This window comes from Erythrolamprus reginae, chromosome 3 (genome assembly GCF_031021105.1).
Source record: "Erythrolamprus reginae isolate rEryReg1 chromosome 3, rEryReg1.hap1, whole genome shotgun sequence".
In the NCBI taxonomy this organism is placed as follows: domain Eukaryota; kingdom Metazoa; phylum Chordata; class Lepidosauria; order Squamata; family Dipsadidae; genus Erythrolamprus; species Erythrolamprus reginae.
The window spans coordinates 130,162,117-130,234,205 of record NC_091952.1 but is presented as its reverse complement, the minus strand read 5'-3'; the positions used below and the strand labels follow the sequence as shown (position 1 = coordinate 130,234,205).

The 72,089-nt window shown below is 40.2% G+C and overlaps 1 pseudogene; it reads right to left on the bottom strand.

Annotated features, from left to right (window-relative positions):
* Positions 1 to 35,069: 35,069 nt before the first annotated feature.
* Positions 35,070 to 57,405, bottom strand: LOC139165392 (mucolipin-3-like; annotated as a pseudogene).
* Positions 57,406 to 72,089: the final 14,684 nt, after the last annotated feature.

Below are 72,089 nucleotides of genomic sequence, written 5' to 3'. Positions count from 1 at the left end.
TTGTTGAAATTTTGATTTAGTTGGTCAGACTTTTCAAGTCAATACAATTAGTATATTTTTCATGTATTTATTAGATTTGTGTTTAGGAAGTTCAGAGTAGGTTTATAAATTAAATTAGAGTGGTAGATTTAGCTGGCCATCTATGGTTTGTCAACACTACTATACAAGTGTCTCATAGAAGCAGAATCTAAATTTCTGACACTAAGTCTCAGTTCTAGCCACTGATGATTATTATGTCACACCCTATAACTAAAATCCATTTCAAAAAACTGAACTGTTCCAAGCTAAAATTAAAAAGCCAGATGAATTTGAAAAAGGGGCTATGATTAACTTGCACCACTCAGTTGAAGTTAAAAACAAAGTTCTAGAAAGCTTTTGTTCATTCACTTAGATATGCAAGTACAGTATTTTAACTTTTTCCACAATTTTGAAAATTTTTCAACTATCCTTCAAATAAAAAATAAGCCTCCAGAAAGAAGTGGATTTTTTTTCTTTGTATTCAGCATCATCACGTTTGTGGGAATGATAAATAGCGATGATTCATCTGCATAACCAATAACAGTGTCATTCATTAAAATTATTTCAAAGAAAGGACATATAAAACTAACATTACCTCTATAATGTAAAATAAGGCAACAATAATTCCATAACAATTTTAATCTGAATGGAAGGAACATATTTTAGCATCATCCAGAGTTTTTTTTAATTTAAGAACTCTCTAAGTTGTCCAGTTGAAGAAACTTAACACCATTTACCTAAAAAGAAATCTACTGTACAAAGAAAGGGCATATAGATTTAATATTACCTCCACAATAAAACATACGACAGCAACACATTCATATAACTTTCATATAATTTATTTGAATGGGAAGGAAGGGATTTGATTATTATTATTAATATTTATTATTATTATTTATTAAATTTGTATGCCGCCCCTCTCTGCAGACTCCAGAAGACTTCCCCAAATCCAGAAGACTTCCAATTGAAGAAACTTTTTTAAATGTTCATTTATCTAAGGAGGAATCGAAAGCAATGCCCATCTATCTAAGAACTTAACCTTAATTAGAATAATGAATATTTCCATTAAGTCAACATAGGCTTCCACTGATGAATTAAATTAGTTTTTAACAGTCGATCGCTTCTATACACATTGCTATTGGAGTGAAAGTATAATTTCTGAAGGAAAAAAGGATGCCACCTTCATGTTTAGATGGCATATGCATTTACGCCCAGAGTCCTTCAGGAGTTGGGCATCATATTATTTATTTCTTATTTATTAATTGGACTTTTATGCCACCCCTCCCCGAAGACTCAGGGTGGCTTACAACACATAATGAAACAATATATAACGTCCCAAATCCAGTTAATTTAAATTATAATCTTAAAAAAAACCCCAAACCATTAAAAGTCAGTCAGTCAGTCAGTCAGTCAATCAATCAATCAATCAGCATGCAATTTTAGAAAAATCATTCCCTTCACATAGCAGAAAAAGTGGGAGGATGCAAACTTAAGAGTTTGTCCCAAATATAGCATCCCTTTTGAGAAAAATGAACAAACGTGATATTAAATAAATATTAAATTATTATTCTTATTATTTTAAAAATACTCAAAAAATCACCCAATTAAGAGGGAGAAGAGCTTTTTTAGTTCGGCAGAAAAGCTTAGGAAAATTCAATTCAGTTCAATACGTTGCTCTCTTCCTCCTTCCAGCCACAGCTCTCAGTCCTGGAATTTTACCGCTTCGTCCTTTATTGGTCCTTCATCGAAAGATTATCGGGGCCACCACAAAAAAGCAAGCTTCGTCGCCAGGAAGGGTCTGCCTTAAAAACACGGTCAGACCCTCTCGATGGCCTAGTTCCATAATTCAGAGGTGGATCCCATCCGAAGCAGCCCCATTTTTTTCGCCTTTCTCTCTGCTCAGGAACCCCCTTCCTCCCGCCATCCCAAGGAAGGACAGAAGCGCCCGCCGACCCCAGACTCACCTTCCCAAAAGAAAGGCCGCCCCTTGAACTCCTAGAGCCGGGCAGGGGAGGGCCTTTTTAAAAAAAATTCCTACTTCAGCCCTAGCAGGTGAAGCTGGTTCCTCGAAGCGAGCGAGGGAGCGAGCGCCGGGCTTGCCTTACATCGCCGCCGGGCAGAAGAGTCACCTGAGCCGCGCGGCAAAGGCGAAGCGACGCAAGACGCCGGCGACTTCGGCCTGACTCTGCTACCACAAAGCCGTGTCTGGGGAGCATCCCCAGAAAAAGCCGGGCGATGAGCAGCTGGCGGAAAATTGCAGGCGGCAGAAGCTGCTCCTCTGTACCGGCACCATGTGACCGAGACCGGCTTCTGCCGCCCGTCGGCCACCTCCTCCTCGCCCAAAGGCAAGGAGAAATCCGAGGCCAGTCAGCCGCCCCGCCCGGGCGCAAACCACAGAAGGCCTGACGGGTTGTTTGGAGAGAAGGCAGCATCTGAGTTCCCTCGTCCGGATTCTCAGCTGCCTTTGTCTCTCTCCAGACCAAATCTCAACCAACATATGCTCTGTCCTACACATTGGCAAAAAGAATGAGATCACCAAATACAAGCTGAATAAACAAGACCTTGTAAACAACCGTCACTCGTTAAGAACCTTGGAATACTCATATTCCAAGGCTAGTATGAAAGGCTAGTATGAAAATAAGGAACATAATATCAGTCTTTCAAATATAAATTGAGTGAGGATAGGAGCCACTCTGGAAATGGACAAAATAAATAAATAAAATAAATAAATATTAAATGGCCTAAGTGTCAAAGCCCACTGCAAGGACATCGCCAAAAAGGCTTCAAGAGTTGTTAACCTAATCCTACATAGCTTCTGCTCCGGTAATCTCACACTACTAGCCAGAGCATACAAAATTTTTGTCAGACCAATCCTTAAATACAGCTCATCTATCTGGAACCCACATCACATTTTCGACATAAACACTCTAGAAAATGTCCAGAAATACTTTACTAGAACAGTGTTTCCCAACCTTTTTTGAGCCGCGGCACATTATTCATATTTTCAAAATCCTGGGGAACACTGAAAGGGGGAGGGGCGGGGGGCGGGCTAAAGAAAAGTTTGGACAAAAAACCCCCTCTCTCTTCCTCCCTTTCTCTCTATTTCTCCCTCTTTCTCTCTTTTCCTTCCTTCCCTTCTTTCTCTCTCTCCATCCCTCTTTCTTTCTTTCTTCCTCTCTTTTTTGCTCTCTTTCTCTCTCCCCCCTTCCCTTCCTCTATGTCTTTCTCTCTCCCTTGCTCTCTCTCTCTCTCTCTGTCTCTCTTGCTATCTCTTTCTTGCTTTTTTCTCTCTCTCTTGCTCTCTCTCTCTCTTTCACTGTCTTGCTATATGTCTCTTTCTTTCTCTTTGCCTCTCTTGCTATCTCTCTTTCTTTCTCTCTCTTTCTCTCTCTCTGTATCTCTTGCTATGTCTCTCTTTCTTTCTCTTTCTCTCTCTGTGCCTCTCTTGCTAAGTCTCTCTTTTTCTCTTGCTATGTCTCTCTTTCTTTTTCTCTCTCTCTGCCTCTCTTGCTATGTCTCTCTTTCTTTCTCTTTCTCTCTCTCTCTGTGCCTCTCTTGCTAAGTCTCTCTTTTTCTCTTGCTATGTCTCTCTCTCTTTATCTCTCTTTCTCTGCCTCTCTTGCTATGTCTCTCTTTCTTTCTTTCTTTCTTTCTTTCTTTCTTTCTTTCTCTCTCTCTCTCTCAGCTGACTGCAAGTGGGAGCCCTGACGGCGGCAGCTGGACACGCTGCTGGACACCGTATATGCCAGGCCCGCAGCGCCAGCATGTACGACGTCCAGCAGCACGTCCAACCGCCACCGTCAGGGCTCCCGCTTGCAGTCAGCTGAGAGAGAGAGAGAGAGCGCTCCCTCTCGCTGCCGCCTGGAGCTCCCTCTCGCCGCCGCCATCTCCCCGCGACTGCCTGTGGCAGGAAGGAAGGCGGGAAAAAGGCGCGAAGAATGGAGCTCTCCTTCTTCCTGCCTTCCTTCTTTGGGGCCCAGCAGGAGAGCACTGAAAACCGCGGCATGGAGCAGGAGCCGGGGGACAGCTGCGAGCCGGAGCCCCAGGACGGAAGTACCGGCAGCGCCCCGCCCAGCTGGAGCTTGGCGGCACACCTGGCCGTATCTCGCAGCACACTAGTGTGCCACGGCACACCGGTTGGGAAACGCTGTACTAGAAGAGCCCTCCATTCTTCTACTCACAACAGAATACCGTACGCAACTAGATTTACAATCCTAGGTTTAGAAAGCTTAGATCGATGTCAGCTAAAACATGACCTAAGTATAGCCCATAAAATCATCTACTACAATGTCCTTCCTGTCAACGACTACTTCAGCTTCAAACACAACACACGAGCACATAACAGATACAAACTTAAAGTAAACTGCACCAAACTTGACTGCAGGAAATACGACTTTCATAACCAAGTAGTTAATGTATAGAACTCACTACCTGACTCTGTAGTATCATCACCTAACCCCCAAAACTTTACCCTTACACTATCCACTGTTGACTTCTCCTGATTTCTAAGATATCAGTAAGGGGCGTGCATAAGTGCACCAGCATGTTTTCTGTCCCCTGTACTAATGTTTCTCTCTTATTAGTATCATGTATATAAACATTGTTATATCTTTGTATGCTACCAATGTGTACTTGACAAAAACAAACAAATAATAGAATAGAATAGAAAAGAAAAGAATAAAATAGAATAATAGAGCTCCACAAGAAATGATAGTTAAAAAAATTAAGCTATAGCAATATTTTAAGAATAAAAATTGAATTAATTGGTGGTTGGCCCAGGAGACAAAATTAGGGGATTAGGTGACATTAGAGTCATGTAACATATGCCAAGGTTGTAGAAATTATAAACATAGCAATGAAACAAAAATAATAATTTGAGAAGTGGCACCGCTAGTATGAAAATAAGGAACATAATATCAGTTTGTCAAATATAAATTGAGTGAGGATAGGAGACACTCAGGGAACAGTATTAGAGGGAGGAAGAGGAAGTAGAAGGGGAAGTTAGAGGAGTGAAAAGAAGTAGAAAATATAGAGTGTTAATAGAGGATGAAGGGAGGGAAGGAGAAAGGGGAGAGAAGGAGTAAGAAAGTAGGAAGGGGATGAAGGTTGAGAGAGAGGAGTGTTGGGTCAGACTGAAGAATAAGAGTTGAAAAAGGTGCAAAATAAGATATTGGTTTATGAAATATTGAAAATGTATATATCTCTTATTGATATATTTTAAGGCGTATATGTTTTGTTATAAAATGGAATTTGTGAAGAGAAAAAATAGAATAATAGAGCTGGAAGGGATCTTGGAGGTCTTCTAGTCCAACCTCCTGCTTAGGCAGGAAAGCCTACACCACTTCAGACAAATAGTTATCAAATCTCTTATTTGAAACTTTCAGTGTTGGAGCATTTACAACCTCTGGAGGCAGGTTGTTCCATTGATTGTTTTAGGTATCAGGAAATTTCTCCTTAGTTCTAAGTTGCTTCTCTCCTTGATTAGTTTCCACCCATTGCTTCTTGTCCTACCGTCAGGGTTTTGGAGAATAGCTTGACTCTCTCCTTTGTGACAGCCTCTGAGATATTGGAACACTGCTATCATGTCACCCCTAGTCCTTTTCATCAGACTATACATACACAGTTCCAGCAACCATTCTTTGTATGTTTTAGCCTCCAGTCCCATAATCATTTTGTTGCTCTTCTTTGCACTCGTTCTAGAGTCTCAACATTTTTTTAAAATTGTGGCGACCAAAATTGAATGCAATATTCCAAGTGTGGCCTTACCAAGGCATTATAAAGTGGTATTAACACTTTGTATGATCTTGATTCTATCCCTCTCTTTATGCAGCCTAGAACTATGTTGGGTTTTTTGCTCACTATAGCGCTCTGCTGATTCATATTTAAGTGATTGTCCATTAGGACTCCAAGATCCCTCTCACAGTTACTACTGTTGAACAAGGTACATGTACTATACCTGTGCATTTTATTTTACTTGTCTAAATGTAGAACCTTACTTTTTTCATCATTGAATTTCATTTAGTTAGATAATGTCCAAATTCAAGTCTATCAAGATCCTTCTATATCTTAAGCTTATATTCTGGAGTGTTGGCTATTTCTGCTAGCTTAGTGTTGTCCGAAAATTTGATGAGTTCTTCATCTATACCTTTATCCACATCATTGATGAATATGTTGAAGAGTATTGGCCTTAAAACAGAGCCATGGGGTACCCCACTGTATATTTCCCTCCATGTAGATGCAGTTCCATTGAGGACTACACGTTGAGTGTGGGGTACTGGATTAAAGTGACTTGTCATTAAACATGAGGCTAACCCTGTTTGGCTAGCCATATTAGTGCCCATCTGAAATTTGCCCCTGGTGTTTATGGGTTTTCTGCTCTATTGCTCAATATTGGTAGACTTACACAATCTAGAACAAATGAGTACACTTTCAAGCAACTAATGAAGCCTAGGGGGGGGGGGGGGTTTAGAGAAGCTGTACCCAATCTGGTGGCCTCCATGTGCACTGAACTTGTAACTCCAAGACACATCATATATGAGGGGAATTCTCCATTGTAGAAGCCTGTTCAAAAATATTGAGGACTTTCATCTTCCTGAAATGCCCAATGAGCCATTGAGGCTCTGAGCTCTTTTATGGATGAAACATCCCAAAAAGGCAGATCAGAGAAATGCAAGGCAAATAAGGCCAAACAACAGAGTTGACTTTTTCCTGTCCTGTCCTGGATTATAATTCCCATACTCAAATGAAAATACAAATTATAAAAGTGGAATTCTTCAGGCAAAATAGATGGTTTTGGGGACTGTTTAACCTGCTCATATTGCATTTTAGGAATTGAATGTTTGACTCATCGTGCACACAAAGTTCCATATAATTCCAAGAAATTTTACTTTATTTCAGATCTTTGGAGCTAGACTTCACAATGGTTATTGAATGATAATGAAAGACACATTATATTATAATTACTATTATTTTCTTTGGATTATCACATTAAACCAAACCAATATCTGTGCCAAAGAGCTTATAAACGTTCAATCTTGAATCTTGGCAGAGTTAAAAATTGTACAAAGATTCACTTCAAATAAATCCAATAACTCATCAACAACTTGACCCAGAACTGGGCATATCATCTGCTCGGATTACGATTGATTGATAGATGTGTTCAGTGAAGGGCTACCAAAAATTTTACTACCACAATATGGGCATGGCTTATGCAGGACACCCTGCATTTTCTTTCAACATCTTTCAGTGCAAATTGGGTGCTCTGGGTGGAGCTCCATTTTCACTACCCCACTGTGTCCCTCCTCTCCCCATCTGGGCAATAGCCCACCCCTGGATGTGTTGCCCATCTCCTTCCACTCTGTTGTGCAATCAATTGTGCAGACTGGGGGCGCTGTTAGATTTGCTATAGCTTCTGGGAGTTCAAATGATAGCATTGTCTATTTTATATAGCAGATTACTCAACATAATCTTACACTTGAAAACTATAGTTATTGCAAGACCTGTGAATTAAAGCCATATATTGTGAACTGTAGTTTTTCCATTTTTTTCTAAATCCAGTTGAGAATTCTAGTTCTTACCAATACAATTATAAATATTTTAAGACTAGAATTTCTGAAAAACTGTTTCCACACATTTGAATCTGAATGTAATTTGGAGCCCAGTTGCATATATCAATTACCAAACTGGCTAAATTGGGATTAGTGGAAAACACCTTGTTGAAATTTCCTTCTCAGGGATGATAGATAATTAACGATAGGCAGCCCAGTTACTTCTTGGCTACATAAATTTGGTCAATCAATCAATAAAATAAATCAGCATTCTCCAAAAGGACTCTTGTATCTTGGCACTTTAATTTCTCAATTCCCAGCATCAATTTCTAACAATGTGCAATTTAGCCTTTTAAATATAGATTATTTCAAGTGCAAATTGAACAGAAAAGCAATTTTTATAACAGCTCAAACATTACAAAAGGGTTTAGAAAACAGCTTCGTTAGCATCACAAATCATCTTGTTAATAGGGGCTATGAATTTTAAGTATGGCTACTAAATGCCGTAAGAAAAGTATCCTAAAATTTACTGATGTTATACAGAGGCTACATATTGCAGTGTTAAAAATTTTTAAAGAGAATTTGCCAATCTTGATTGATCATTTATCAGTGATCTCTTGTGGCTGTACTATGTTGCATAGCAATTTGTGAGTCTAATGAAATCTTGTTTTAGCACTGAGAAAGATCTACTGTACTGTACTGTCTTTGACTGTATCACTACAAGTGAAGCCAAAGTAGAGCCAAAGTGTACTTAAGTTATTAAAGTGATTACATCGGTTTAAAGGAAAAAGACAGCCATGTATCTGAAGAGATTTCCCCCCCAAAAGAATTATTAAAAAACTTATTATAACGTTTTTAATAATTCTTTTTATTATAAATTATATTAAAAAAAATTTTTAAACTAAAAAACTTAAAATGTTTTTTATCCTATATCCTATATCGAGGGCTGGCAACAGAACAGAGGAAAATGATTACTGGAAAGCAACATCGGTGCATTCATTTCGCACTTAACAGTGATCCGAATCTTACATGGATTCAGGATCCAACAAAAGCGAATAAGCACAGCACAATTCGCTCTTACACACCGACCGTTCATCTGCATGCTAAAGGCAAAAGCATGCTGGAACCTGTAGTTCGCTCTATGCTTTTGGCTCCTTTCTGCAAGAGGGGCAGGGCTAAGCGTAAGGAATGTTTATTCGTTCTTGAAGACGCCAATCTTGGGTGGCTGTTGACCCTAGCAACTGAACGACGCCTGAGCTTGAAGAGCCGAAAGAGGAAAAAGAAAAAAGAAAGAAAAGGCCAGTGTTAAAAGACGGACAACAACTTCGTAAGCGGTAAGTAGTGATCTCTGAGAGAAGGAAAAGTGGCGTACTCAGGGCCGCCGATAGGGCGGTACTACTGGGAGTGGCGTACCGGGCCCGGGCAAATTGGAAAATGGGGGGGGGCGGTGCCCGCCAAAAACTCCCCAATCCAGATTGCGATGGGGAAAAGCGCGCCAAGGAAAGCAAAAGGACCAAGACACCTCACCATAGGCTATTTCAGGAACTGGGTTAAGCCGATTGTGTGGACTCGTCCAGGAGAAAGAAAGAAGCGGGAGTGACAATGGAAAGAAAGATCCTCCTGGCATCGGTCAGGCAGAGCGAGGCTTATTTACGGCTCCTTGGCACTTCTCCCTTCTTGTTGACAAAAAACCATGTGCTTTCTAGCGAGGGGAGGGGGATCCCACACCCGGCAGCCACCGGCGAGGAGCTGGAAAGGACGAGAGAAGAGAAAAAGCAGGGTACCAGCAGTCAGGCGGGTGTCTTGAGGGGGCACTCCCATCTGGAATGAAGGGAAGAAAGGCGAGGGCGAGCTAGGAAGGAAGGAAGGAAGGAAGGAAAGAGGGAAGGGACAGGAACAGAGGAAGGGTGCAAAGGAAGCAAGGAAAGGTGAAAGGGGAGAGTAAGAGAGGAAGGAGTGAAAGAAGGGAGTGAGGGAGGAAAGAAGGGAGGAAGGAGAAGGAAAGCAAGAAATGGAGGGAAGGAAGGAAGGAAAGAAAGGGGGAAGGGACAGGAACAGAGGAAGGAAGCAAGGAAACTTATGAAAGGGGAGAGTAAGAGAGGAAGGACTGAAGGAAGGGAGGGAGGGAAGAAGGTAGGAAAGAAAGAAAAAGAAAGAAAGAAAAGGAGAAAGAAAAGAAGAAATAGAGGAAGGGAAGGTAAAAGAGGGAAAGAAAAAGAGCAATAAAGAAAGAAAGAGAATGAAAGAGAAATAAAAATAGGTAGGGGGAATGAAAGAAATGGAAGGAGGGAAGGAAGGAGAGAAAGAAAGAAAGAAAGAGAAAGAAAGAAAAAAGAATGAAAGAGCAAGAGAGCAAGAAAGAAAAAGAAACAAAAGAAAGAAGGAAAGAAAGAAAGAAAGAAGGAAGGAAAGAAAGATAAGAAAGAAAGAGAATGAAAGAGAAATAAAAAGAGAGAGGGGGAATGAAAGAAATGGAAGGAGGGAAGGAAGGAGAGAAAGAAAGAGAAAGAAAGAAAGCAAGAGAAAGAAAAAAGAATGAAAGAGCAAGAGAGAAAGAGAGAAAGAAAGAAAAAGAAAGAAAAGAAAGAAGGAAAGAAAGAAAGAGAAAAGAAAGAAAGAGAATGAATGAGAAATAAAAATAGAGAGGGGGAATGAAAGAAATGGAAGGAGGGAAGGAAGGAGAGGCTCACTGAGCGGATGTGTGAAAAGAGGGACCTTGCCTCCCCCTCACGCCTCGTTCTTCCCACCCGGCCGGCCACGCGCACTTACCTGCTCCCAGCGCCAGCAGCAGGAAGGCGATTGGCTCTGGGCGGCGGGCGGTGTTCACGCCCCCCCCCGAATCCCCGGCCCAGCACCTCCGGAGGCCGAAAGGCGCTGCTCTCTTGCCCTCGCAATCCTTGGGGGACACACAAGGTTGGCGGAGAAGCCGGCCAGGCTCAGCCCTCTCCCGGCTTCCCCAGCAGCGCGGCTTGGCTTCCAGAGGGCCAAGTCACCCCCGCGCTTTCTTCCGCGGCTGCGATCGGGGCTCCCTGCCTGTATGCCGGCCTCCCTGCCTTCTTTCCTTGCAGGCGTGGGAAGAAGGTGCGGGCCTCAGTCAGAGAAGCTCCGCAGAGGCATGGGGAATTCTGGCTGGGGAATTCTGGGAGTTAAAGTCCAGATATCTTCAAGTTGCCAAGGTTGGGAAACACTGGCCTATGGGACCGTCTCGCTTGGCGTGAAGCGGGAAATGATCCCCAGGGGATGGAGTGGCTTGGCGACTTAAAATAGTTTTAAAATGGCGGGGGGGGGGGGGGCGCCAGACATTTAGGCTGTATGGGGCCCCAAAATTCCTGATGGTGGCCCTGGGCGTACTGTGAAAGAAGCCCCCTCGGGAGTTATGAAACCACAAACAAACTTGTGCAGAACTGAAGCATCCTTTCCCCTCTCGAAAACGACACGTTCACAAGCTGCCTTAACTGGGAATTGTGAGCGTTGTAGCCCTGTTCCAAAGGAAGGGACTCAAGACTGGCAAGCATGCTTTCAACATTTTATTTCCATTGTGCCAGCACTGAACCTAGATATTTATTCATGTACCCATTGCATAGATAGGGAAATTGTGACTTCCTTCCACCTTAAAACAGTGTCAAACAGCTGAATGAACCCTGAGACTCGCTGGTAGTATTTTTGCAGCATTGCTAGCTTTTTGTCAATGGGACCCTAGGGCAGTGTTTCCCAACCTTGGCAACTTGAAGATATTTAGACTTCAACTCCCAGAATTCCCCAGGCAGCGAAGACGTGTTCACGATTTCCGGGGTTTTTTGCTTCCACACATGCTCCCCTCGCTGCACCGCTTGTCCTCACTCCCTCCGCCGTGCCGCTTGCCCTCACTCCCCTCCCCTGCACAGGGAGCAGGGTGGGTGGCCCCAATTCTGGCCGCATGGCCTGTTCTGCGCTCTCCCACACTGCAGGCATCTCTCCTGTAAGCCAGGAGATCAAAGAGCAGGCCACGTGGCCAGAGGGACGCTTTTGCTGCTGGCCCCAGCTGTTGCTCTAGGTGTGGCAGCGAGAAATCTTTCTGCATGCAAAAAAACCCGTTAATTTTTACCGGAATCGCGCCATTGCGCATGCACACGCATGCGCATCCGACGGCAATGGAGCGAGCCTACACACTCCATTACAGTCAACGGAACGGCATGCCCCCCATTCCGCCTGGGTGGGTTTTTCCCGGTTCGGACCAGATCACCCAAACCGTTAGCAACCTGCTGGTAATGTAATTTAGGCGTCATAGATCAGATTCTGCCTCTGCCGGTCTCTGCTTTCCACCATCTCTCTTTTTGTGGAATTTTTGGTGATTTTTTGGTTTTTGTTTGCATGGCTTCTTCTCCTCTACTGTGGAAAAAATCCCCCCTCCTGCCCGCACATTAATACCCACCTATATTTCTTCATCCGAAGCACAGCTGAGTGGGTCCACAGTTGTGTTTCGGCCTGAAACCACCTTCTGAGCATGTCCGGAAGAGAAATTGCAGGAAGGGACACACGTGTACGAGTGTGGCACCTGCATTCATGCAACATCACGATGCGCACCGGTAGCGAAGGTAAGTAGAACCCGCCCCTGATCCATAGATATTCTTAGTTTTCCCTTAAAAAAATAATACAATGGTACCTCTATTTAAGAACTTAATTCGTTCCGTGACCAGGTTCTTAAATATAAAAGTTTGTAAGTAGAACATTTTTCCCCCATAGGAATAAATGTAAAAGCAAATAATACGTGCAAACCCATTAGGAAAGAAAGAAAAGTTCAGAATTTGGATGGGAGGAGGAGGAAGAAGAGGAGGAGGACAGCCACTGCCCAGAGTGAAGGGAGCATTTCTTTTCTCTGGGCGCTGGCAGAGGTTTATTCCCTGTCCAAGCGCCCAGAGAAAGGAAAATGCTTCTTTCACTCTGGACTGCCAAAGCCTCCTTAACCGCCACCGAAAGGCTCCTCTGGCAATCCAGAAAAGCCCGAGATGGCCAGGATTAAAGGGGGAAAGGCAGGAAAGTGGCCAGGCCTTCATGCCGCTCTCAAATTTCCTGGGCAACTTTTCCAGGGTCGCGTTCTTAAGTAGAAAATGGTTCTTAAGAAGAGGCAAAAAAATCTTGAACATCCGGTTCTTATGTAGAAAAGTTCTTAAGTAGAGGCGTTCTTAAATAGAGGTACCACTGTACTTAAATGTTGGCATTTACTGAACGCCCTGGTAACCTCTACAGAACAGTTAAAGTGAACCCACTTACAAAATTGCCACCATTTAGAAGCAAAGTAAAAAAGTTTTTAAAAAATGTAAATGTAACAAAAAGCAATAATTAAAAGAACTTAATACTAGACCCTTTTTAGATTTGGCCCAAGAGCAGGTGGCATCTATCCAGTGGAACAAACAGGGAACCCTAAAGGCTGAAACATCTTTTTTTCCCTGAAGTTCTGTTGTTGTTGTAACTGGCTTTTAGGGTTAAGACAGGATTTATTTTACACCTGTGTCTTTTGATGATTCAGGGTTTTTTTTTTTGCCCCAAAACAAATTGCAATCCTTAATCTTTAATGAGTAAAGTGCCTACATGGGACATTAAAACAGTTTAATCTCAGTGCTAATTTATCATTCTTCCTTCCTGGAACAAACAACATTCATGTCTTTGTTGTTAACTAATTAACTATCCCCATCCTTGCATACTTAGCAACATGCTGGTTCAGTTTTGTAAGGTTAAATATTTTACCCCATTAGCTCATTACAAGAATGTGCTCTTACTCTATTTCTCCCCCCTCTTTCTGGCCTCAGATAACTGTCAATTTTCTAGCACAACAACCATCTGTCAGTCATTTTTCAATACTGGAATGAGGGAAGTTGAGTGCACAAATCAGTCCATACAACTTTACAAAGAAAACAAAAAAGATTGGGTCAAATAAATGGTGATTGGAAAAGTGGAATTATATATTTGTTGTTCCAAAACATGAAATGTTGGCTTATAGCTGATGTGGAAATTGCCAGGAATTGCCATGAGCTTAACGATCATATATTTATTCAGTTTGTATAGTAGTGTAGCTCAACAAATCACTCTTGATGGTGAACAAAATTAAAATAAAAACGTTGCAAAAATTAAAATACAAAGCAGTTGAAAAACATCCAACCCAAATTATTAGTACAACAAAGAAGCTGGTTCCCTGAGCCCAGAACCAGGCTTTCATTGCTTTATAAAAGGCCAACAGGGTGTGGGGCCATCCTGATTTCTGGAAGAAGAATGTCCACAAGGTGGATGCTATGGCAGAAAAGGAATGTCCTCTAGGTCCAGCGATGGGCTACGAGCCGGAACGCTAAATTGCGCTCACCGCTGCAGCTTGTAAGTTCTTGCGGGGCCAGTGTAATCTTGCTGCTGCACCTGTGGAGGTAGCAAAATTGTGCACGGAGCTGCAGATGTACCTGTGTTTCGGCCAGGTTTTCTTGCTTCCACGCATGCCGAAACACAGACGCATGCACGATTTCCCCTCTCACAATTACTGTTTTTGAGCCAGGTTTCACCTAGTCTGTACTTGTACCTTTGGTTTTTTTTGTTGACATTAGCAGTGGTGGGTTCTAAATGGTTTTGTTACCAGTTCACATGCTCACTCACGTGCACAATCCTGGGTGGGTGGGCAGAGTCTCCCACTGCCACTGCTACCGGTTCAGACAACCAGGCCATTCTTTCCCTACCGTATCAATCCCGGATGCCGATGTGGGTGCACACACTCCCGTGCAAGAATTTGCTTCTGTGCATGCGCAGAAGCAAAGAAATCTGGGAAAATTGCCGAAATCTCAGGTGAGGACATTCACATGTGTGAGATTTCAGCTTTTTCTTTGCTTCCGCACATGCGCAGAAGCAAAGAAAGGTTGAAAATCGCCAAAACTCGCCGATTTTTGCCAATTTATTTTGTGCTTCAATGTGACGGTCTTTGGAAAAAGCAACTTTGAAAGGCAACTTTATCCTGAATAAATAAGAGTAGAAGGCAATCAAAAGAGAGATAAATATAGTCATAGAGGGGGAAAATCAACTAATGACTTATTTTTGTAATGACTACATAAAACCTCCAGGATTAGAAGAAATGGGATTTCAAATATGGGTATGGATTGCAAATATGGATTGATGGAGAATATCAGCAGATGGAACCTGTTGCTTCTGTGTGCTGCTTGCACAATACATTGAGAGGCTTCTGACTGGCCATAATGGAAACATGATCCTGGGATAAAAGTGCTTTTAGTCAGATCAAACAGGGCTCTTACGATTCTTTTTCATTTTCTATCTGTCTGCCTCACAGTACTGTAATATAGAGCAGGTCTTCAACCAGAGGTAGTATTCAGATGTGAGCGTTCTTCCAACATTTATTTACTATTTCCCCTTTTTCTGTTGTTTGCATGACTGTGACTTAAGTCTCGACTCAGACTGAATTTATTAATTGCACAAAAATCTGCCCTATTCTGTGTACCTAACCTGGGTACATCACTGGAAGACATTCTTGACCTTTTACATTCTTCTCTTCTCTCCTCTTCCTCTATCTCAGGCTCCCTTATCTTCCCTGCATCCTCTTCCCTTTTTCCTGCACACAGAACAGCAAAACAAAACAACAACAACAACAAAACAACTCCACCCCTTTCCTATGCAAAGACACTGTTGCACATAATTCTTGTTTCAAAACCATTGTTGCACATGACGGTGACCCCAGGGTTGCTGGGTTTACTTTGAGACCACAAGTTGCACACAAATGCAGAGCATTGTATGTGTGGAGAAAGTAGCAGATGTTTGAAAATCACATGTACATGATCATATATCTTAGAGACTCCAGGTGCAGTCTATGGTGTGCTTTGTGATAGGAGTACACCTATTTTTGTTAAATACGTAAGCAAAAAGTTCCAATGCAGAAAAGTAGATATATGTTGTGGCACGCACACACCCAGCAGCTTGTGCAGCTGGTAGCAGATCCCATCCGAGATGACGCCAATGAGGTGATGCGCAAGGGGCCTGTACAGCTGGCACCCGAGTTGGATAGTGAGGAGGCTGTTGACTAAATGGTGGCAAAATGAGATATTAGTAGAGGTACAAGAAATGGAAAATATAGTAGAAGATATAAGGAAAACTAAAAATACAAGAATTAGGGAAATGAGAAGGAAAATATTACATAAGTGGTATTTCACTCCCGTTCAATTCGCACATTTTCAGCAGAATGTCAAGGGGAATTGTTGGCATGGTTGTCAAGACAAAGGAGTGTTTATGCATATGTTTTGGGAATGCCCGATAGTGCAGGAATTTTGGCAAAAAGTGAAAGAGGATATCAATAGAATGTTAAATATACAATGGACAATCACTAAGGAAATGGCAGTACTAGTAAAAAGTAATGCGATGGGAGAATTTAGAGAAATAAAAAAAGCAGCAATAGAAAGCGCTCAGGCAGTAATAGTTCTGGGTTGGAAGGATGCGACAAAATGGACAATGGAAAATTGGTATAGGTACATGGTGGACCTTATTCAATTTGAAATTATGGAAAAAAGGATAAATTTGGATAATGAAACTGAGTTGGGACAGCTGATGGGACGGTGGGACAAGGTAAGATGATATATGACGAGCAGAATCCAAGACCAAGCTACAAGAAATAAACTGGAATCACTCTATAATATGTAAACAGATATATTGCTCTTGGGTTAAGTGGACTTTACAAGAAATACCCCCAATTTGGTGGTGGGGAATGTGTGTATGTCAGGGTGGTGGGCACAATTCACTACGCACTGTTTTATGTTGTGTGATGTTAAATCGTTAAAAATCAATAAAAAAATATTAAAAAAAAAAAAGATAGTGAGGAGGCTGGTAAGGATTCGGTGCCAGTGGCAGAGGTTCAGCCAGGCCTTCAGAACCTCCAGCACCTCACAGCAGAGATGAGGAAGAAGAGGAGGAATCCCTTCTTAATGCACGTGTGCTAAGTTTTCTCTGGTCTGTAGTTGAGGCGGAGCAGGATATTGGGAGCATTGAGAATCACCAGATTGAGAGCGTTGAAAATCACCAGATTGAAAGCGTTGAAAATCTGTTCTTCTAGGCTGATTGTGCCGTGGATATCTTGGAGTGTAGCCCCTTTGTTGGTAGCTGTGACTCATTGTAGGTTTGTAACCAGGTCCTGTAGTTTTGAGTCTACTTTGCATAATCACTTCTTCTTCTGTTAACAGCTTACATACTCTGGACGTAGTTCTTTGAGCTAAAGGTATGTTATTATACTTTGTTTTGCATCTTTCCATTCATAATTTAAAGACGTTATTATTGCGGTTGTCATCTGTATGTCGTGTATTTGATAGCCTCTCTCTATCAGATCCTTTTGCATTGCTAGAAGTTTAGATAAGTGTGGAGCAATTTTCTCTTCAGGCTTTAATTTTGAAGTAAAAAATTCAGTAAACAATAAGCATGTTCCTTCAGCTGAAACTGGTCTATAAAGTTCATCTAGAGCTGTGATCAGGTCATTTGCAGTGATATCATGTGGAAATCAAACTGATAGATCTGTGTCGAGAGACCTAAGTATCAAGATGGTCGCTCTAGTATTAAAAGCTTTCTTCTTCAGTCCACTGTCTATAGGGTGGATTAAAAGCCATATGATCTACCCCTTCAGCAAGTAAAATCAGTCTTATTTCATGCAACCAAGTTTTATAATTTTGTCCATTATTTTTTAATCTTGACTCACCTTTCAATGGTGATAGAGTAACGGCTTGCCTTTGAGCTGCAGCTAGTACTGCTGCTGGTTGTGGCATCTGGGGTGCTTGGACCGGTGGCGGTTGAATCTGAAGAACTGGAACTTGTTGTTGGTCCTTTTGCATCTGCGCACCTTGGTTTGCTTGCGGTACTTGTGGCTTAATTGAAGGATAATGATGAACAACGTGTTGTCCATATTTCAAAGATTGATCTGGAATAAAACATGGTATTTGTTTGAGATGAGAAACAGTTTTATATTTAATATCTTGTATTCCACTAGGTGGTGCTGCAGGATAACTTTTAGATTTCTCTGAACTTATTTTCTGAACAGGCTGCATTTTTTTTATTTGGCCACCAGATGGTGCTGCAGGATAACTTTTGAGATTTTCTTCTTTGTTTATAAACGTGGCACTTAGACTTTCGATTTCTGGTTTGTTTACATTTACTGGTGGCTTGACAGAGATAATTTCCAGCTCTCTCTCTAATAGGGTTATTTGAATATCTCTTAGTTTATTTAATTGTTTTCTATATTTACAAATGTCATGCAGACAACTGTGCATTGTTTGCTTTTCTTTTTCATCTAGATTAATTCCTCTCTGCTGATAAAAATCTGAGACACAGGCTTGGGTATCTTGGAGAGATTGTTCTAAGCGTGCTATTATGCTATTACTTTGTCAATATCATTGATTGAATCCAGACTGCTAGCTAAACTTCTTACAGACTCTCGGTCATCGGAATGTCTCAGTTTCATCTTTGCTTTTAGCGAGGCGCCATGGGACGCACTGCTTTCGGAAATTGCCTGGCTACATGACTCAGAAGGGATCATTACAGCCTGTAAGTTGCTTGGGTCATAAATCGGCTGACCTGAACTATCTCCTAGTTTTTCAGCATTCACAATAGCAGTTGAAATTGGGTTATAAATCTTACGCTTTGGAGTGTTTCACTTTCTTCGTCTCCTGCAGAGAAAAGTTCTTGTTCGGCTTCAGTTTCCTTTTCATCAGAGTTAAAGTCTGTTTGAACCTTAAATCATTCTGGAGGTGATGGATTGAGAGAGCAGACATTTGTTGTCAGAGCAAGATTTCTTTTTATCATAAAAGTAGAAAATTAAATATGTCATGAGAGACAAATAAAAAATACATCTTCACATTATGGCTGCTAACACAGGACTGACTTAATTAAAATGGAGAGGAGGATAAAGACGGGTGTGAGCTATAATGATGTGGCAGGATTTTACATCATAGTAGTAGGAGCTAATAAAACACACACGCAGTTAACTATTTAATTACTGAATGTCTCTGAATGTCTTTGGGGCTGTCAATATTCAGCGTGACAAAAAGGGAGAGGCTATGACTCCACGGGTAATAAATTCTTTCCTGGGGTATACAATCAATGGCAATGGGGGGGGCAGACCAGATGGATCATCCTCACCCACTTCCAGAAAATAAAAATCAGGCTCTGGTTCAAGAGGTAAAAAATAAGTAAGGCCAGGGGTCATCATAGACACAGTTTCAGAAGCATAGAGACCAAAAGAAAGAAGCATACGCCCAAAATCAAAAATTTCAGCCTTTGGTGCGGGGCTAGCTGAATGCCCCCACTCTAGTTTCCCTGGTCCTGGGGCTGAGGTTGAGGCTGTATTTTACATTGATTTGCCCAATGATACCGTTTCTTGAATTTGGGACAAAGAGTGCGTGGTTTGGCTGTGCTAGGGTTAAAGCGTTGCTTTTGGGCGGCCCCCCCTCCTATGGTCTGGATTGGTTTTTGAAATGACCATATTTACTGCAATTATAACAGTTGCCAGATCGTGGATTGGGGTTAAACCTTTGTAATGACATATACAGTAATTGGTTCCTGACGGAGGTTCGTAAGGCGAAACGTTCGTAACACAAAACAATGTTTCCCATTGGAAACAATGTAAAAGCGATTAATGTGTGCAAGGGAAAAAAAATATCCCCAAATGGTGCTCCGCTTGGCGCCGCTGCCCAGCTGTCACCTTTTAAAACAGTCATTATTTCTACAATATTTTCTTCTTTATTTTCCTGTATGTTCTGGAACCTCAGAAAGAAAGCAGCGTTTTCAAGTTCCATGCTAAGTAAAGCTTCTTCCATATTTTTAATACTTGTCAACCTGTTAGTTTCTGTTTCTTGGATTTTTGCCTCCATCTTTTCATTCTTCTCTTCTATTTCTTTTATTTTTTGCTCACTTTGATAATGTTTATTGAATAGACTCTATTTTCCCATCCATTTTGACTACTCTATCCTCTACTCTTTTAATATTACCCCTCATATCTTTCTGTCATCTTTTCGTAATTTTGATTGATTGATTGCTGCATCCTTACCATGGATTGGAATGTAGTCGCTGAAGACATCGACATTTTACTATATTCTAATCCAAAACTGGCAAAAAGCCAGTTTTAAATTAAATATTTTAATTTAAATATAACCAGAATATAACTCCAATTAACCATATACGTCTACTATATTTATTTAAACTATTTCAAAAAAGAGTTGCTATGTGTCAGGTTTGTCTATTAATATCTCTGCCTCTCTAATATTGAATAGTTAATGTAATTAAAAATTAAAGATCTAATAATTAATAATAATAACAAGCAAGCAATCTATCACTATACTAAGTAATAAAGCAAATCAATCAATGACAGTTCATTTACAAAGCAATGTTAAATAAAGTAGCCAATAAATAGTTAAGTAATTTTGATTAATCAGGTTTGATCAGTACTGTATTTATATTAACTCTATATTTAATAGGGAGTCAATTTTAAATGAATATCAGAAGAGGAAAGAGAGAAATAGGAATTAGGATATACCTAGACAGTTTTATATTGATTATTAAATAAGATCAGTTTTGAACTCTTAATGTTATTAAGTTAGTTAAGAACCCAATTGTCTTCTAATTAATGTATCAGTCTGACCCAATCCTAAATTAATTCAACAATGTTCCTTATTGGTCATCAAGTTGATTATAGTTCTAATCCGTTTATATCCAAATTAATAAATCCGCTGAACTGGTGATACTCCCCTTATTTTCAGCGTGGGGCTTTGCCTAGTCACTTCCAAGTCTTCTGTTCTTTCAACTTGCACAAAACTTCATATACATTCAAAAAAACCACCTTGCCCTTTGCTATTCAAACAGCTCATCCGGAATGATTCCCAAGTAGGTCTAAATCTGGTATTAGGAGGAGGGAGTCTGTGACTGGTCTCCTATCTCCGATCTCCGATCTCCAATCACCCGTCCGCCACTTCAACTCTTTCTCCTCACCCATCTTTCAAGTCCTCACTGTTCCTGATGAAATGCAATGACTGCTGCGTTGCCCCTTGGAACTCCCGATCAAATCAAATACAATCAAATCAATCCAACCAGACAGCATCAAGGGCTCCTCTCTCCAAGTCATTCTACTATTACCACCTCTCACTCGGAACCTTTCCACAAATCCACAATCCCCATCCGTTTTAGTCCCTTATTTAGCTTATTTTGGCTGTTATTTCTTGTTTCCCTTTTAAGTGTCAGGCAGCTGCATCAGCTGTGGTCCTGAGGGTATTTCTCGCTTTCTGGGGTATCACCTTAATGCCACAGATACACAGGAAGTTCCTCTTTAACTTGTGGAGGCTCTCCAAGCTGCAACCAAAAAAGCTCAAAAGCCGAGAGCAGCCCTGGAGTTCACTGGAGGCTGCCCTGCCATGATGCGATTTCAAGTTGGAAGTAAAAAAAAAAAATCAGGACTTTTAAAAAATGCTGCGGGATGTGGGACAAATTGTTAAAAATTGGGACTGTCCTGCCCAAAAGTGGGACATCTGGTCACCTTACCTAAAGGTGACAGTAAATGTGTGAAGGAACATATAGAAATTTTAGGTAGGTAGGTAGGTAGCTAGGTAGGGATAGATAGATAGGATAGATAGATGGATAGATAGATAGATAGATACAGACAGTCAATCAGACAGACATATAGATAGAAAGAACAGTAGGTAGTTGGAGAAACACAGATAGACAGATAGATAAAATATGAATTGTGATTTCTGTTTATCCCCAGTTGAGTTTAGGTTTTTGTTTTCACCTTTGAAATGTATGTATGTATGTATGTATGTATGTATGTATGTATGTATGGATTGATTGATTGATTGATTGATTGATTGGATTTGTATGCCGCCCCTCTCCAGAGACTCGAGGCAGCTAACAGCAACAATAAAACAGTGTACAATAGTAATTCAATATTAAAAACGATTAAAAACCCATTAATATAAAAACCAAACATACATACATACATACATACATACATACATACATACATACATACCATGCATAGAATTGTAAAGGCCTAGGGGGAAAGAGGATCTCAATTCCCCCATGCCTGACGGCAGAGGTGGGTTTTAAGTAGCTTACGAAAGGCAAGGAGGGTGGGGCCAATTCCAATCTCTGGGGGGAGTTGGTTCCAGAGGATCAGGGTAGCCACAGAGAAGGTTCTTCCCCTGGCTCCCGCCAAACGACATTGTTTAGTTGACGGGACCCGGAGATGATCCACTCTGTGGGACCTAACTGGTTGCTGGGATTCGTGCAGCAGAAGGCAGTCCCTAAGATAATCTGGTCCGGTGCCATGAAGGGCTTTATAGGTCATAACCAACACTCCAACACTTTGAATTGTGACCGGAAACTGATCGGCAACCAATGCAGACTGCGGAGTGTTGGTGTAACATGGGCATATTTGGGAAAGCCCATGATTGCTCTCGCAGCTGCATTCTGCACGATCTGAAGTTTCCGAACATTTTTCAAAGGTAGCCCCATGTAGAGAGCATTACAGCAGTCGAGCCTCGAGGTGATGAGGGCATGAGTGACTGTGAGCAGTGACTCCCGGTCCAAGTAGGGTCGCAACTGGTGCACAAGGCGAACCTGGGCGAACGCCCCCCTCGCCACAGCTGAAAGATGTTTTTTTATTGTGAGCTGTGGATCGAGGAGGACGCCCAAGTTGCGAACCTTCTCTGAGGAGGTCAATGATTCTCCCCCCAGGGTAATGGACGGACAGATGGAATTGTCCTTGGGAGGCAAGACCCACAGCCACTCCGTCTTGTCTGGGTTTTTTTTTTTTAATATAATTTTTATTGATTTTTATAAAAAGATTACATAAAACAAACATATAACAGTGCACAGTGCCTGTGCCCATCACCTAACAAACAAAACACCCCCCTTCACCCCCACCACCCATTACAAGGGGTTCAAAATGTTTCTGGTTTATTTGTCTGTATTTCCTTGGCTCTACCTTGCATTAGATATTACTGAAAGAGTGATTGCAGTTTATTTTTCACATTTACATCACAGATTCTACTCAACATATAACCTTTCACCTTATTCCATCGTACCATCAGCTTCTCCAATTTGTTTTCATCAAAATTGTTTAATCTTATTTCCAATTCTGTAATGTCCATTTTGTAGAGTCTTTCCAGCCCAATACCACTACTGCTTGAGCACTTTGCAATGCTGCAGTTTTTATTTCCTTGGATTCTCCTAATTTTCTTTGTTTAATTAAAATCACTATTTCTTTTGTAATTATCCAGTTAATATTTAACATTTTATTAATTTCATTCTGTACTTCTTTCCAAAATGTCTGAATTTCTACACACTCCCAGAACATATGCATAAAAATTCCCTTCTTTTGGCAACCATGCCAACAATTACCCTTCTCTTTCCCCTGGAAGTGTGCAAGTTGTGCCGGTGTGTAATACCATTTGTGTAAGATTTTCCTTCTCATCTCTTTAACTCTTGTATTTTTAATCTTATATATATTTTCTACCATTTCTTTCATTTCACTTTCATCTATTTGTAAATCATTTTGCCAGCATCTTATCAAACTTTTAGTTACTTCCTCTTCCACCTGCAATAACATTCTATATATATTACTGGCTTGGGCTTTTATCTCATTAATCTTTTCTTTTATTATTTTTTCTAAACAATTTTCTTCTCGTAAAAAAGCTTCTTTATTCTCACTTTTATTTAAGTATTTACTTATTGCATTAATCTGCAGCCATTTCTGTTGACCAAGCCACCATTCCAACCGAGTTCTGCTAACTCTTCCGTCCTTCTCATATAATTGTTCAATTCTCATTATCCCTTTGCTATTTAATACTTTTATAATTCTGCTTAAATTAACATCATAACCTGTATTCAATACATGTAATGTTGATAATTTGGAATTTCTAGTTCCACATTTTCCCTGCCATTTGGACCATATTTCTAAGCATGCTTTCAGAGGGTCGGTTAAATTACTGATTTCTATTCTACTCCAATTTTTAAATAATAGCTCTTTATTATTTATATTATTAATTTCCGTTTCCAATTTCACCCACTTCTTTTCCCCCCGTAACTGTAATTCCATTAATCTTTCTATTTGAAATGCTTCTCTATATAGTACTAAGCACGGGCTCCCCCACCCTCCCTCTTTCTCGTGGGCAAACTGCCATTTTTTTCTTATTCTAGGCCTTTTGTTTCCTTCAATCCAAAAATTCAATTTACTATCCCATTCTCTCAGTTTTGCCCCAGGAAAGGTGCCTGGTAGAACCTGAAATAAATACATCATTTTTGATATTATCATCATTTTAAGGGCTCTGATCTTAGCAATTCTTCCCAACCTTTTTCCCCTCCAATTTTTTATCTGCTTCTGAATTCTCTTCCATATTAAATTATAGTTGACTGTCGCAATTTTAATCGGATTTTTAAACAACCAAATTCCTAAATATTTCATTTTTTTACATCCTAGTTTCAATCCTGATACTTTTTGTATCTCAATTTGCTCTTTAGGGCCTATATTTAAACAAATTATCTCCGATTTCTCTATATTAACCATAAGTCCCGATTGGTCTTTAAATTCCTGGAGCAAGATCATTATTCTTTTCATCATTTCAATAGGGGTTTCAGACATCACTATAGCATCATCTGCAAACAGATTTAATTTCAATTCGAGTTTTCCTAGTTGATAACCTCTCCATTCCTTATCATTTCTAATCTTATTTGCTAAGACTTCAATTGCCAATGCGAATAACATTGGGGATAATGGGCAGCCCTGCTTAGTTCCATTCTGAATTTTAATCGTCTCTGTTCTGTTGCCATTTACTCTAATATGAGCTATATTGTCTTTATAAATTGTTTCTATAATTCTACAAAATGAATCTCCCATATTTAAATCTTTACATAATTGAAACAGGTAATTATGGTTAACTTTATCAAAGGCTTTGTACACATCTAACTTTAAAATACCTAGTTTTCTTTTGGTATTGGTAGCATGGTGTATAACATTAACCACGTTTCTAATTGGTTCATAAATCTTTCTTCCTTTAACAAATCCATATTGGTCTTCTCCAATTACCTTTGGTAAGATATTCTCTACCCTGTTTGCCAATATTTTCATAAATAGTTTGTAATCCTGATTAAGTAAGCTGATAAGGTGATAGGAACTTGGGTCCATTAAATCACAATCTGGCTTTGGGATAGTTATAATTTCTGAGATTTTCCACGACTGTGGAGTTTCAAAAGTCTCAATTACATTATTAAACAATTTTTCCAAATGCGGTAATAATTCATTCTTATAAGTCTTATAATATTCACCAGTAAAACCATCTGGGCCTGGGGCTTTAGCAGGTTTCAACCCTTTAATAACTCTGGATATCTCATCATTTGTTATTTTTGCATTTAAAATTTGTCTATCTTCCGTTAATTTCTCATAGTTTGCAATGTAATATGTTCTTTTTTGTATAAATTCCGATAAAAATCACTCATTATTTTTTCCATTTCTACATTACTACGTTTTATTGCACCTTCCTTATCCTTAAAAGCAGAGATATGGGATTTCTCTTTTCTTTTTTTCAAGTAATATACCATTTGTTTCATTGATTTGTTCCCCCATCCCATGATTCTCTGTTTTACAATAATCTTCATTTTATTCCATCTCTCTTCATCAAGAGATTGTAATTTCTTTTTCTTGAATGATAATAATGTATTCCAAGCTCTATTTCTTGTAATTTTCAAAGTTTCTTGAATTAAATCTATTTCTTTTAAAAGGCTTTCTCTTTTAGCTTCCCAGGATTTCCTAATAAAAGCTTCAGTGCTAATACAATTACCTCTCATAACAGCCTTGTGTGCATCCCAAACTATTGTTTGCTTAGTTTCACCTGTTGCGTTAATACTAAAAAATTCACTCAATTCCTTTTGTAATTTGAGTCTATTTTTCTCACTAGCCGAAACCACAGGGTTATATCTCCAAATCCTTTGTTGCCTAGCAACATCCATTTCAATCACTGCTAACAATGGGTCATGGTCTGATAACCAAATACTTTTAACTTCTGCTTTCTTAAGCTGTACCTCCCGTTTTGTTAATTAATATATAATCTATGCAGCTAAATTTATTGTGTCTTGCCGAATAAAATGTATCGCTGTTTACTATATTTTAATGGAGGTCCATCATATTAATTTTATTTAAGTGTAACTTTTTCTTTTCTCCCCTCCCTGCTGTTAATTCCAAGTTGAAATCGCCTGCTAAAATCACTGTGCCTTCCGCAAAGTTATCTAATTTACACTTTACATTCATTATAAATTGTTTTGCATTTACATTGGGGACATAAATTACTGCTAAAGTTACTGGCTTATTATTTATTTTCCCCTTAATAAATAGCATTCTACCGTCTTTGTCTCTTTTAATATTAATTAATTGAAATAAAATTCTTTAGTTAATCAAGATGGCAACTCCTCTGCTTTTTACCGTCCCTCTCGACTCATAGGCCCGTTGCCACTCGCTATTGGTAACTAATTTATCTGATTTTTTCCTCCCTTTATGAGTTTCTGATAAAAATAAGACATGAGCTCTACTATCCCTAGCCAGCTTCATAATTCTATAGCGTTTTTTCTGTGATGAGAGACCATTTACGTTTAACGACAATATCACTGTTTCACCCATTTTACATAATTTTAAATGTATTTCCCCCTCCTGCAAAACAGAGCCTGTTGGAAAAGTATTTATTAATTGACATGAACCCCCACCCTAGTGCCCCTTCCCTTGCACCCCCCCCAAGGGGAGGCAATGAAAAGAATTTTTGTTATCCAAGAGGCACTCCTGAATTTGCGTTCCACTAGAGAACCCCCCATCTCTCCCCTTTTAATACAATAAAGAAAGATCCCCCCTCCTTCCCTCTTTTCCCCTTGTTGGTTAGCGTAAAATACACAAAGAAGAAGTTAGTTAAGAACAATAATACCATGTTGGCAAATCAGCTCAGTTCAGTTCAGTTCTTTATTTCTTCTTCTGGCGGGTGATTCTTGGTTCCTCTCTTTTTTCCTTTTGCTGGAGTAATTCAAGTTCCTTTTGAAGAGCTGCAATTTTTTCCTCTTTCCTTTGTTCTGCTGCACGAATTGGTTGGAGCGTAAACAAATCATCTTCTCCTCTTCCGTTTCTTCCCTCTCCCTCTCCATCTCCTGCTTCTGGCTTGCCCTTCAATGTTGATGCCTGGGAAATTACCTTCGAATCGATACCCAGCTGTTGAAGCAGTTTCTTCCCCTCATCCAGAGATCTCGCCTGGAAAACTTTGGAATCTTTGAAAACAACTACTGTAGCAGGATAACGCCATGTGAAACGGATTCCATTTTCATATAGCTGGGACGTGACGTCTCTCATTTGATTTCTCATCTTAAGTGTCTCTGCAGACAAGTCTTTTAAAATGCGTATAGGAATGGCTTTATAATGTAAGTTTGAAATCTGCTTTAGTTCTCTGAAAATTTCTGCTGCTCTCCGTTCCGAGTTGAATCTTACAATAACATCTTTTTGATCTCCTTGACTCCGAGAGCCGAATGCCCAATGTACTCTTTCAAATTCGCCTGGGTCACACTTAATGTTTTCACCCGTCTTGTCTGGGTTGAGTTTGAGTTTGTTGACACTCATCCAGGCCCCAACATCCTCCAGGCATCGGCCCATCACTTCCACTGCTTCGTTGGCTGGACATGGGGTGGAGATGTATAACTGGGTATCATCGGCGTATTGATGATACCTCACCGCATACCCTTGGATGATCTCACCCAGCGGTTTCATGTAGATATTAAATAGTAGGGGGAGAGGACCGACCCCTGAGGCACCCCACAAGGGAGAGACCTAGAGGTCGACCTCTGACCCCCCACTAACACCGACTGCGACCGACCGGAGAGGTAGGAGGAGACCCACTGAAGAACAGTGCCTCCCACTCCCAAATACATTGTTAGCTTGCATTAGCAACCCAAGAAAGCCAGTTTGGTATCGTGGTTAAGGCATCACCCTGCGCACCCAGAGACCGACATTCCTTGCCCCACTTTAGGTACAAAGCCAAGTGGGTGACCCTGACCCAGTCACCTTTTCTTCCCCTAGAAAGGAGGCAACACCAAACCACTTCTGAAAAATCTTGTTAGGAAAACAGCAGGAACTCATCCAACCAAGAAGAAACTACTTTCCTTTTTGTTTGTTTGGGGTTTTTTTGAAAATTTTTAGACCGTAATCCAAGAGGTTTCTTCAGTTTTGGAAGAATAGTAAAATGTTATTTTTTCAGTAGAGTGAATTTCCAGGCATGTGTCAAAGATTAGATGGCAGAGATATAGTTGGTACCCCAGATTTGAAGAGGAAACAATGTTTGACATCAACCCAAGTCATTTAGAATTGTTGTTAGAAAAATTAGTGTCTTTAATCACTGTCAATTTGCTTTTTAAAAATAGGGTATTTTGTCTCCGGAAGGAGAAAGTTCGAGACTTCCTCTTCTGGCACAAAGACATGCTGAGGTATATAATGTATACTTGTAGCTCACCTTAGAATATAATTATGAGAAAAATGAAAATAAATGATTTTATTCACAATTGGTAATGGTTAATAATGCATGTGCAGCATATTTTATGTAGTATATATGTTCGCTTTATATTTCTATTGCATATATGAAATCCATACACACATCTATACAGACTAGTTTATTTGTAATTTCTGTGAAAGAATGGCAATTATTAGAGCTGATGCTAATTCTTGGTCAGTTCCTTCTTTGCTACATTAGCTAGTTTCTTTGGCCACATACAAAACCAATAGCAGTGAAATAAAATTTAGATGATTCATAATTGTTTTGAACCACTGTGTTTTACATTTCCTAAAGAAATTAACTAAGACTACTTTTTTTTGTAGCCCAGCATAAAGTTGCGTTCCCATCAGGTAAGGAATCTAGTACATAAGGAACCTGTTGAGTGTGCATGACCAAGACATAGTTCATATCATAAAAAGAGGGAGGAAAGCCCAGTGTGACTGATTGGGTAGTGAGTGGTAGCAAGTGGGCTGCTACGGAAATATATTCCTGACTTATGATCTATTTTGGCTTCTCTAGATTGTTCAGACAAAAGCGGAAAGAGCAGATGCTGATTTGAAGAGAGTGAGGGAGCAGAGTTATATGTAAGTCTTCACATAGTTTATCAAATCTTTGCACAATCCTATTAAGTTCACCCTGTCTGTATGACATTCATAATTTCATAACGTATTTTTAATGTGTATTTAATAAAAATTGAATTAAAAGATTGATAATTCAAGTTAACAAAAACCCTGGGGGCTAATTTCTCTCTGATCTTCATTATTTGCAGGAAGACAATGGAAATTTCTAAACTCCTGAATGAAAAACAAGAATTAGAAATAAAAATTAACGAACTTGTAAAGGAAAATAAGCAACTTTGCAAAGAAAAAAAATGAAATTTCTGAGGAGTTTGAAGAAAAGTTGAGGAGGTGAGAAAATTTTAGATAGCAACCATGACTTTCTCGTCGTTTCTTCAATATTTCAATTAGTTTTAATTTTAAACAAGTTTTACAATTTGAGTAAAAAAACCTAAGGGGGCTAACTTCACTCTGCTCTTGATATTTTACAGGAAAATTAGTTCAGAGAAACAAGAGGAGATTGAAAAAATTATAAAAGAAAATGAAAGTCTCAGCTCAAAAATTAAAAAATATGCCATCGAGAAAGCAGATCTCCTCCACGAAAATAATGAATTAAAAGAAGAACTGTATAGGTGAGAAATGTTTATTTTTATTTTATTTATTTTATTTATTGGATTTATATGCCGCCCCTCTCTAAGGACTCATTATTTTTAACTAAGAATACTTTGCTGTTGGTCCAGTTCATAGCTAACCTTCTGATTTTTTTCAGAGAGAAACTACAGAGGAAAGGCTCGTAAGTCTTCACATAGTTCATCAAATCTTTGCACAATCCTATTAAGTTCACCCTCTCTGTATGACATTCATAATTTCATAAGGTATTTTTAATGTGTATTTAAAAAAAATTGAATTAAAAGGTTGATAATTCAAGTTAAAGAAAACCCTGGGGGCTAATTTCTCTCTGGTCTTCATTATTTGCAGGAAGACAATGGAAATTTCTAAACTCCTGAATGAAAAACAAGAATTAGAAATAAAAATTAACGAACTTGTAAAGGAAAATAAGCAACTTTGCAAAGAAAAAAAATGAAATTTCTGAGGAGTTTGAAGAAAAGTTGAGGAGGTGAGAAAATTTTAGATAGCAACCCTGACTTTCTCGTTGTTTCTTCAATATTTCAATTAGTTTTAATTTTAAACAAGTTTTACAATTTGAGTAAAAAAACCTAAGGGGGCTAACTTCACTCTGCTCTTGATATTTTACAGGAAAATTAGTTCAGAGAAACAAGAGGAGATTGAAAAAATTATAAAACAAAATGAAAGTCTCAGCTCAAAAATTAAAAAATATGCCATCGAGAAAGTAGAGCTCCTCCACGAAAATAATGAATTAAAAGAAGAACTGTATAGGTGAGAAATGTTTATTTTTATTTTATTTATTGGATTTATATGCCGCCCCTCTCTAAGGACTCGGGGTGGCTTACAACATATAAAAAGAAATACAATACAAATACAATAGCAAATCCAATTAAATTAAAAGTATAGAGACAATCTAAAAACCCCAATTATATTAAAAATCAGTCATATCCATTCAAACAACAGACATACAAACATTTGGTCAGCCAGGGGGACTGAGATCTAACTGCCCCAAGCCTGGTGGCATAAATGAAGTGGGGGGGGGCAGAGCGAATCTCCAGGGGGAGCTGATTCAGAAGCCCCCACAGAAAAGGCTCTTCACCTACGCACCACCAAACGACATTGTCTAGTTGATGGGACCTGGAGAAGGCCAACTCTGTGGGATCTCACCAATTGCTGGGATTGATGCGGCAGAAGGCGGTCCCACAAGTATCGCCAAGTACCGATGCCATGTATGGCTTTATAGGTCATTACCAACACTTTTAATTGTGTCCAGAAACCAATGAGCAACCAATGCAATCCACGTAGGGTTGAAGAGAGAGGGGCATGTCTAGGAATGCCCATGACCATTTGCACGGCCACATTTTGCACAATTTTAATTTTCCAAACACTCTTCAAAGGTAGCCCCATGTAGAGAGCATTGCAGTAGTTGAATCTCAAGGTGATAAAGGCATGAGCGACTGTGAGTAGAGACTCCCGGTCCAAATAAGGCCGCAACTGGTGCACCAGGCAAACGTGCCCCTTGCCACAGCTGAAAGATGATGTTCTTTCCCCCCCAGAGTAATGGACCAGCAGATGGAAGTATCCTCTGAAAGCTTTCTCGGTCCATCAGGTGCCTGGGAAGGAATCCCCTAATCAGTTCCATCTCCCTGCAGAGGATTGAAGCCTTGAAATCAAGCCGTAGCAAAAAATGATCTGACCATGACAAAGGCAACATATTTAAGACCCTTAATTTCAGATCATTGCTCAACTGCTCTGTGGGGAATACCATGTCAGGAGCATGCCCCCCTCATGAGTTGCACCCTAAATTACTTCGGTCAGGTCCATAGTTGCCATGGTGGCCATAAACTCCTGCACCAATCCAGAGGATTCTCCAAGCAACAGGTTAATGTCCACCAAGACAATAAGCTTGGGGAACTCCACTGCCAGCCCAGCTACCTCCTCGAGTAGCGCAGGCAGGGCTGTTGACACGCAGCTGGGAGGCAGGTACATGAGCAACAAGCCCACCTGAACCCCTAGGTCCAACTTCACAAAGAGGGACTGACAACCCGTAATCTCAGGAGCAGCAAGCCTGCGTAGGCTGAAGGTCTTTTTCGCTATAATAGCCACTCACCCCACCTTCCCTGGGGTCGTGGCTGGTGCCACACCTGCAACCCAGCTGGGCACATTTCAGAGAGAGGGACTCCTCCTTCTGGGCCCAGCCAGATCTCAGTAACACATGTCAGGTCAGCCTCCTCATCTAGGAGTAAATCCTGGATGAGGGGAGCTTTATTTACAACTGACCTGGCATTGAATATCAACAGCCTGAGCCTAGGATCCGAGATTCGCTTGTCGCCAGTACCCCGAGCTAAGCTCATGGGGCCGGAACAAGGGATTGCTTTCAAGCAGCGAGCTCTTGTTCCCTGAGAGCAGCCTACCCCATGTCTCCCAACATATCTGCCTCTTCCCAGCAAAACCGGGATATTCCGGCCCTGTGCCACCCTAGATATGGGCTCCTCCACTCCTCCCGGCTCTATATTGCAAGAGGGCTAATATCTCTCTGGTCCTTGTAGTTTACAGGAAAACGTCAGTAATTGAAAATTTAACAATAGAAAAAGAAGAAATGAAAATAAAAATCGAGAAAATCACATTCCAAAAAATGGATAAAATGGATAAAAATGAGGAGCTCTCCCGAGACTATTATAAATTGCAGTGGAGGTGAGAAAATTTTAGATAGCCACCATAAACTTCCTGGTCCAGAATTTTATATTAGGTTCTCCTTAACTTAGAAAATTCAGAAAAGTCTCACATTCTCCTTATTTTAGAAAAAAAGAAAGAATTATAGCTCATTATAACTTTACATATATAAATATAGTAGATAGCCTCATTCAACTCCCACTGCCCAACTATAGATATATACTTTAGGAATGAGAGTTTCCTGACATCAAAGCAGTTCCCATTATTTTTAACTAAGAATACTTTGCTGTTGGTCCAGTTCATAGCTAACCTTTTGATTTTTTTCAGAGAGAAACTACAGAGGAAAGGCTCGTAAGTCTTCACATAGTTCATCAAATCTTTGCACAATCCTATTAAGTTCACCCTGTCTGTATGACATTCATAATTTCATAATGTATTTTTAATGTGTATTTAATAAAAATTGAATAAAAAGGTTGATAATTCAAGTTAAAAAAAACCTGGGGGCTAATTTCTCTCTGGTCTTCATTATTTGCAGGAAGACAATGGAAATTTCTAAACTGTTAACTGAAAAACAAGAATTAGAAATAAAAATTAACGAACTTGTAAAGGAAAATAAGCAACTTTGCAAAGAAAAAAATGAAATTTCTGAGGAGTTTGAAGAAAAGTTGAGGAGGTGAGAAAATTTTAGATAGCAACCCTGACTTTCTCGTCATTTCTTCAATATTTCAATTAGTTTTAATTTTAAACAAGTTTTACAATTTGAGTAAAAAAAACCAAGGGGGCTAACTTCACTCTGCTCTTGATATTTTACAGGAAAATTAGTTCAGAGAAACAAGAGGAGATTGAAAAAATTATAAAAGAAAATGAAAGTCTCAGCTCAAACATTCAAAAATATGCCATCGAGAAAGCAGATCTCCTCCATGAAAATAATGAATTAAAAGAAGAACTGTATAGGTGAGAAATGTTTATTTTTATTTTATTTATTTTATTTATTGGATTTATATGCCGCCCCTCTCTAAGGACTCATTATTTTTAACTAAGAATACTTTGCTGTTGGTCCAGTTCATAGCTAACCTTCTGATTTTTTTCAGAGAGAAACTACAGAGGAAAGGCTCGTAAGTCTTCACATAGTTCATCAAATCTTTGCACAATCCTATTAAGTTCACCCTCTCTGTATGACATTCATAATTTCAGAAGGTATTTTTAATGTGTATTTTAAAAAAATTGAATTAAAAGGTTGATAATTCAAGTTAAAGAAAACCCTGGGGGCTAATTTCTCTCTGGTCTTCATTATTTGCAGGAAGACAATGGAAATTTCTAAACTCCTGAATGAAAAACAAGAATTAGAAATAAAAATTAACGAACTTGTAAAGGAAAATAAGCAACTTTGCAAAGAAAAAAAATGAAATTTCTGAGGAGTTTGAAGAAAAGTTGAGGAGGTGAGAAAATTTTAGATAGCAACCCTGACTTTCTCGTTGTTTCTTCAATATTTCAATTAGTTTTAATTTTAAACAAGTTTTACAATTTGAGTAAAAAAACCTAAGGGGGCTAACTTCACTCTGCTCTTGATATTTTACAGGAAAATTAGTTCAGAGAAACAAGAGGAGATTGAAAAAATTATAAAAGAAAATGAAAGTCTCAGCTCAAAAATTAAAAAATATGCCATCGAGAAAGCAGATCTCCTCCACGAAAATAATGAATTAAAAGAAGAACTGTATAGGTGAGAAATGTTTATTTTTATTTTATTTATTTTATTTATTGGATTTATATGCCGCCCCTCTCTAAGGACTCATTATTTTTAACTAAGAATACTTTGCTGTTGGTCCAGTTCATAGCTAACCTTCTGATTTTTTTCAGAGAGAAACTACAGAGGAAAGGCTCGTTCCCATTCAGGAATGAAAAAGCTGAAGAGAAAAGAAAGCCACATCAGCTTAATAAAAAATGGTTGAAAATGTCAGTAGAAGAACTGAAAGCAAAAAATCTTAAAGAATCCGTTTCAAGTGTGCGAAACTGGCTTCTAAAAAAACATAGCGAGGATTCGTGTAAGCTGTCGGCGTACACCCTGCCCCAATGGCTTAATGAATGCCTAACCAACCTGCCGAAGGAATGCGCCAAGGATGTGAAAGGTTGGTTAGGCATATTACTAAGTAATGTCCAAGAAGAAGGGCCAGAAACATGTGATTTAGATGTGCAGGGATGGATTGAAGCATCCATTATAGGCATTCAACATTTACAAAAGTCCAAGTCAGAGTTTCAAAGAAGCCGAAAAAAGAGATGGCTTGAAATATCAGTAAAAAGCCCCAAGAAGCAATGTCCTGAAGAATCTGTGGTCAATATATCAGAATGACTTCAAGAGTCCTTAGAAAGCCTCCCACTATCTGGAGAACCTACCATGTTTCCCTGAAAACAAGACCTCGCCCTAAAATAAGACCTAGTGAAGGGGGGGGTTGCGTATGCGTCGAGGAGAGTAGACGCTCCGCTGAATGCTCCTGAAATGAAAAAAATAACCATTGGATTTTAAACCCCATTGAACCTCTTGGAGTCTCAAATAAACTGGACTAAGTAAAAAAGCTAAAACTTTGGAACCTGGAAATACCTTGGGCTTATCGGAGGAGAGCAGAAACAACGGGAAAACAGCCTGCTTTCCATTCGGAACTGTGAGTAAACAATAAGTTAAGAGAAGGGAAATGGCGGAGGCAGTTGGGGAAGAACTCACAGAGAGAATGGACGCTTTGATGAAAACTTTTGTTATGGTCGGTCAGCAGCTAAAAGAAATGCAAGATGTGGTGGCTAAGACTGAGACCAAGCTGCAAAAAGTGAAAATAGAACAGCAAGAAGTGAAAATAGAACAGCAAGCCCAGGGTATTAGGGTTTTAAAGATAGAAGAAGGAAGGGAACAGGACCGCCAACGTATAAATATGCTGGAAGAGATTAAGAAGAGCAAAGTTACGTCTGAGAGGATTTAAAGCAGATTTTGCCGATGGCAGAAATATGATCCAAAATATTCAGCAATGGTTTAAGGAGTATAAGATTGAAATTCAGGATCATCAAATAGAACGTGCACATTGGGTTTTTGGAGTGCGAAGAGACGGCAATCAACGAGACATCGTAATTAAATTCCTCTCAGAAAAAGCAGCTGAAACAGTCTACAAAGATTTAAGGAAAATTACTAACCTTACTTTTAAAGGAGCCTCGATCCGGGTTTTGGAGGATTTGTCGGTGCAAACTTTGCAAGCTAGGAGCCAGATTTTCTAATGACATTAATTAAAATGATGCATTTTAGAGATAAATTTAATAATTTTATAGAAACTATATATTCAGGCCAACAGCTAATATAATAATAAATGGAGATAAGACAGATATAATTAATATTGAAAAGGGAGTTAGACAAGGTTGTCCAATCTCTCCGCTACTATATATTTTGTACATTGAAATCTTATTGAACTTTGTGACAACAAATCCAGATATTAGAGGTTTGAAAATTAAGAAGCAACATTATAAGACACAAGCCTTTGCCGATGACCTAGTCTATATCATACCATTAAATTCGGGATTGGAATTGTTAAGGGAAATGGAAAAATTTTGAAAAGTAGCGAGGCTCAAAATCAACAAGGATAAAACAAAGATGTTAACTAAAAACTTGTCCAAGAAACATATAGAGGAATTAGAGGAAAGAATAGAAATTAAATCAGTTTAAAAAGTTAAGAATCTGGGGATTTGGCTTACAGCCAAATGTACTTTGATAAAAAAAAGACAACTACCCAAAATTTTTAAATGATATGCAGAAAGATTCAACGAAATGGTCTAAATTACAAATATCTCTGTTAGGGATCTCAGTAATTAAGATGAATGTACTTCCAAAGGAATTTTACCTATCTTCCTTGGTGACTTCAACCCACCTCACATTTCCCAGGGGAAAAAAAAAACAAGGAATATAAAATCTTACTGGAGAAGATTTGTCCAATGTCAGCTAAGTTATGGCATGCGCTGCACTCTTTTGGACTATTTTCAACGGATCTTCACTGTTGATCGTTTTGTTTGCTTGGAATCAAATCAGCTGAATGTATAAATTGATATAGAGAAACATGTGTATCTGGCATTGAAAAGCCAAATTGAAAGCTGGACATTTTGAAGGTGAAAAGGAATCAACCAAAATCAGGATTGCTTCCCTGACTGCAACATTGCTAGCATAACAGTACAGCCTTTGTGGAAGGGAAGGGCTGCCTTATGAGGAGAGTTCTCAGACTTCCATGGCCATCTCACAGTTATAAGCCGTGGTCTGGTCTTGCCATGACCCTGGAATTTGGGTGCCAAACTTTAATTAAAAAGTTGAAATTGGATTTCAACTGGATTTTAATTGAAGGGCCATAAAATTGCCCTTTCAGCTCTGAGCTTTGCAGTTGAAATCCAATTTCAACTTTTTAATTAAAGTTTGGCAGCCAAATTCCAGGGTCATGGCAAGACCAGACCACGGCTTATCCAGGGCCTCAGAATATCTCCGTTGCTTGAACTGGAGTTCCCAGCAGCTAAAAAATGATCTTTGGATTTGATATTTCCTCCATTTAATTTGCCTCCTACAGGTACTTAATAAAGCTTGAAATCTCCTTATGAACTGGTGTGTTTGTTTGGTTTTGATTCTCAAAAAGCCATTTATTTGGCAGCTGGCCATTGCCTGACACTTGCACACACACACACACACACATACACACACACACCACAGAAACATATCAGATTTATTTACTTTGAATAACAAGGTAAATTTACAAGTCTTCAGAGAGGGGTGGCATACAAATCTACTAAATAATAATAATAAAAATAAAAATAATAATAATTATTGTTATTATTACAAACAAACCAAGGACCCACCCACACATTTAATGTTCAGAAGCAATTGTGCCAAGAGAACAAGATCACTGGTAAACCAGGCTGTCACCAGAAATTCATTGTATCCATAAGGTACCTGGGATGGATCACCAAAATGGATCTGGCCTTGCATAGGCAGTCCAAAGCAGGCTGCAGCAATACCAAACCATCGAGCCACACCGTGCCAAGGATAGGAAGCTTTGCTTGCTTTCCTACGCAGTAACTTCCCCGGCTGAGCAAAGATGCTGGAGAGGAGCACAAGCCCCTTGCCACTTTGTCTGAAAGGGAAGAAGCCAGGCTTTGCTCACCCCTCCTGAAATGGAGCACATTATCTCCATGCCAGGAGAAGCCTTCCTCCCAAGTCATTTTTCTAGAAAGCAGAATTCTGGGCTGGCTCCTGGTTCTACAGCCATGACAGCTAGTATTTGGGCACCAGCAAAGAAAGCCTTCCATTCCTTTCATTCTAGGTTAAGCTGAAAGAAAAGAGCCCACAAGGGACCACATAATACTATACTACACCTGCCAAATGACCTCACCTAATGGTCTCATCTACTTTTAGTATTAAAAGGAGCAGGAACAAACCCTGATTGCTCAGACCATGCTATTCATGTGTTCACACAGTGCTTGGAAGCTTTGAATTTTGGATGAGGAGAATTTTGTGGGCATGGCTTAATTTGTAGAAGTTGCTTGTCGGTCATATAACTGGGTGGGAGTGGCTTTGTGGTCATGTGACTGCGTCAGGGTGGCCAACTTGACATCACTAACATCAAGGGTTAGTTAGGGTTAGGGTGTCTGACCTCTCCTCGCCTCAATGAGATACAATTTCCATATCTATTTACTATTACTGAGCATGCAAACTATGTTATTTAATCCTATGTACATATGCCATATGTAGACTTACATATTACATACAGGCACACAAAAATATACATTATCTACTATGTGTACTGTATGTGCATGTACACGCACACGCACACACACACACACACAAACACACCTCTTCTGAAACTATACATATTCAATCTCACTTATTGCATTTGGAAAAAAACATACCCAGAGTTCACGCTCTGCCACACATTTAACTCTGACTTCTGTACATTAAAACATTCCACATGCCTTCAGATTTACTTCCCTAGTTTGCACATACCACTATTAGAGCCAGGAGATGTCATGGGTTGAATAAAATGTGGCGAAACTCAATTGGGCTCAATTGTGGTCATCAGTTAAGGACTATCTCTGCCTTCCTCTGCATGGCAGCCTTGTCCTAGTAAACTCCTTCTTCTTTCTGGCAATTGTTCTCTCTGTTAGAGGCACCAAAATAATCCAGACAGTGTAAGCTTTCCTGCTGCAGCAGGGGGTTGGACTAGATGACCTCCTAGATGTCTTCCAGCCCTAAATTGCTGTGTTGTTTCAAAGTGTCTTCTGAAACGATGTCTAGAACCACAGTTTGTGGTGCTTCCTTCCTCTTCTCTCTCTCTCTGTTTTCTCCCTTTTCCCCCTCCCCTCCCTCCCTTCCTTCCTTCCTTCCTTCCTCTATTTCTTTTTTCTCTTTTTTTGTCTCTCTTTCCCTTAATTTGTTTCTTTCCACTTTGATGATTTCTTACTGAATCTGTGATGATTGTCCAGCTCCAGAATCTCCAACTACTTTCAGCAATTTTTGACAATGTTTTTATTAAGACCTAAAGAAGGGGAAAAGGTACAGAGATGTTATCCAGCTGCACAAAAATATAATAAAGAAATCAAAATGGTCCCATTTTATAAATCAAACAAGATCTATTGATCTAAAGAAAATAATTTTAATAAAAATAAGTCACCCTGAATAAGAAGTGCAAGATAAGAAACCGTACTGTTATAAAAAACCAAAGAATTAGTGGGGATAATCACAATTGCTCACTTTAGAAAAGTATAACTAATACCAAAGTTATCTTATGCACCATTATTTAAAAGGTCAAACTGATATCTTTATTCCTCAACCCTCAGAAAATTTAAAATAAATCAGTAATTGCTTTCACTTTTAACCATTTGCAATTCTGAAAAATGGGTATCTATCTATCTATCTATCTATCTATCTATCTATCTATCTATCTATCTATCTATCTATCTATCTATCCATGACACTGGGGGATCATGGGAATCCAGAGCAGCTTTCAAACCAGTGTAGGGTCACTAGGCTTATGAGGAAGTGCCTACAGTTTCACTAGATTCAAGACTGATGTTCTGTTAACCTGCTTTCTGTTCTCATAGCAGCCAACTTAATATTGAAGAAACCAAGCTGTCAGATGATGCATCTGTCACCCAGGCCTTTAGTCACCAACCTTTTACAACAACAGAAAATATTTATAGGACTCTCCTCTTCTAATCTGTATCTTCCAGAGTTTGACAGGTCTTTGCACTGGGCTATGAATGAATGAAGTTCTGTCTCTGGAAAGCCTTCACGCTGGTAATGCTAAAAAAAAAAAGAGTTGTTGTGTAGTACAACTCCAGTGGATATTATATGGCTATGAAAAACACAATTTTTAAAGAGGGGTGAGGAAAAATAGGAAAGGTCAGGTTTCTCCTGGTGAGTTAGAAGCCATTAAATAAGTAGAAAAGTGAGGTTCTTGCACCCTATTTCTCATCCACTTTCCCCCAAGTTTCCACATGAGATTGGGAAATTAGGGTGAACTTGTAATCTGCATTTTATTGGTCTTTAAACACTGGTAGAAATGACAGGGGAACACAACTTTGAGCCTCAGGATTCCAGGCAGACTCTAGTAGCCTTGGAGGAAATATTCAGATGTCTTCCAAATGATGCTGCCAAATTATACTTTTTCATATGAGAGAAGAGGAAAATTCTGAAATCAAAGAGCAAAGCCATCTTCTCTGGCCCCTTGTGATTTACATGGATACATCCATTCAGTTTTATTGCCCAGGAATGGTAAGAAAGTGATGTGGTTCTGCCATCTTCCAGGATGGGTTTTCAACCTCCCAGAGCACTAGATTTTTTTCAACTTCCAATATGAAAGCTAATCAGAGCCAAATCTGCTTTGTCAAATCGTACGTTAGCTACCTGAAGATGCTGACGGCTGCTAAGGCAATAATTAAATAATAGAGAGGGAGCAAGGCCTTTGAAATATGGTGCTGGAGAAGACTTCTGCGAGTCCCTTGGACTGCAAGGCGATTGAATCAGTCAGTCCTAGATATCAACCCTGACTCCCTTTAAAAGGCCAGATGCTGCAGATAAAACTCAAATACTTTAGCCACCTAATGAGAAGGAAGGACTCACTCGAGAAGAGCCTAATGCTGGGAGAGATTGAGGGCAAAGGAATAAAGGGATGATAGAGAATGAGGTGGCTGGATGGAGTCACTGAAGCAGTCAGCGTGAGATTTAATGGACTTCAGGGGATGGTAGAGGACAGGGAGGCCTGAAGGAATGTTGTCCATGGGGTGACGATGGATTAGACACAACTTTGCATCTAACAACAACAAAAATCATAGGAATTGTGTTGAATTAAATATCCTTGTAATTCAATATAAACATAACATTAACTTAAAATCTTGTCTTGCTCCTGGGGTCTTCTCACGTCAGTATTGCAAGAAGAGTGCTTGAGGGCTTTTCATATTTTTTTTGTCTTTAGGGCCTACAGAGGACATTGGGAAGTTGGAGCACCCAAACTATCTTCTGAAGAGATTCACTCATATTATAGGCAATGGGAAGGGAAAAACAACTGTTATCATAGTACATGTCCTCTTGCCCAAGGGAAATTAAGCATAGTAGTTCAGATTAAAGTAGAGTTGGGAAATTAAGCAATAGGTTATAGCCTTAAACTTCAGTCTTGGTTGTTCTAAAGAACTTGCTCAGTTCTTTAGAACCAGATAAACCATGCTAACAAAAAAAATTAAACACAAAACACTTATCACTCAGCTATGGAATAAATCGAACAGATGGCCTGTGATTTGGATGCATTATGGGCAGGCCAAGCCCACCCAAGTTCCGCAAAGGGGGGAAACATCGCAATACATCATAGGACGGTAACATGACTCTGTGAGTTTGACATAGACCGAATAAATGATGACACTGCATCATGATGTCATCATGCAATTGGCCCTTTTTTACTTACTTGCAGTAAATATGAAGTTATCAGAGCTCTGTGTCATTTGTATGATGATGTCATGGTGGAATGCTGAATTCTTGCAAAGGTGTAGAATATCTCTGTTTGCAAAAGAGACTAATGAAATGAACAAAATCATTTGATATTCAGAAAACTATTTCAGAACTTTTGGAAATTCACATTTTAAAAATTAAACGTAACATCCTATAGTGATGTTTATGTACCTTCACTGTTTCATACGTGTCTGTAATTAAGGCAATGAAGAGACTCAGGACCATGTAGATAAAAAGTCTAATGAAAGAGTAGAGATAGATACGGCTGAACCAGGTAGCTTTTCTGTTGCATTTTTGCAAAAGTAGCAAACATGTCATCTCCATTTATCAAAGAGAAAAGACATTCAGAAACCATATTCAAGGTATGGAACTAGAAGAGAACAAATATTCAGGAACAAACAGACAAAATAAAAGAAAATTATTTCCATTTTTTGCTCAAGTTGTTTAAAAAATACTGGTCAAATACAGTAAACTGCAAATAAATGTTACATGTTTTACTCAATACCAGCCCTTGAAAATCTCTGGATATTACAATATTTTATTAAGGTTTGCATCAATGCCTCAGATAATGCAGAATATATACCTATACGTGACAACTCCATATTCTGGTGATCATGTATAGTTACATAACTAAAGTGATAAACTGGCCCTTTCAGATATCTTGGCAGCGTGCTCATTTTGTTAACATTTGCGCAAGACCCTTCAGATACAAAACTAGATGACAAACATCCAACTCACAGTACCTTAGCATGATATGGGCCCAGCACAATCCAGCCACAGAAGCAATAACCCAGATAAATCATAGCCGCACAGGAGCACGGAGAGTCAAAATAAGCAGCTGAAAAACAAGGCCCAAGAAAAACCCAGAGATGCTCATTAGACTTTCCAAAGATATTCAGCATTGCCAGGTAATAACAGAAAAGAATACCAAGAGCATGAGTGTTCCAGAAGATCCTTACATTGTATTTCTTAAAGAAGCTGAGGTAGCGGATCACTCCAAGCCACACAAGCATGGTGGAAGTTCCTAACAGGATACTGCAGACGTCATAGCTTGTCAGACTCTATATGAAGATTAAGATGATGTTCAATAAATTACACTAACGGAATTTCAGGTGGGATGCCCATAAAAAAAGGACCTTTTATATTCATTTTAACTCTTGGGGATACCATATTTTCTTTTCTTTTGACACTGAGATGGGTGACATAAAGTTTTGCTAGATTAGGAGACAGTTCTTGGGAGGTGAGTAAACCTTATAACATTAAAAAGAAATGGGCTAAAAATGTCAGGGCTGTTTCCTGGTGGACAAAGAGCACAAATGCATTGCACAGCAAATTAATAGACTTTTGATGATATGCACAGATACTGCTCATTTCTAATTTCTAATGATATTACCATGGATAGGTAAAATATACAGCTAGAAAAATGCCTTCTCTGGAGCAGCAGTTTTCTCAATGTGACCATTTTCCCCAGTTGAAGACTCAAGTGAACTATACAAATAACAAAATTCAGGTTGGTCAATAAGATTTCGATTGGGACTTCCAAAACTGGAACACAGGTCATCAGGATTCAAGTCACTTACCTTAGCTTGTATCTCCATCTTTAATGTAGAACAAACTATGGTAAGAAGGTCACTAACGATGATCATGATATACCATCCATTGACAAATTCCACTAGATCAGAGAAAGATACTTCTTTCTTATAGTGATGTTGGAAAAAAGTCACAAATTCCTAGGATACGTGAGAGGGCAAGAAAAGAGAAATTACTATTGAGAAGCTGCAATTAAATTTATTAAGAGATACTGACAAACATAAGCTTACCCTTTGTAGATAAATTCCTTTAATTACAGATCGTGTGCAGAGAATCAGTGATGCAAGACATGTCAGTATGACAAAACCATCAAAGATCATCATATAATGGGTATTCTTCTGTACTGGGAAAAAAAGATTGATTTACTTCTCTATGCATAATAGTTAACCTGATACTCTCATAGAACACATACTCATTTGTGTCTGAGGGGAAATTTTCTTCGTGAGATTGCCTTGAGAGAGTGCTAATAATGGAGAAGAGGCCTCCATCTTACTTAATTTTTCAATACAGGGAGAGGTGGATAATTAAAGGATTCAAAGCCATCAAAAAGAATGAATGCTTCATACTTTTGGTAGTCTAAAGAGGACCCCTCCTCCCTCAAGTTATGTAGTTATTTGCACTTGGGGCAAATTTCCCATTGTGGGGAATTCCCTTCTAATATACTGTAAATCAGAAGTGAAATTCAGCAGGTTCTGACAGATTCGGGAGAACCAGTAGCGGAAATTTTGACTAGTTAGGAGAACCGGCAAATACCATCTCTGGCTGACCCCACAGTAGGGTGGGAATGAAGATTTTGCAGTATCCTTCCTTGCCACGCCCACGAAACCTCACCCACCAAACTGGTAGGGAAAAAATTTGAATTTCGCCAGTACTGTAAATATTAACCATATAGAAAGAGACTTTTTTAAGGACTATAGGTGAAATGATGTAACACACATATTCAAATTGCGTGCTCAGTTGACAAACATACTTTAAAAAATATAGTTACTACAGATCATAGCAAATACTGTAGCAAATACTTCATGCATCATAGCAAATACTTCATGCATCACTAGGCCTTCAATAAACCCTAATAAGCACTAAATAAGTAATAACAAAAGTATGTTTTTTAAGCTTACTTGATCCAGAAACATGCCAGTCTTTACATTCCTTGATGGCAATATCATTGTCTAGGCTTATTTTAATTCTTCCACTATGAGCTTTGTTATCAAAGAGTATCTGCAGATATTGTGGAGATAGAAAAGATGCTATTATTCTTATTTCTAAACACTTGTTAGTTCAGATAGAATATGAATAATTATCACAAATGGCAACTCAACAAACATTAACTAAGTCGTTGAGAAGGGGTAATTTAACCTTACTATCACCAGCTGTGCAGAAATCCTCATCGACCTCCGATATTGTTGCAGGAGAGATTAAAGATCAGACACCCTCGCTTCAAAGTTTACAAAATTCCCTAGACAAAATTCAAGAATTTATGATAAAACAATAGGAGTCCTCTAACCAAACTCAAAAAACTATAATTAAAAACCATCAGGAGACACAAAAAAAAATTCGAGGAAGTAAATGAAAATTTTGCCAAATTTAATAATATAATAGAAAGTGTTAAAGAAGCAGTAGACCAACAGGAAATTAAAATACAGCAAGTGGAAGAGACAACCGAGGCGAATAAGTTAAGATTAACTAAAAACGAAGAAGACCTCAGGAGGGTAAACAAAGATTTAGAAGGGGCCATTGCACAATTAGAATTTGAAAAAGCCTCATTTTATCTTAGGCTACAAAATATACCAGAAGAAAAAGGGGAGAACTTGTTTGCGACCGTAGTTGAACTCTTTGCTGAAGAGTTAAAAATAAACGAAAACGAACTAATTAACCACGTAGACGAGGTATATCGAGTGCAAACTAATTACGCACGTCGCCATCAACTCCCCAGAGAGGTCCACCTTAGATTCACTAAAAAAACCCTGAGGGATGAGATATATAGGAACACCAGAGGGGTCTTAACGTATAAAGGAAAAGACATCATTGTATTGAAACAAATACCTAAAAGAATTAGGGAACGAAGGAGGGATTACCATTACTTTACAAACAAATTAATAAAAAACGAGATACAATTTAGATGGTTAGTGCCAGAGGGGGTAATGGTAACGTGGAAGGGGAAGAAAATAAATATAGAAACACTAGAACAAGCAGACAAATTTATTCGAGAACATCTGAAGAAAGAAGGGGAAAGTAGCACGGAACTGGAGACAACAAGCCAAGAGGAGGGAGAGATAGAGGAAGAGAGAACAGACAAGATAAGCAAGGGGAAAGGGGGGAAAACAGAAAACTATAGAGAGCTTAGAAGCAGCAAAAGGGCAAGATAGTTGACGAAGAATGAATAAAGAAATTAAATTATTTTCGGTGAATATAAATGGAATGAACTCTCCTCAAAAAAGAGGACAAACATTTACAAAACTAATAAAACAAAATCTAGATGTAATATGCCTTCAGGAAGTCCATGTAAAGAAAAAGGATAAGAAAGTATTGGAATACCCGAAATTGGGGAAACTATTCACATCACTTGCAAATGAAAAAAAAAAGAGGAATTGCACTATATATTAAAAGCTGGTTAAATCCAAAAGTAATTGACAGTGATGAAGAGGGTAGAATACTTATAATAGAAATCGAAATTAATTTAAAAAAAAACAAATTTAATTGTGATTTATGCTCCCAATAAAGACCAAAAATCTTTTTATAAAAAGTTGTACCAAAAAATAATAAAAATTGAAAAAGGAAACATTTGTGTGATTGGGGACTTTAATATAATAATAGATTACGACAAAGACTATAAAGGTAAAGAAAAGAGTAAAAAGAAAAAAACTATACCAGAAAAACTCAAAGATATTATAGAAGAATTTAAGTTAAAGGATACATGGAGGGAAAGACACAGGGATGAATGTAAATATACTTATTATTCACACCCACACGACTCATGGTCTAGATTGGACATGATATGGACAAACATAGAATTACAACAAGAGATAATATCAGCAGAAATAGAACCTAACTTTTGGGCAGACCACAATCCAGTAAGTATTGTAATTAGAGGAAACCAAACCAAAAAAAATAGATGGACAATGAATACAAAAATTATACAAGAAAACAAATACAAAGAATTTTCAAAAAAAGAATTAGATATCTTTCTAGAAAAAAATTGGAATAAAGACACAACCATACAAAATATATGGGACACAACCAAAGCATATATAAGGGGGATAACCATTGCATACACTAGTAAAAAAAATAAGGATAAAAATAGGGAGATGAGAGAAAATCAAAAAGAATTAGAACAAATAGAAGCCGAATGGATAAAAGATCCAAAAAAAATCGAACTAAAAGAAAAAAGAGATGTAATTAAACACAAGATTAACTTGATAGCACAGGAAGAAATAGCCCAAAAAATCAAAAGTGTAAAACAAAACTACTTCGAACACGCAAACAAACCGGGAAGGTGGCTTGCCTATAAAATTAAAAAACAGAAAGAGAAGAAATATATCCAACAACTGGAAGATGAAAAGGGGAAAAAACAAATTGATATAGAAGAAAAAAAAGATAATACAAAACTATTTTCAACAGCTATATAGGAAAGATGATATAAAAGAGGAAGAAATAGATCAATATTTGAACGAGATTGAACTACCCCAAATATCGGAGACCAACATAGATAGAATGGATAAAACCATAACTATGACAGAATTAGAGCTAGCAATTAAAAAACAAAACAATAACAAAACCCCAGGAGTAGATGGAATACCAGCCGAATATTACAAAGAAATATACGAACCAGTCAAAAAATTATTACTACAGATGCTGAATGAGGTGCTAGATAAAGGAGCAATGCCTGAATCCTGGAAGGAAGGGTTAATAACACTAATACCAAAAGATTTGGAACAAAGATATTTAATAAAACAATACAGACCAATTGCATTACTAAACTCAGATTACAAAATTTTCACAACAATATTAGCAGAAAGGTTTAAAGGGATAATTAACGAAATCATACATACGGACCAGAACGGTTTTTTACCAAACAGAAATATAAAAAATAATCTGAGAAACATTATAAATATTTTAGAATACTATGAGGCAAACCCAGGAAAGAATTTGGCATTAATATTTTTAGATGCGGAAAAAGCATTCGATAATTTGAATTGGAATTTCTTTATTAAACAACTGACCAAAATGAAATTTAAAGAAAAATTTATAAAAGCAATCAAGACGATATACTCTACACAATCGGCAAAAGTTATAATAAACGACCAATTAACGCAAAATATAAAAATAGAAAAGGGAGTACGGCAAGGATGCCCCCTTTCCCCATTAATATTTATTTTGGCCATAGAAATCTTATTAAATCAGATAAGGTTAAATAAAAATGTTAAAGGATTAAATTTGAAAGGACAAGAATACAAAATTCAGGCATTTGCCGATGATCTAGTATTCAATATAGAAGATCCAATTGAATCAGGGGAAGTTTTATTAAAAGAGATTACTGAATTCGGAAAAGTAGCAGGACTTAAAATTAATAAACAAAAAACCAAAATACTGACAAAAAATTTAACAAATACAGAGAAGAAAATATTAGAAGACAGATTAGGCCTACAAATAGTAAAAACAGTTAAGTATTTGGGAATAAAATTAACAGCAAAAGCAATCACAATAAAGGAAGATAATTATACGGTTTTAATAAAAAAAATAAAAAAGAAATTAGAAAAATGGAACAAATTGCCTATCTCGCTCATAGGTAGAATCTCAACAATAAAAATGTCCATCTTACCCAAGATTCTATATCTATTTAGGACGATTCCAATTATATTAAGAAAAGACTTTTTTCAAAAATTAAATAGAATGATTACAAAATTTGTCTGGGCCGGAAAAAAACCTAGAATTAGAATACAATATCTTCAAGATAATATCAAACAAGGAGGATTTGCACTACCAGATTTCGAATTATATTATAATGCAGCAATTATGGATTGGTTGAAAGATTGGTTTAAATTGGAAAATAAAAGACTATTAATACTGGAAGGACATGATATGAGAACAGGGTGGCATGCTATCCTCTGGGAAAATAAAGAACAAATACATAGTTATTTCAAACAACATATAATAAGAAACTCGCTATACATAACTTGGAAAAAAATCAAAAAAATGTACTACCACCAAATCCCCAAATGGTACTCGAGCTTAGAGGCGACGGTATACCCAAACTCAAGAGAACTAAACAAAATGTTAAATTATTATCAAACATTAGAAAAAAATGGGGAATTAAAAACCAGGGAACAATTAGAAAAAATTGGAATCAAAATTGATTGGTGGGCGTATAACGTAATTAAATCAAAATATCAAGAAGGGAAAAGGAAGGAAATACAAATAAAAGAGATAGAATTAGATAAGATAATTTTAGGCCAAGAAAAGAAAATGATTTCCAAAATATATAGATATATGCTACACTACAAAATGGAGGAACACATAGTTAAAAATAGTATACATAGTTGGGGCAAAAATTTTGGTTATAGCATAAATTTAGATAAGTGGGAATCAATTTGGATCAAAAACTATAAATTAACAAAATCTACAGCTTATAAGGAAAACATATACAAAATGTATTATAGGTGGCACCTTCCACCGGCAACGTTAGCCAAAATGTATAAAGGAACAAGCCCAAAATGTTGGAGGTGTAAAAAAAATGGGGACCTACAACCACATTTGGTGGACCTGCCCCAAAATGAAAAAATTCTGGAACAAAATGCAGAATTGGATAGAAGAGATTTTACAAATGAAGATAAATAAAAAACCTGACGCCTTTCTCCTGGGAATTATAGATCAAAAAATTGAAAAAAACAAACATTACTTATTAATTCATATATTGACAGCAATTAGAATAACGATAGCTCAAAATTGGAAGCAACCCGAACCACCTGAAGACGATTTGATAATTAAAAAAATATTAGACTGTGCTGAATCTGACACACTAACAATTAAATTAAAAAATAAAGAAGATTCCGAACATGATAAAACCTGGATACATCTTTATAACTGGTTTAAGAAAAGAAATAAAACTCAAAAGAAAAAACCAAATTAACAATACTTTATATCCTTTTTATTACATAGAAAAAAAAAATACAAAAGACATATATACAAAAACCCTTTTTATAAAGAAAGATCTGTATGATATTAAAGAAATTGAATGAGAATAAAAGAAGGCGGATAAGAAAGAATTAAATTATTTAAAGAACAGTGACAACCTACAAGAGAAAATGGTATACGCTGAGGACACAACATACTTCACCAGAAAATAATTTAAAATCAAAAATCATTAAAAACTTACCTCCTGAAGGGAATACAAGTACAAATATTATAAAATATGCTAAGTGAATAGTTATTGTTATTAATGTACTTAAATAAGCAATTAGATCTTTTTTTAAGAATATTTTTTTTGTTTGTCATGTTTGTTTGTTTGTTTATTTGTTATGCGTTGATTTAGCCTTGTATTAATATAAAACATATATTGTATGTAAATGTGTATATATTTGTAATAAAAAAATTTCTAAAAAAAAAAAAGAATATGAATAATTTATGCCAAATGCTTGGTAATAAAATCTATATCTATATCTATATCTATATCTATAACTCTATCTATCTATCTATCTATCTATCTATCTATCTATCTATCTACCTACCTACCTACCTACCTACCTACCTACCATCCATCCATCCATCCATCCATCCATCCATCCATCCATCCATCCATTTATCTATCTACTATTCTTCTCAAAAAAGCCATAAAGTCTTATAGTTAGCTTGAAGTATAACTTTGAAGCAGTGATGGCATATAAAAAGCATGTTTTGTAGAAAACAGAAAATGCTTGGAGTTAGTTTAGTTCTGTAAGTGTACCATTCTGAGGAGTATTCAAGTTGACCGCCAGCCATAGTCAACCAAAAATAAATAGAAACAAATTTTAAAATGTACAATTACAATATACTTACACGCATAATAAAAGTATTAATATTATTGTTAATATTATTGTCAAAAAGCTAATACTATACAGAATTATGTTTTGAACTTAACTAAAAGGAGTATAGGTGAGTTACCGCGAGAATTAATGTGAATTGCAGGACACACACACACACAAAGAATAGCTGATTTACCAAATGGGTATTTGCAGCTGTGGGCAGGCAAATCTCTGGTAGCAATAAATCATTGGTGCCTGCCTCTTGATTAGTTTCAGCGTTATCATTTCCCTTCATTCTCTACTTCTAAGTTGCTAATGTATATACTGCAATAGTCCACTTTAAGAAGACGCTGACACAATCTAGGCCCATTTCTCCCATCCCAAACCTGCCCTTCAGAAAATGACTAACTACAAGTCTTCATCACTTCAATTTTTTTTACTTGCTTCCTAGTTTATCTGCACATAAACAACCAAGCTCAGAAAGTTCCAAGGACTCCACCTTTGTACTTACTGTTAGTGTGAAATCATAGCAGTCTGGGAGTTCATGTTGTCGAATGGTCTGGAGATTAATGGCCTTCAGTTTGAACGTGAGTGTCAGAGTTACAAGTCTAGAACAGAGACCGGAGCTTTATTTCACCATTACCAAAAATGTTCAAGAATGCCAGCAACTTTTATTTCTCCTCACCTCTGGAAGTCCAAAGTGAAATTGAAAGGAGTCTTCCTCAGTGTCCCATTTTCCAGAGGTAGTATTGGCTCCACATAAAGACACTCTGTGGGAAGACAGATGCTTTACGGCATATAGAAAATACTCAATATTTAATACGATGAGGAAGACATAAAATCAGTAATAAGGAAATTAAATTGTCTGGTCACTAGTAGTCTTATCTAAATAATACGAGATGTAAAATCTTTCTTCATACTTGCAAGAAAAAAGCAGCTATGTTTTTTCATTAATTTAATGCATATATTTACTGAACTTCTGCCTTATGGGAATTCTTATTTGATAAAGAATCCCTGGAAATATCTGTTAGTTAAAAATTAACCCAAAAAGGAAATTTTATACTTGATCCACAGATCAGTACCCTAATACTCTAATTTCTATGGTTACAGGCCCTTCTACTTATGACTGTAGAATGATGTTTCAATGCAGTTATAAATTACTTCCATCTGAATAAAATGAAGAAACAGTAATTCAGAAAGTTCTTGTACTGTAATTATTTGTATATGTTACACATTGGTTCATGTAATTGCATACATATATCAAGAAAAGACCCTCAATCTTTCAACAGTCCTTTAATATCTTTCAAACCCAAGAGGTTTAAGCTAAGATATCCTTACAGAATTCAGCTTTTGGTATTGTTTGGAAATGTTGTGCACATATGTTTACTATTTCCAAACTCTACAAATAAGTCACAATGCTTCTGAATTCTCATAACAGACACTACCAATAATTCTCTATGTTCAGTAATCAATATTCATGTTGAACAGTTAAGACTGTCCACTCAAATTTATTCACAAAGTTTCAGAGGGCAGTAGAGTCAGCAATATATTTCGGTATTTGCCTAAAGCACATAAACATGAATGGCTCAGGCAGATAAGCTAACTGGATTTGTAAGTGCATTGTAAGGTGACATTTTCTTCAATACTTCAGGGCAAAAGTAATAGCGCAAAATAATCCACACAGCAAACATTTATGTCATCCAACAGGTTACTAATGCTTTCTATCACATGTCTACAGTCTGAGGGCACTGCCTCACTTTTCCTAATAGTAAAGTTCACCCTGAACCTGAATCACCAATTAGTGTTGGTAATGTTTGCAACGTTGAGTTGGCAAGACACTTTTGTGGATGAGGGACATCAATTGCTTCAATTTTGATTATACTACAATATCTTGCAAGTAGATGCACCCTTAACTCTTTTCAATAATTACCAGTATGAAGAACCTGCTTCAGATACTATAAAGTCAACACACTGGGCTATGAGTCAGCCATTTTTATCAGCAGGGTATCAGGCCACTTGGAAACTAAGCCACGTACACCCTAAAGGTGCTTTTTTAAAGAGGCACCTGGACTTTCTGGTTTTTCTTTGAAGATGTTCTGTTTCTCATCCATGAAGCTTCTTCAGCTCAGAGTTGAAGAAGCTTATTGGAGGAGAAGCAAAACATCTTCAAAGAAAAACCAGAAAGTCCAGTTACTTCTTGAAAAAGCACCTTCAGGACAACCATAACCTGGATGACTGAGAATCTCCATAGATATAAACAATGTACATCTATATGGAATATACAAGGTCTGACTGAAGCTGACATCATTTGAGTGAAATGGGGCAAGGAATTAAATGAAGCACCACTACTGCAGTTTTCATGACTTAAACAAGACTCTAATGTACAAGTAGTCCTCACTAATCACAGTTACTAAGTGATATAGTCATAAAGTGAAACATCACGACAGTTCCACTGCAGTCATTAACCAAATCACCTCAGGTTGTTAAGCAAAATGGCATGTGACTTTTGTGACTTCCTGGCATTTTCCACAATGATTCTGCTTGTTGGAAACAAGCTGAGAAGGTGACAATGGATGTTGCAATAGCTGCAAGTTCAGGGATTGGTCTTAAATATACCTTTTCACTGTTGTCATAACTCTGAACTGTTACTGAATGAAGCAATTGCTAAATGAGGACTATCTGCAGTAGTTGAGTTTCTTCCTGTACAAATAAAATATCTGAAGTGTCTACCCATTATATTGTAATGATACTGGAAATTACTATGTGTTTGCTTTTAAACACTATGACTTTGCTCAAGTTGTCTCTCTTTCTGACCTCCGCCCACCCCACTCTCATTCTCCTTTCTCTCACACACACAGAAACAATCTATCTGATTTGAGTAGTTCAGTATATCACCAGTTTCAATTTCTGGGTCAATATCGACAGTGTCATTTCCTGTGCTGATAATTCCTCTCTTGTAGAAGTACTGACATATTGCCATGGGCGTCTCTTCTGATCCTTTCTTTTCATAGGCGTGATTTCCAACCGAATTAGCACGCAGCTGTAAGAACTAAGCGACAAGGTACAACCAGTTAATGGAGCTGCCTGATAATTAAAACTGAACTAATTGGAGACGCAAGAGAATGGAACATACTGCTTTTCAGATTTATTGATCTCATGAATAGAATTACAGACTAAGGTTCAAATAAAACTCGGTGAAATGGATTCACTCATAGAAAACCTCATTTTATGGGCCAATTGCCTGTGTTACCTTTATCTCATGAGGTTATTATGGAATTAAAAGGTCTCCATCTCTTGCCTCATTAGAGCCAATGCAAGCTCCATGGTATAGGAAACCAATGTGATTTTCCTTCCATTCATATCTGTTTACATATACTGACTTGGCTTTTTTCAAGCTTAGTTTAAGTTCAGTGTACAATATTTTATAAAATACTAGCTGAAAACCCAGCGCTACACAGGTATTTATAGACGTCAAAGCATTTGTCTGACAGGGAGCCATTGAGAAGGGTCTTTTTGCCCCCTACTCCCATGCCTATCACCCCTGCCCTCCCCCTTCCCCCTCCCATGCGATCTTCTTTCCCGCCCTTTCTACAATCTTGGCACTTTGCCCCAAATCCACCAGGGGGCACCGTCTGCCTCTGACAGGGAGCCACTGAGAGGGGCCTTTCTTCCCCCTACCCCCATACCCATCACCCCTGCCCTGTCCCTCTCCCCTCCAATGCACTCCTCTTTCCCACCCTTTCTACAATCATGGCACTTTGGCCCACCTTCTGTCAAGAGAAGGGAATATCAGGTGCTTTCCCATTGGTCCAGTGGAGGGCAAATGTCATGGCTGGCTTTCCAGAGGAAGCTGTGATAGAAGTGACATCACAGACAATGTCCTCTCTAGGACGCTGCACTCGCTCTCATTAATGGCCCAGGTGTTTCAGAGTTATGCAGGAACACATATACACACTAAGGGGTGCTAGGGTGTCTTACTCCCACAGTATTTGTTTCCAGAGGGTAAATCATCTGTGTACCAAGTTTGTTTAAAATTGCTTGAGCCATTCCCGACTTATGCTGGAACATACAGCCGATAGATGGATGGATGGATGGATGGATGGATGGATGGATGGATGGATGGATGGATGGATAGATAGATAGATAGATAGATAGATAGATAGATAGATAGATATAGATAGATATAGATAGATAGATAGATAGATATTACCTGGTTTATTGCGAAAGAGATCTGGTCATAGACCTCTGTTTGCGTGTACACTGCATAGGTGTCATCCATGCTGTCCATATAACCTTTCAGGAATAGATGCTTAAAGGATACGTGTTTTCTTCTTTAAATGTAACCACCATTTGATTGCTTAACCCAAAAACTACAAGCTGAAAATATCAATAGAAAAGGAATTCTTCAGCTAAAATACTCAAAAAATCCATTCTGACCACAAGTACATTAAATTTTTTAATTGATGGAGCATTCGTAGCTACCATATCTTTCAAAGTATAAGACACACTGGAGTATAAGACGCACCTTAGTTTTGGGGGAATAAAATAGGGGGGGGGGAGAATCAACCTATCAGGTATTCATCTGGCTTGTGTTCTTAGTCAGTTCAGGTTCAACACATTATTTTATCTCCTGGTTAGGGCTGAAAAAGCCTTTTTCAGAGGGGGTAGGAATGAAAGCAAGCCTGCAAAGATTTAGGGCTGGAAAAAACCTTCTTCAGAGGGCATAGGAAGCAGAGAAGATTGTCAGCACCTTGCTAGGGCTGGGGGAAAAGCTTTCAAAAAGTAACATTCAAAGTATAAGTCACACCCAAATTTTCAGCTTCTTTTAGGGAGGAAAAGGGTACCTCTTATCTGTATATTCCAAAAAATACAGTAGTTCTACCAACATTCCCTACTCATTCTCTTGGTAGTTTCATTTTACTCTGAGAGTGTGAAAGGTAAATAAATCAGGAATTGAAAATATAGGACAAAAGAACTGGGTACCATCCTTCCGATTTTACAACTTTTATTTTCATTCAGTGGTCAAAGACTCCTCCTATATTTATGTAACTATACAGTATTCTTGTTACACAGTTCAATATCATGACTATTTTATTCTTTTTGATCTTGGATCTGTTTTGCTGAATAATAATAATGAATCGAGGCTGCAGTTCAGTTCCAAGTCAAGCCCCGCTCTGGCGCACGTCACATTAACGCAGTTCGCAAATGCTCCTCTTCCAGTTCTAGTTCAATATTAGTATAGTTCATATTGGACATTTTCATACTATATTCTGAACACACAGATTTCCTTATAGTTGGTGAACAATGAGCATTTAATTAGTAGAAGGCTGAAGAGTGACATATATAATACTGAAATGAAACTGCAGCTATAATCTTGATATTGTTCATTGTCTCCACTTGACTAATAGCCTATTCTGTTCATTACCCCAATCCACCATCCATCAAATATTTGGACTAAAGTTCTATAATTCCTAAACGAGATAGCTATGTTAGCTGGCACTTATGAAAGTTCTTCCGCAACACAGAGGGAGAACATATGATGAAGATACATATAATATTATTAAATTTGCCAATACTAAATACAGTAATACCTCGTCTTACGAACTTAATTGGTTCCGGGAGGAGGTTCATAAGGTGAAAAGTTCATAAGATGAAACAATATTTCCCATAGGAATCAATGGAAAAGCCAATAATGCGTGCAACCCCATTAGGAAAAACCAAAACATTAAGGCTTTTTTAAAAAAACAGCTGTGGGCAAACGAAGCTGAGGCGAACGGAGTGGGGGGAGGGACAGCGAGAGGTGGCAGTCCCAACGAAGCAAGGCGAAAAGAGCCTCTCTTGAGCTCCATCGGTCTTTCCGTCCTGTTTTTGCCCACCCCGTTCTGCTCATTTTCCCCACACCTTTCTCCTCTTGAGCTCCATGAGTCCCTCCCGTTTTTGCCCACCCCGTTCTGTTCATTTTCCCCACACCTTTCTCCTCTTGAGCTCCATGAGTCCCTCCCATTTTTGCCCACCCCGTTCTGTTCATTTTCCCCACACCTTTCTCCTCTTGAGCTCCATGAGTCCCTCCCATTTTTTGCCCACCACTTTCTGCTCATTTTCCCTGCACCTTTCTCCTCTTGAGCTCCATGGGTCCCTCCCGTTTTTACCCACCCTGTTCTGCTCATTTCCCCACCTTTCTCCCCTCTTGAGCTCCATGGGTCCCTCCCGTTTTTACCCACCCTGTCCTGCTCACTTTCCCCACACCTTTCTCCTCTTGAGCTCCATGGGTCCCTCCTGTTTTTACCCACCCTGTCCTGCCCATTTTCCCCACACTTTTCTCCTCTTGAGCTCCATGAGTCCCTCCCGTTTTTGCCCACCCTGTTCTGCTCATTTTCCCACCTTTCTCCTCTCTTGAGCTCCATGAGTCCCTCCCGTTTTTGCCCACCCTGTTCTGCTCATTTTCCCACCTTTCTCCTCTCTTGAGCTCCATGAGTCCCTCCCGTTTTTACCCACCCTGTCCTTCTCATTTTCCCCACACCTTTTTCCTCTTGAGCTCCATGAGTCCCTGCCGTTTTTGCCCACCCAGTCCTGCTCATTTTCCCACCTTTCTCCTCTTTTGAGCTCCATGAATCTTTTCTTCCCGTTTTTCCCCACCCCACTCTCCTAATCTCCCCCACACCTTTCTCCTCCCTTGAGATCCATGAATCTTTTCTTCCTGTTTTTGTCCCCCCAACTCTGTCCATTTTTGCGATCCTGGGATTTCCCTACAGCATCGCGTTTTTGCGGAAGTCAGGAGGTGGGGTTTCCCATGGAGGGGAGCCTCGGGGGATCCCAGGATTGCAAAAACTTGGAACTAATGTCTGGAGGCGGGGCATCCCAGCAGCTGTGGCATGTTCATAAGGTGAAAAAAGTTCGTAAGAAGAGGCAAAAAAATTCCAAACTCTGGGTTTGTATCTCGAAAAGTTCGTATGACGAGGGGTTCCTATCATGAGGTACCACTGTACTTGACAAAAATATTTTCCTCCAAAATACTCAGTGTGTAAGAATACAGGTCATTTCAATACTGACAGATGATCCTTGATTTACAATCACAATTATGACCAAAATTTCTGTTGCTAAGCAAGGCAATTATTACATGAGTTGTACCTGATTTTATTTTTTAAAATGGGGGGGGGGAGCATGGTTTTTAAATGAATCACTGCAGTAATTGATTGAATTATGCTAAATAAATCCAGCTTTCCCTATTGACTTTGCTTGTTGGAATGACTTTGCTTGTTGGAATGACTTTGCTTGTTGGAAGCCAGCTGGAAAGATTGCAAATGCAGGTCACATGTTTCTAGGATGCTGCAAGCATCATTAGTATATGCTGGCTGTCAAGCGCCCAAATTCTAATCATGTGACCATTCCCTTGTAACTTTAGACAGTTGCTAAACAAATGGTTATAAGTCGAGGACTGCCTGTATTAAGGTCTGAAAGTTTCAAATACCAACCGTACAGATGGTTCTAAAAACACAAGTCTCTAAAGCAGCAGTAAATCAGAGGTTGTCACTCAACTGGTTATAATTTCTTGAATTTATATAGCAGTAGCTAAAAATGTGTAAGTAATAATTGTACTGCAGCTGTGTATCTCACCTGGATAGTGACCATAGCTATTTTCAGAATTTGTATGCCCAGCTTCCACGGTTTCCTTCCTCGGGCCCAGAATTTTTCACAGGGATTCATAAAGAAAAATTTAAGTTTTCTTCTTAACTGATCTTCCAGAAGCTGGCACATTGATGCATGATGTTTTACACTGTATAAATGCTCATCATCCTGAGTACTGCAGCTGCCTACAAGCACTTCAGGATTTTCCATTGCTGGAACAGAAAAAAACATTAGCAATATTGGAATGATTAACCAAAAATGCTATGCATGTATTTGTGAGCATATCTAAAACTCAAGGTGTGATTGTCTCCTTTAACAATGAGAGTTTCAACTCTAAACTACAAGTATTACAGCACCTTCCATGCCAACTTATAGCCCATCGATTTTATTTCATCAACTAATCACAGCAGTGAAAAAGATATTAACAGTGAAGAAAAATTAGTTCTCCCACAGTTCTCATGTTCCTATCATAAAAAGCACTATTTTTGGAACCAAACATAAGAAGGTTTTTTCCATAAACACATTATTTTGTTTATCAGTTTTCCTGTTAAGATTTTACAGGATATTGTTTCAAGAGTTATTGCTCAAAAAAATCTTACACATTTCTCCTATCCTCCCCCTCTCTTACATGCACATTTATCCTTGGCTCTTGCTTGATTTCTGCGCCGTCATAAAATGGCTGAGAATCACAGTTTCTGAATGGTCTAGAAGTCCAATAATGAATAACTGTGGGTTCTTTAAGACATGTGTATTATATGGAACTCCATTCTATGTCTTACCATCATACAGATCACACTTTCAGAGAAAAGTCACAGAACAAACCAATTTTTAAATCCAATTCCTTGAAATGCTGTATGCTAAGAAACTTTAGCACATTGAGGGAGTTCCATAAACAACTTCCTGGGGTTTTTAGTATTAGGAACCCTAGAAATTACAATATATTCAGTTTGTTCTTAGAGTACAAATGTCACAGAATCTGCTTAAACTTCCTTCTAGTTCTATTGACCCTCTAGTTCCACAGAAGGCATGTGAATTATTTAGTTCTGTATTTGCAACATTGGCCTTAATGTATTACAAATTGTTTGTAGAGGACAACAACAATACTGAAGATACCAGAAAACCAGGTTAACTAAATTCAAAGAATTTATTATTGAGAATTGTATGGTGCTCAAGAAATATAATTGCATTATTGGTATTGCTATGAAAAACAAAAGAAGCAATATTTGGGGAACAGATTCCTGCACATATGAAGGACAAATAAGTTAATCTATAAAGCAGTAGCTCACTTCTCTTCTCTTTCTCTCTTCTTCCCTGGTTCAGGATCTATATTATAAGTGGCAGATTCCTCAATTCATCTCTTTCTCTCTCAAAAAGCACCAACGCACAATTGATATGTTAAGATAAATGGGAGGAAAATCATTGTTATCTCATTTGACACTGGCATTTAAATGGGAAGTGATTTTGTGCTCATTCGAAAGCAGTACAAAAATATTTTCATATATTAAATTATTTTGTGGGACCTATCATATTTGTGCAAGGTGACTGTCTATTCCACAGAATTATTAATGTCATATCGATCCTGTAATACTGCCAACCCAACAGGGATGCTCATAATCTCATAAGATACAGTAAAACCCATGCAAAACTGGGGCTAATTTGGGCCGATCCCAAATTATTTATATAAATGTTGCAGTCAACTTATCAAATATAATGCTAAACATTCTCTTTATTGATTTCAATTGCCAAATCAGAGCCAGAGGAAGTAACTGTATGCAGAGTTAATTAGTGAATATACAGTCAATTTTTGATATCATCATTTGAAAGTAATACACTGCTTCCGAACTGATTTAACTGTTGCTCATAAAATCATACATCACAATGTACTCCCTATTGGCGACTACTTCACCTTTAACCACAACACCACAAGAGCATGCAATAGATACAAACTAAATGTAAATTGCACCAAACTAGACTGCAGAAAATACGATTTCAGCAATAGAGTGGTCAAAGCCTGGAATTCACTACCGGACTCTGTTGTTCCTTCCCCCAATCCCAAAATCTTCAACCTTACATTATCTACAATAGACCTCTCCCCTTTTCTAAGAGGCCTGTAAGGGGCGTGCATAAGTGCACCTTTGTGCCTATCGTTCCTGTCCTAATGTCTTTTTATCTTTTCTATCTCTACATTATACTTATATTATGTTAAACATACTACAATACAATACAATACAATACTACATTTGTATGACAAATAAAGTAAATAAATAAATAAATGAACGAACGAACGAACGAACACACAAACAAATAAATAAATGAACGAACAAACAAACAAGCAAACAAATAAATAAATAAAATAATCAGAATTCAGAAAAATCTTCACAGAACGGGAAGGCAATAATGTACCGGTAATCAAATCCTTGAGTTGAATTTTATTCCTGATGACAACATAGGTAGATTCATAAAGTGGTAGATTTAGCTGGCCATCTATGGTTCGTCAACACTATTATACGAGTGTCTCATAAAAGCAGAATCTAAATTTCTGACACTAAGTCTCAATTCTAGCCACTGATGATTATTATACCATACCCTATAACTAAAATCCATTTCAAAAAACTGAACTGTTCCAAGCTAAAATTAAAAAGCCAGATGAATTTGAAAAAGGGGCTATGATTAACTTGCATCACTCAGTTGAAGTTAAAAACAAAGTTCTAGAAAGCTTTTGTTCATTCACTTAGATATGCAAGTACAGTATTTTAACTTTTTCCACAATTTTGAAAATTATTCAACTATCCTTCAAATAAAAAATAGCCTCCAGAAAGATGTGGATTTTTTTTTCTTTGTAGTTATTCAGCATCCTCATGTTTGTGGGAATGATAAATAGCCATGATTCATCTGCATAACCAATAACATAGTGTCATTCATTAAAATGATTTCAAAGAAAGGACATATAAAATTAACATTACCTCTATAATGTAACATAAGGCAACAATAATTCCATAACAATTTTAATCTGAATGGAAGGAACATATTTTAGAATCATCCAGAGTTTTTTTTTAAATTTAACAACTCTCTAACTCAGTGATGGCGAACCTATGACACGTATGTAAGCACTGACACACGTAGCCATTTTCGGTGACATGCGGCTGGAGAAACGGGGAGCTTTAGGGCAGCGGTCCCCAAACTACGGCCCGCTGAGGCCATTTACCCGGCCCCCGGCAACGTACGAGATTTTACCATAAGCTCCCGATTCTCCCCTCCACTCTGCTGCTGAGCGTCTGGCGGCGGCAAGGAAGAAAGCCAGGGGGCGGGGAGGAAAGCATCCTATGGCAGAGCAGCAGCAGTTCCTCTCCCTGAAGGCGAGAAAGAAATTGGCCAATTGCAGGCCCGCTTTCCTCCCCGCCCCCTGGCTTTCCTCCTCCTCCTCCTCCAGACGCTCAGCTGCAGACCGTCTTGGTCCCTCCAGTGCCGCTTTTTTGCTTCTTCGCCGCCCCGCGGGAAGCCTGGAATCCCTGCAAGAGCGGCTGGAGGGGGCCGTAAGCAAGCCATCAGGACCCCCACGCACTAACTTGTTGACGGCCATGCCGTCCCGGATCGCGGGGAGGGAAGCTCTTCTCCCGCCAAGCGACGGCGAGGCCCTCCCAATGCTTGCCCGCCCAGGCCTCGCACTTGGAGCCGGGGCGACGGGCCTAGCCTCAGCTTACTTGGCCCTGGCGCGGCCGAAGCGTGGGGCGGAGTAGGCGGCGGCTGTTTCAGGCCCGCCCCCGAGCTCAGCTTCCTTTGGCTTCCTTCGAGGCAAAGCTGCAAAGCTCACCTGCTGCCTCGAAGGAAGCCAAAGGAAACTCAGCTCAATGAGGATCGGCTGTTGGTCTCTTCAAGCTGCTGCTGCCCACTGCGGAGATCCCTTCGCCCGAACAGAGGTGGCGGCGGCGGGTTCAAGGGACCAACAGCCGGTCCTTTTCAGGGCTGCGTTGTTGCAGCATCTGAGGCCGCCGCCACCTCCGCCTTCAGGCGAAGGGATCTCCGCAGTGGGCGACAGCGGCAGCTTTAAGGGACCAACAGCCGGTCCTTTTCGGGGCTGCATTGTTGCAGCCTCCGAGGCCACCCACCGAGGAGATCCCTTCGCCTGGAGGCGGAGGCAGCGGCGGCCTCAGACGCTGCAACAACGCAGCACCGAAAAGGACCGGCTGTTGGTCCCTTGAACCCACCGCCGCCGCCTCTGTTCGGGCGCCCCCCCCCTGCCCAGGAAAGAGTTGCAGCAGGAAAGCAGCGCATTTGAAAAGCGCGCTGCTTTCCCGTAAAGCCGGCTTTCCTGGCTGGCCCAGGGCTTTACCGGGCAGCTGGCTTGAGCCTTGTGCCGGTTAGCAAAACCGTCTGCCCGCCAGAGACGTGGAGAGAAAGAAGGGAAAAAGAGGGAGGGAAAGAGAAGAGGAAAGAAGGAGGGAGGGAGGGAGGGAAGGGAGAGAAAAGTGAACGAGAGGGAGAGAGAAAGGGAGGAAGAGAGGAAGGAAGGAAGAGATAAAGGAGAAGAGGAAGAGGAAAAATGAGAGGAGGAGGAAGAGGAGAAGGAAAAGGAGAGGAGGAGAAAGCGGAAGAGGAGAAGGAGAAGGAAGAGCAGGAGAAGGAGAACCAGAAGGAAATGGAGGAGATGAAGAGGAGGAGAAAAAGGAGAGGAGGAGGAAGAGGAGGAAAAGGAGAGGAAGAGGAGGAGAAAAAGAAGAGGAGGAGGAAGAGAAGGAAAAGGAGAGGAAGAGGAGGAGAAAAAGGAGAGGAGGAGGAAGAGGAGGAAAAGGAGATGAAGAGGAGGAGAAAAAGGAGAGGAGGAGGAAGAGGAGGAAGAGGAGAGGAAGAGGAGGAGAAAAAGGAGAGGAGGAGGAAGAGGAGGAAAAGGAGATGAAGAGGAGGAGAAAAAGGAGAGGAGGAGGAAGAGGAGGAAAAGGAGAGGAAGAGGAGAAAAAGGAGAGGAAGAACAGGAGGAAAAGGAGAGAAGGAGGAAGAGAAGGAGGAGAAAGAAAAGGAGAAGAGGAAGAGGAAAAATGAGAGGAGGAAGAGGAGGAAACGGAGAGGAAGAGGAGGAGGAAAAGGAGAGGAGGAGGAAGAGGAGGAAAAGGAGAGGAAGAGTAGGAGAAAAAGGAGAGGAGGAGGAAGAGAAGGAGGAGGAGAAAGAAAAGGAGAAGAGGAAGAGGAAAAATGAGAGGAGGAGGAAGAGGAGGAAAAGGAGAGGAAGAGGAGGAAAAAAAGGAGAGGAGGAGGAAGAGGAGGAAAAGGAGGAAACGGAGAGGAAGAGGAGGAGGAAAAGGAGAGGAGGAGGAAGAGGAGGAAAAGGAGGAATAGGAGAGGAAGAGTAGGAGAAAAAGGAGAGGAGGAGGAAGAGAAGGAGGAGGAGAAAGAAAAGGAGAAGAGGAAGCAGAAGAGGAAAAATGAGAGGAGGAAGAGGAGGAAAAGGAGAGAAAGAGGAGGAGAAAAAGGAGAGGAGGAGGAAGAGGAGGAAAAGGAGAGGAAGAGGAGGAGAAAAAGGAGAGGAGGAGGAAAAGGAGAGGAAGAGGAGGAGAAAAAGGAGAGGAGGAAGAGAAGGAGGAGGAGAAAGAAAAGAGGAGGAGGAAAAATGAGAGGAGGAGGAAGAGGAGGAAAAGGGGAGGAAGAGGAGGAGGAAGAGAAGGAGGAGAAGAAAGAAAAGCAGGAGAGGAAGAGTAGGAGAAGAGTAGGAGAGAGGGAGAGGGAGGGGAAGGAAGGAAAAGAGAGAAAGAGAGAAAAGTGGAAGGAAGAGAGAAGGAAAGAAAGGAAGAGAGAGAGTGAGAGAGAGCAAGAAAGAAAGAGTGAGAGATGAGAGAGGAAGGAAGAGAGTGAGAGAGAGTGAGAGTGTTTTTTTCTCAAGGTGACACACCACCCGAGTTATTCTCGGTTTTTTGGCTAATTTTGACACACCAAGCTCAAAAGGTTGCCCATGACTGATCTAAGTTGTCCAGTTGAAGAAACTTAACACCATTTACCTAAAAAGAAATCTACTGTACAAAGAAAGGGCATATAGATTTAATATTACCTCCACAATAAAACATACGACAGCAATACATTCATATAACTTTCATATAATTTATTTGAATGGGAAGGAAGGGATTTGATTATAATCCAGAAGACATCCAATTGAAGAAACTTTTTAAAATGTTCATTTATCTAAGGAGGAATCGAAAGCAATGCCCATCTATCTAAGAACTTAACCTTAATTAGAATAATGAATATTTCCATTAAGTCAACATAGGCTTCCAGTGATGAATTAAATTCGTTTTTAACAGTCGATCGCTTCTATACACATTACTATTGGAGTGAAAGTATAATTTCTGAAGGAAAAAAGGATGCCACCTTCATGTTTAGATGGCATATGCATTTACGCCCAGAGTCTTTCAAGAGTTGGGCATCATATTATTTATTTCTTATTTATTAATTGGACTTTTATGCCACCCCTCTCCGAGGACTCAGGGTGGCTCACAACACATAATGGAACAATATATAAGGTCCCAAATCCAGTTAATTTAAATTATAATCTTAAAAAAACCCCAAACCATAAAAAGTCAGTCAGTCAGTCTGTTAATCAATCAATGCAATTTTAGAAAAATCGTTCCCTTCAGGTAGCAGCAAAAGTGGGAGGATGCAAACTTAAGAGTTTGTCCCAAATAAAGCATCCCTTTTGAGAAAAATGAACAAACATGATATTAAATAAATATTAAATTATTCTTATTCTTATTTTAAAAATACTCAAAAAATCACCCAATTAAGAGGGAGAAGAGCTTTTTTAGTTCAGCAGAAAGGCTTGGAAAATTTAAATTCAATTCAATACGTTGCTCTCTTCCTCCTTCCAGCCACAACTCTCAGTCCTGGAATTTTATCGCTTCGTCCTTTATCGGTCCTTCATCGAAAAATTATCGGGGCCACCACAAAAAAGCAAGCTCCGTCGCCGGGAAGGGTCTGCCTTAAAAACACGGCCAGACCCTCTCGATGGCCTAGATCCCATCCGAAGCAGCCCCATTTTTTTCGCCTCTCTCTGTGCTCAGGAAGCCTTTTCCTCCCGCCATCCCAAGGAAGGACAGAAGCGCCCGCCGACCCCAGACTCACCTTCCCAAAAGAAAGGCCGCCCTTTGAACCCCTAGAGCCGGGCAGGGGAGGGCCTTTTTTTAAAACTCCTACTTCAGCCCCAGCAGGTGAAGCTGGTTCCTCGAAGCGAACGAGGGAGCGAGCGCCGGGGTTGCCTTACATCGCCGCCGGGCAGAAGAGTCACCTGAGCCGCGCGGCAAAGGCGAAACGACGCAAGCCGTTGGCCGCTTCGGCCTGACTCTGCTGCCACAAAGCCGCGCCTGGGGAGCATCCCCAGAAAAAGCGGGCCGATGAGCAGCCGGCGGAAAATTGCAGGCGGCAGAAGCTGCTCCTCTGCGCCGGCACCACGTGACCGAGGCCGGCTTCTGCCGCCCGCCTCGTCGGCCGCCTCCTCCTCCTCCTCGCCCAAAGGCAAGGAGAAATCCGAGGCCAGTCAGCCGCCCCGCCCGGGCGCAAACCGCAGCAGGCCTAACGGGTTGTTTGGAGAGAAGGCGGCATCTGAGTTCCCTCGCCCCGATTCTCAGCTGCCTTTGTCTCTCTCCAGACCAAATCTCAACCAACAAATGCTCTGTCCCACACATTGGCAAAAAGAACGAGATCACCAAATACAAGCTGAATAAACAAGACCTTGTAAACAACCGTCACTCGTTAAGGACCTTGGAATACAGTACTCATATTCCAAGGCTAGTATGAAAGGCTAGTATGAAAATAAGGAACATAATATCAGTCTGTCAAATATAAATTGAGTGAGGAGAGGAGCCACTCTGGAAATGGACAAAATAAATAAATAAAATAAATAAATATTAAATGGCCTAAGTGTCAAAGCTCACTGCAAGGACATCGCCAAAAAGGCTTCAAGAGTTGTTAACCTAATCCTACATAGCTTCTGCTCCGGTAATCTCACACTACTAGCCAGAGCATACAAAACTTTTGTCAGACCAATCCTTAAATACAGCTCATCTATCTGGAACCCGCATCACATTTTGGACATAAACACTCTAGAAAATGTCCAGAAATACTTTACTAGAGGAGCCCTCCATTCCTCTACTCACAACAGAATACCCTACGCAACTAGATTTACAATCCTAGGTTTAGAAAGCTTAGATCGATGTCAGCTAAAACACGACCTAAGTAGGGCCGCCATCAGGAATTTTGGGGCCCCATACAGCCTGTCTGCCCCCCCTCCCTTCTTCTTTCCCCTTTTCTTTCTTTTTTTTCTCTTTTTGTTTTTCTTTTCCTTCCTTCTTTCCTCCCTCCCTCCCCATCCCCTTCCTTCCTTCCTTCCTTCCTCTTTCTCTCTCTCTCTCTTTCTTTCTTTCTTTCCCTTTCTTTTTTCTCTTTCTTTCTTTCCTTTTTTCTCTTCTTTTTCTTTTCCTCCCTCCTTCCCTCCTTCCTTCCTTCCCTTTTAAATTTTCAAACTGTCTTCTCCATATTCCTGGCTGAGGAATTCTGAAAGCTGCAGTCAACTGTCTGCAGCCATTGTCCAGCCCTGCGCTACGGACCCCTCCCGCCACCCCCTGAAGAGGCTGGGGGCTTCTTTCCAAAGCCAGTGGCAGTGATGCCAGAACCCCCTTCCCTGGGGATGGGAGCGGGGGGGGTGTCTCCCTCGACAAGACCTTCAGCAATACATCAGCCCTGCTGGGCAGGCCTCTTAGCCCCGCCAAAGAAATGGGGGTTAAGGAAGACCCCCACCCCTCACCTTGCCCCAAACACTGGCACTCTGCATAACCCATGCGGGGGCTTTGGCTCCCCATCTGCAGAACAGAAGCTGGGGACCTCTCCCTCCACATACACTGGATCCCTATGGCCCATCCGGGGGCTGGCAAAATAGGTGTGCCCCCCCACCTGCTTTTCTCTCTCTCTCTTTCTATCTCTCTCTTTCTCTCTCTCTTTCTCTTTTTATCTCTCTTTCTCTCTCCTTTTCTCTTTCTTTTTCTCTTTTTGTCTCCCTTTCTCTCTCTTTTTCTCTCTTTCTCCCTTTCTCTCTTTCTCTCCCTCTCTTTATCTTTTTCTCTCCCTTTCTCTCTCTCTTTCTCTTTATATCTCTTTCTCTCTTTTTTCTCTCTCCCAACCTCTCTCTTTCTCTCTTTCTATCTCTTTCCCTCCCTCTCTCTTTCACTTTCTCTATCTCTTTCTCTCCCTCTCTCCCCTTCTCTCTTTCTTTCTTTCTCTCTCTTTCTCTCCCTCCCCCTCTCTCTTTCTCTTCCTCTTTTTATCTCTCTTTCTCTTTTTTCTCTTTTTCTCTCCCTTTCTCTCTCTTTCTCTCCCTCCCTCTCTCTTTCTCTTTTTATCTCTCTCTTTCTCTCCCCCTCCCTCTCCCTTTCTTTCTATCCCTTTCTCTCTCTCTCTCTTTCTCCCCCCATCTTTCTGAAGTGGGGAGGGCCGGGTTGGCACACGGGTGCAAAAGCAAACTACTCTGCCGGCCCGGGCCCAGATCGGAAGGAAGGAAAGAAGGAAGGAAGGAATTGTAAAAGGGGCGATCAAGAGAGGAATGGGTGAATGAATGGATGGAGGGTGGGAAGGAAGGAAGGAAAGAGGGAAGGGACAGGAACAGAGAAAGGGTGCAAAGGAAGCAAGGAAAGGTGTGAAAGGGGAGAGTAAGAGAGGAAGGAGTGAAAGAAGGGAGGGAGGGAGGAAAGAAGGAAGGGAGGAGAATGAAAGCAAGAAATGGAGGGAGGGAGGGAAAGAAAGAAAGAAAGAAAGAAAGGGGGAAGGGACAGGAACAGAGGAAGGAAGCAAGGAAACTTATGAAAGGGGAGAGTAAGAGAGGAAGGACTGAAGGAAGTGAGGGAGGGAAGAAGGTAGGAAGGAGAAAGAAAAGAAGAAATAGAGGAAGGGAAGGTAAAAGAGAGAAAGAAAAAGAGCAAGAAAGAAAGAAAGAAAGAGAAAGAAAGAAAGAGAATGAAAGAAATAAAAAGAGGGGGAATGAAAGAAATGGAAGGAGGGAAGGAAGGAGAGAAAGAAAGAGAAAGAAAGAAAGCAAGAGAAAGAAAAAAGAATGAAAGAGCAAGAGGGAAAGAGAGAAAGAAAGAAGGAAAGAAAGAAAGAAGGAAGGAAAGAAAGAAAGAAGGAAAGAAAGAAAGAAGGAAGGAAAGAAAGAAGAAGGAAAGAGAAAGAAAGAAGGAAAGAAAGAAAGAAGGAAAGAAAGAAAGAAAGAAAGAAGGAAGGAAAGAGGGAAGGAAAGAAAGAAAGAAGAGAAACGAAAGAAAGAAAAAGAAAGAAAGAAAGAAAGAAAGAAAAAGAGAAATGAAAGAAAGAAAGAAAGAAAGAAAGAAAGAAGAAAGAAAGAAAGAAAGAAAGGCAACTCCAAAGAAAGGCTCACTGAGCGGATGCATGAAAAGAGGGAAAGGGATCTCCACTTGCCTCCACCTCGCACCTCGCCCTTCCCACCCGGCCACCCGCGTGCGCTTACCTGCTCCCAGCGCTAGCAGCAGGAAGGCGAGCGAGTAAGCCGGCGCACGCCAAAAAGAAGCCATTGGCTCCGGGCGGCGGTGTTCACGGCCCCCCGGAACCCCCGGCCCAGCACCTCTGGAAGCCGAAAGGCATGGCTCTCTTGCCCTCGCAATCCTCGAGGGAACACAAGGCCGGCGGAGAAGCCAGCCGGGCTCAGCCCTCCCCCCATTTTTTCAATTTGGAAGCCGGTCGGGCGCCGGGGTCCCCCCCATTTTTCAATTTGGCCAGGCCCCTGACGCCAGTCCCAGTAGTACCGGCCTATCGGTGGCCCTGGACCTAAGTACAGTGATCCCCCATTTATTGCGTCCCCAACCATTGCGAACAGGGTACTTCGCTATTTTTCAACCCGGAAGTCAAAATACCATCTACGCATGCGTGCCCGTGGGCACGCATGCGTAGATGGCAACCGGGAGATCAGCTGCTGGGCGGCTTCCCTGAGTCTTCCCCCTCTTGCTGGCGTCAGCGAGGAGTTTCCCCACCGCCCACGCAAACTCCTCGCTGCCGCCCGCCCTTCGCCCGCCCACGCCGTTCATTCTCGCCGCTTTCGAGCTGAGTCCGGGAGCGAATTCGCTCCCGGACTCAGCTCGAAAGCGGCGAGAATGAACGGCGTGGACAAGCCGTTCCTTGCCGTTCGTTCTCGGCGCTTTCGAGCTGAGTCCGGGAGCGAATTTGCTCCCGGACTCAGCTCGAAAGCGGCGAGAATGAACGGCGTGGACAAGCCGTTCCTTGCCGTTCGTTCTCGGCGCTTTCGAGCTGAGTCCGGGAGCGAATTTGCTCCCGGACTCAGCTCGAAAGCGGCGAGAATGAACGGCGTGGACAAGCCGTTCCTTGCCGTTCGTTCTCGGCGCTTTCGAGCTGAGTCCGGGAGCGAATTTGCTCCCGGACTCAGCTCGAAAGCGGCGAGAATGAACGGCGTGGACAAGCCGTTCCTTGCCGTTCGTTCTCGGCGCTTTCGAGCTGAGTCCGGGAGCGAATTCGCTCCCGGACTCAGCTCAAAAGCGGCGAGAATGAACGGCGTGGACAAGCCGTTCCTTGCCGCTTGCTATCGACGCTTTTGAGCTGAGTCCGGGAGCGAATTCGCTCCCGGACTCAGCTCGAAAGCGCCGAGAGCCAGCGCCCCCCCGGACCACCGCCTGTCTCCTGCTGCCCGGTTTAGCCAGGGACACGAGCGGTGAAATGACTTGGAGGAATGTGAAGCTGAAACCGTCCGGTTTCAGCTTCACATTCCTCCAAGTCATTTCGCCGCTCGTGTCCTGGCTAAACCGGGCGACAGGCGGTGGGCTGGGAGCCGCAGGCGAAAGGAGCTCGGGCATTGTTCTCCGGACCCCGCCCGCAGCCTGGAGAGGGAAAGGGCCGCCGCGGGGCTGAGCGGGCGGGGTCCGGAGAACAATGCCCGAGCTCCTTTCGTCTGTGGCTCCCAGCCCACTGCCTGTCGCCCTAAAGCGGGGTGCGAAATGACTTGGAGGAATGGGAAGCTGAAACCGGCCGGTTTCAGCTTCACATTCCTCCAAGTCATTTCGCCACTCGTGTCCTGGCTAAACCGGGCGACAGGCGGTGGGCTGGGAGCCGCAGGCGAAAGGAGCTCGGGCATTGTTCTCCGGACCCCGCCCGCAGCCTGGAGAGGGAAAGGGCCGCCGTGGGGCTGAGCGGGCGGGGTCCGGAGAACAATGCCCGAGCTCCTTTCGCCTGCGGCTCCCAGCCCACCGCCTGTCGCCCTAAAGCGGGGTGCGAAATGACTTGGAGGAATGGGAAGCTGAAACCGGCCGGTTTCAGCTTCACATTCCTCCAAGTCATTTCGCCGCTCGTGTCCTGGCTAAACCGGGCAGCAGGAGACAGGCTTTGAGTTTTTGGCTGCGGGGGGAGAAGTAGGACTTTCCTAACTCCCTCGCCCCGCAGCCAAAACTCAAAGCCTGTCTCCTGCTGCCCGGTTTAGCCAGGACACGAGCGGCGAAGTGACTTGGAGGAATGGGAAGTCCAAATCGGCCGGTTTCAGCTTCCCATTCCTCCAAGTCATTTCGCACCCCGCTTTAGGAGTCAGCGGAGAACGGCGCAACTGTTTTAAAACGATCAGAGCTTTCCAATGAGTCCCGAAGACAAACGTGTCTTCGGGACTCATTGGAAAGCCGCGCGGGTGTTTTTAAAAGGTCCCCGCCGACATGGGGGGCTCGCTAGCACCCCCCCAAACCTGGGTTGGGGGTTCGGGGGGTGCTAGCGAGCCCCCCATGTCGGCGGCGACGTTTTAAAACAGCCCCGCCGCCCCCAATCTTCGGCTCCTCGCTAGCGCTGCGGAAGTTAAAAACATCATCTGCACATGCGCAGATGGTGTTTTTACTTCCGCAGCGCTACTTCGCGAAAACCCGCTCGTTGCGGGGGGTCCTGGAACGGAACCCTCGCAATGAGCGGGGGATCACTGTATAGCCCATAAAATCATCTACTACAATGTCCTTCCTGTCAACGACTACTTCAGCTTCAAACACAACACACGAGCACATAACAGATACAAACTTAAAGTAAACTGCACCAAACTTGACTGCAGGAAATACGACTTTCATAACCAAGTAGTTAATGTATGGAACTCACTACCTGACTCTGTAGTATCATCACCTAACCCCCAAAACTTTACCCTTAGACTATCCACTGTTGACTTCTCCTGATTACTAAGATATCAGTAAGAGGCGTGCATAAGTGCACCAGCATGCTTTCTGTCCCCTGTACCAATGTTTCTCTCTTATTAGTATCACGTATATAAACATTATTATATATTTGTCTGCTACCAATATGTACATGACAAAAACAAACAAATAATAGAATAGAAAAGAATAGAATAGAATAATAGAGCTCCACAAGAAATGATAATTAGTTAAAAAAATTAAGCTATAGCAATATTTTAAGAATAAAAATTGAATTAATTGGTGGTTGGCCCAGGAGACAAAACTAGGGGATTAGGTGACATTAGAGTCATGTAACATAAGCCAAGGTTGTAGAAATTATAAACATAGCAATGAAACAAAAATAATAATTTGAGAAGTGGCACCGCTAGTATGAAAATAAGGAACATAATATCAGTTTGTCAAATATAAATTGAGTGAAGATAGGAGACACTCAGGGAACAGTATTAGAGGGAGGAAGAGGAAGTAGAAGGGGAAGTTAGAGGAGTGAAAAGAAGTAGAAAATATAGAGTGTTAATAGAGGATGAATGGAGGGAAGGAGAAAGGGGAGAGAAGGAGTAAGAAAGTAGGAAGGGGATGAAGGTTGAGAGAGAGGAGTGTTCGGTCAGAATGAAGAATAAGAGTTGAAAAAGGTGCAAAATAAGATATTGGTTTATGAAATATTGAAAATGTATATATATCTTATTGATATATTTTAAGGCGTATATGTTTTGTTATAAAATGGAATTTGTGAAGAGAAAAATAGAATAATAGAGCTGGAAGGTATCTTGGAGGTCTTCTAGTCCAACCTCCTGCTTAGGCAGGAAAGCCAACACCACTTCAGACAAATCGTTAACAAATCTCTTATTTAAAACTTTCAGTGTTGGAGCATTTACAACCTCTGGAGGCAGGTTGTTCCATTGATTGTTTTAGGTATCAGGAAATTTCTCCTTATTTCTAAGTTGCTTCTCTCCTTGATTAGTTTCCACCCATTGCTTCTTGTCCTACCGTCAGGGCTTTGGAGAATAGCTTGACTCTCTCCTTTGTCACAGCCTCTGAGATATTGGAACACTGCTATCATGTCACCCCTAGTCCTTTTCATCAGACTAGATATACCCAGTTCCAGCAACCATTCTTTGCATGTTTTAGCCTCCAGTCCCCTAATCATTTTGTTGCTCTTTTTTGCACTCTTTCTAGAGTCTCAACATTTTTTTAAAATTGTGGCAACCAAAACTGAATGCAATATTCCAAGTGTGGCCTTACCAAGGCATTATAAAGTGGTATTAACACTTTGAATGATCTTGATTCTATCCCTCTCTTTATGCAGCCTAGAACTATGTTGGTTTTTTTTGCTCACTGTAGCGCTCTGCTGGTTCATATTGAAGTTATTGTCCATTAGGACTCCAAGATCCCTCTCACAGTTACTACTGTTGAACAAGGTACCACATGTACTATACCTGTGCATTTTATTTTACTTGTCTAAATGTAGAACCTTACTTTTTTCATCATTGAATTTCATTTAGTTAGATAATGTCCAAATTCAAGTCTATCATGATCCTTCTATATCTTAAGCTTATCTTCTGGCGTGTTGGCTATTCCTGCTAGCTTGGTGTTGTCCGAAAATTTGATGAGTTCTTCATCTATACCCTTATCCACATTATTGATGAATATGTTGAAGAGTACTGGGCTTAAAACAGAGCCATGGGGTAC